Below are 72,089 nucleotides of genomic sequence, written 5' to 3' on the forward strand. Positions count from 1 at the left end.
AGAGCCAGATGATAGCCGACTTGTTCGAATTGAAATTCGGATATTGCACAAGGAGTTAGATAGTCGGGAGTCGATTAAGCACCGATTCGAGAGACAAGCCAAATTAATTGATAGCTAACTCGGTTGAGGCACAAAATCGACTAACTGATAATTGATCGATAACCGATTCGGCTAATAACCGAATCCGACTGGGATATATTTGTAAATAGCCTAGTTATGCCCATTATGGCTCTATTTGTAAATAGCCCATACCTAGGGTCGATCATCATGTGTGATATCTATATCACAGAGACATAACTAGTGCATCATTTCTAACTAGTGAGTAGGAGTAAGAAAGCCTCACAGACATAACAACAACAATGTCAAGATTCGAACTCTTGACCTCTTGTATTATAGTCAAGTGTTATATTATAACCCACACATCCAAGTACATGGTTATGTTATGTATATGTTCGTAGATTATCTATTTCAAGTTCTAGGAGTTTTTAGAAAGTTCTAGAACTAGAAGGTTCTAGAGGGTTCTAAAATATTCTCTCGAATATTCTCCAGAATATTCTAATGCATCTCACAATATAAATACTTGTAACCTCCTTGGTCCCTTTTAAGGGATTCAACGCTAGTCATTGACACATCAATATAGTGTTCTTGTTTCACCCCATCTTGTCTCCTTGAGTTTTATCTCTTTCTTCCTTGTCACTTCTAGCTCCAAGTTCACAGTCCGTTGCTCATAGTCCCATCATCCATGCTCCTTCCTAGTCCGTGCTTGGTGTGTCCGTGATAGTTTGAATCCCTTCCAACTGGAAGCACCGCCTATCTTCGTCATCGCCTTTGCTTCTAGAGTTACCATCATCACCGTCCTTGCTTCTGGAGTTACCGTCATCAACATTCTTGTCTTTGATGTCATATTTTCAACACCTATTTGCCCAACCTTCATCGTCATCAACACTAATTTGCATGGATTGATTTCGATCGCTCACCTTCACAGTACTAATGTCATGAAGATTTTCGGCAATGGTGTGAAAATCACATAAAACTACAAAAAGATGAAGGTCTTGAAGAGCTTTCGGATGCACTTTACTACATAAGAAACGGACATCTAAGTGTCAACTTATGTGGGTAGGAAGTTTGCAAAGGCAGAGAAAAATAAAATTGTGAGATATCCCACATAGACAGGATAAATAAGGATCTCACCATATATAAGGTAGAGCAAAAGTTATTATCTTTGTGTTTATGTGTGGAGCATAGAGAGTTCAAGGTGACTTGAAGTAAACTATTGGATTAATGGATGTGGCTTGACTACTTGCAAAGGTTTTTGGCCAACCAAAATCGGACCGACGACGGAATCGGACGGTAACGGAGATCCGGCGACGACCGGTGGCTAGATGGATAAATAAATAAATATATATTTATACATATATACAAGGAGGGAAAGTAAGGATTTGAATATTGCACCTCCAAGCTGAGAGTCAATAGGCTTACCGCTAAGCCAACACATTTTCTTAGAATTATATTTTTATCATTGTAACTTTATATGTAAATTCTCATACATTAGAGCTAAAATAAGTGACATGGTTATCATGCACCACATGTAATACATGAGCGCCAAATAGAAAACATGCATTTTATGCATGTCTTGTACCTTTAAATGCATGAGGGCATCTATAAAAGAGGGGAGGAAAAAGATGAAAGGACTAATGTAAAATTTTTGGATGTTCAAATAAGAGACTGATAACCCTATTGTTGATGTATCTTTTCTTTCAAATCTAAAATCAAGAGTTAAATCTTTATTTCAGTATCTCTCTCTTGCCATATCAATCTCTCTCAACGTATCTTAAATACTTTCTCACTAAAACTAGCGTAAACTTCGAATCCTTCCGGTCCAGAACCCCGACGGTTCCGCCTCACGATTCGCGCCTAGTGACGGTGCGGATCTTCACGACATAATTAAGTGGTGAACCTGACGTGAAAGAGGTGGCAGGAAGGATCAAATCAAGGATCAACCGATACTTGGAGATGGCATCCTCAAGCAACCAAGTGGGAGAGTTCGAAAGGATGATGCTGATCGTCGAACAAATGATGAGATCTTGAGACAACGATGTGAGCGTGGAGAAGGTTGTCGACCGTGTAGTTGAGCTCGAGGATCAATTTGACGAAAGGAACATTACGAAGTTCCTTGACGCATATACAAGGGAGATGAATCAGAGGGACGTGTCTGAAGCACGTCAAATCACAAGTTTCAAGAGAGTGGTCGCCAACAACATCCAAAGTCGCGTCATCGAGCTTCAAGAAGGGAAGACAACGTGGTCGGAGTTCGAGAAAGCGATATTAGCGAAGTTCGCAATGGAAGATTTGTCGAGGATGACTCGACATGCCTTGATGAAGTGGATAGAAAAGAAGAATAAGAAGATGAGCGTCTCGAGGGTGTACGATGAATTTGACCAAATGTTTTGTCGTCTCCCCGCCACAGACCAAGTGCTACTTGAGGAGGGGAAAACTTTGTACTTCGTAAAGGTTGTGGATATAAAGGATAGACGAGAACTGGGTACTCTCCTCAAAGATGATACCCTAGCGAACGGGCTTGTGGCGGACTAGGTTGCGATGAAGCGAGCATGCAATAGGCTCGACAAGCGTCGTCAGTGGGTTGATGACACCGAGTTGGCGGGATCAACTGTCGCGGAGAAAACAAAACAACCGAAAGTAGCTGAGCCGTCCAAACAAAGTTGCCTGGAAGAAAGGAAGATTGATAACGACATCATCGAAGAGCTAGCAAAGAAGTTCGAGATGGTCATGCTAGCCAACATGAATTGTTGGGGCCCCAAAGGAAAAGAACCCTTTAGATGCTATTGGGAGACAGGTCCTTCCGGATGGGAAGAGAGAAAAACAGTGCTGATGAGCAAACTCGGCCGAGGCCGAAACCGGATGACGAGTACCTGGCTACGGAGAGCCGGATGGTGTAGACCCGGTGAGAACCGGATGAGGAGAACCCCGCTACGGAGAGCTGGATGGTGTAGACCCGGTGAGAACCGGATGAGGAGAACCTGGCTACGGAGAGCCAGATGTTGCAGACCCGGTGAGAACTGGGTGGCTAGTACCCGGCAAGCGCCGGATGTTGCAGGCCCGGTGAGGAGTGCTCACCGGATGAAGAGACATATTCGTAAATATGTTTCTAAGAGTCCATTGAGGCTATATTTGTAAATAGCCGAAAAGTCATATTAGTATAAATATGACTTAGGGCAAACTTATTGGTTGGTGATGTAGAGTGTTGTTGTCATTCTTGTTGGTGCAAGATTAGAGCGCGTAACTGTGTATAGAGAGAGAGAGAGAGAGAGAGGAAGAGGTTGTTGCCTTTGTTGTAACCGCCGCCTGTGGTGAAGATAGAAAGCTCGAGGTTGTTGCCTCCGTGAACTCACTGTTGTACATTCTAACATAGTGATAGTTTGCAACCTGTGGGCTGCCGTGGTTTTTCCCTAGTTTGGGTTTTCCACGTAAACATCCTGTGTACTCTTCTCTTCATTGTGTCGTGCATTCATTCCTGTTTTTATTGTGTATGATTCTAAGCTCGGTTGTGGCCGAGCGTTGCGCATAAGGAGCGTTTAGTTCTCGTCAAGTGGTATTAGAGCGAAACGACACATAAAAATGGACGATTTGTTGGGAGTCTTGTTCAAGCTCACCGGCTCCAACTATTCAGTATGGAAGTCGAAGATGAGGGACATGCTCGTGGTTAAAGATTTTTGGTTGCCGGTTCAGTTTGGGGACAAGAGACTGGACAAAATCGACGCCACGATATGGGAGGTGATGCACATGAAGACAACGGCTTACATACGGTGGTTCATCGACATGAGCCTATACAACAACTTCAATGAAGAGAGCAAGGCTCATGAGCTCTAGGAGAAGATCGACATTATGTTTCAGAACAAAAATGTTGTTAACCAGGTTTCGGTATTCCGGAAGCTAGTAAGACTCCGGTACCAAGATGGCTCTAGCATGGCGGAGCACATGAATGCCTTCCAGGGGCTGATACACCAGGCAACATCATTCGAAGTACCTCTTGTCGATGAGGTACTAGCGCTACTCCTGCTCGGTTCCCTCCCGGATAGCTGGGAGACGTTGGTTGTCACTTTGGGCAACGCCAGGCCGGAAGGGAAACGGTTATCCCTAGCAAGAGTACATGAGCGAGAAGGGGATGAAGAGGCTTGCAGATGACAACCTCATTCTAGTGTAGAACGTGCACTTGGAGAAGTGCACTGATTGTCTGGCCGGTAAACAAAACTGGACCTCCTTCCGATCAAGGCCATCGATGAGACGTAATGCGCCATTGGAGTTGGTGCATACGGATGTATGTCAAGTGGATACGAAGTCACATGCCGGATCACAGTACTTCGTGACGTTCATCGATGACCACAGCCGGAAGCTGTGGGCCACACCATTGAAGATGAAGGATCAGGTGCTATCCGTCTTCAAAGAGCTCCATGCGAGAGTGGAAAGAGAAACCGGCCGGAAGCTGAAGGCGGTTCGAGCAGATAATGGAGGTGAATACCGGGGGCAGTTCGAGGAGTACATCCGCTCGAAGGGAATCCGGCTCGAATTTACCGTGCCGAAGACGCCGGAACTAAACGGACTGGCCGAGAGGATGAACCAAACCATAATGGAGAGGGTCTGGAGTATGCTGGCGCATGCAAAACTACCCAAGAAGTTTTGGGCTGAGGCACTGTCAACGGCGACATATGTGATAAACAGATTACCCTCAGTACCCGTGGACGGAGACACGCCACAGAGAGTCTGGACCGGTAAGGAAGTGTCCTACCGACATCTGAAGGTATTCGGGTGTCTCGCGTACGTGCATGTAGCTAAGGACTGGAGAGGAAAACTAGATCTGAAGACCCGGCCATGCATATTCCTCGGTTACGGCGACGATGAGTTCGGCTACCGAGTGTGGGACCTGGTCGAGATATTATCTTCATGGAGGACAAGACGCTCGCCGACTGGGAGTCGGAGAAGAAGATAATGAACTCTGAGTCGACCGGTAAGGATCGATTCTACGATGAGCAGACCCAACCGGCAAGAGACCGGCTAGCACTCGAGGGATCAGCCAGTTACGGTGAGGATACCGAACAGGCTGAAGAAGAAGTAGAGGAAGCTGAAACCGGAACCGGCCAAGATCCCGAATCGGATTCGGATGAAGAGCAAATGGAGGAGCCGGTTACTGAAGCCCGAAGACGGAGATATCCTCTCAGAAAGAGAAGGGCCCCCCGGAGATTTCTGGATGCAGAGGATGTTCTGCTAACCGATGAGGGGGAGCCGGAAAGCTTCGAAGAAGCGAAGGATCACACCCACAACTGCAAATGGTTAAGTGGCATGCAAGATGAGATGGATTCCCTGCATGCGAACCATACATACGAATTGGTGGAGTTGCCGAAAGGAAAGCGGGCACTCCGGAACAAGTGGGTGTACAAGTTGAAACCGGGAGATGCCGGCAACCCCCCGAGATACAAAGCCAGGATCGTGGTGAAGGGGTTCCAGCAGAAGAAGGGCGTGGACTTGGACGAGATATTTGCCCCGGTAGTAAAGATGACCTCCATCCGGACGGTGCTGAGTATAGTGGCAAGCATGGACCTCGAGGTAGAGCAGCTGGACGTGAAGACGACATTTCTTCACGGCGACCTCGAAGAGGAGATCCACATGCAACAACTGGAAGGATTCGTGGAGAAAGGGAAGGAGCACCTGGTTTGCCGGTTGAAGAAGAGCCTCTACGGGTTGAAGTAGGCCCCCCGACAATGGTACCGGAAGTTCGACTCCTTCATGACCGATCAAGGGTACCACTAGACGTAGGCCGACCATTGCGTGTTTGTGAAGAAGTTCGAAGGAGGCGAGTTCCTGATACTCCTTCTGTACGTGGACGACATGTTGATCGTCGGACGAGACCAAGTCGAAATACGTATGTTGAAGAAGGCTCTCAACCAGACCTTCTCAATGAAAGACTTGGGTCCGGCAAGATAGATGATGGGGATGCATATCATCCGGAACCGGTCAATAAAGCAATTGTGGCTGTCACAGGAGAAGTATGTGACAAAGGTGCTTCATCGGTTCAACATGTCAGATGCGAAACCGGTCGGATCGACACTTCCGGCAAACTGCAGGTTATCCGGTAAGCAAGCCCGAAGACGAAAGCAGAGAAGGCGGATATGATGAAGATTCCATATGCCTCTGCCGTCGGGAGCTTAATGTACGCAATGGTGTGTACCCGACCGGATATAGGATACGCAGTCGGAGTGGTGAGCCGGTTTATGAGCAATTCCGGCAAGGAGCACTGGAACGCAGTCAATTGGATACTCCGGTACTTGAAGGGCACTTCGCATATGTGTCTCTGATTCGGCTCCGGAAAACCTCAACTTGACGGTTTTACCGATTCGGACATGTCGGCTGATGTGGAAATATTATGGATGAAGGACTTTATCGGAGAGCTCGGTATCCGGCAAAATGAATACCGGCTCTATTGTGACAGTCAAAGTGCCATCCACCTTGATAAGAATGCGGCCTACCATTCCCGGACGAAGCATATCCAGCGAAGGTATCACTAGATCCGGAAAAGAGTAGATGACCAGGAGTTCGCGCTGACGAAGATCCATACGGCCGAGAACGGGTCAGATATGTCGACCAAAGTGTTGATACCCGACAACCTGGATGCATGCCGGAAGCGGATTGGACTAGTAAGACACCCCATGCCGGAGTGAAGGGGGAGTTTGTTGGGAGACAGGTCCCTCCGGATGGGAAGAGAGAAGAACAGTGCTGATGAGAAAACTCGGCTGAGGCCGAAACCGAATGACGAGTACCTGGCTACGGAGAGCCGGATGGTGTAGACCCGGTGAGAACCGGATGAGGAGAACCCGGCTATGGAGACCCGGATGGTGTAGACCTGGTGAGAACCGGATGAGGAGAACCCGGCTATGGAGAGCCGGATGGTGCAGACCCGGTGAGAACCGGATGAGGAGTACCCGGAAACGGAAGACCCGGTGAGAACCGGATGGCTAGTACCCGGCAAGCGCCAGATGATGCAGGCCCGGTGTGGAGTGCTCACCGGATGAAGAGACATATTCGTAAATATGTTTCTGAGAGTCCATCGAGGCTATATTTGTAAATAGCCAAAAAGTCATATTAGTATAAATATGACTTAGGGCAAACTTATTGGTTGGTGATGTAGAGTGTTGTTGTCATTCTTGTTGGTGCAAGATCAGAGCGCGTAACTGTGTACAGAGAGAGAGAGAGAGAGAGAGAGAGAGAGATGAAGAGGTCGTTGCCTCTATTGTAACCGCCGCCTGTGGCGAAGATAGAAAGCTCGAGGTTGTTGCCTTGGTGCTTGATTGTTGTACACTGTAACATAGTGATAGTTTGCAGCCTGTGGGCTGCCGTGGTTTTTCCCTAGTTTGGGTTTTCCACGTAAACATCCTGTGTACTCTTCTCTTCATTGTGTCGTGCATTCATTCCTGTTTTTATTGTGTATGATTCTAAGCTCGGTTGTGGCCGAGCGTTGCGCATAAGGAGCGTTTAGTTCTCGTCAAATGCGTGTGGTGCGATAGCATGCACCACATGAGAAGGGATTGCACGAGCCTTCGAGAGGCGATCCGACAAAATATCGTATACATAGATGACAACATGATCTGCTCGACTGAAACTCGAAGACCCCTACGGGGGAGTTTCGGAAGAGAGGTAATGAAGAAATCTATGGAAGATGCTGAGGCGACTCATGTGGATGCGATGCACTATGCTGCAACGGCCAGAATAAGAGTCGGGAAAGGAAAAAATGAAGCTACGAAAGTGGGAGCAAAGTTTTGGTCTTCCATTCTCGAGTATGAGAAGATGGGGAAGCTCACATTAAACGAGGTAGAGTTTGCGGACCAAAGCGTGCAAAGCATAACCGGGTGGTCGGATCCGGTGGATGACAACACCATACTTGCGGAAGTGTTGTGTGACAACCACGAGGTGTTCGTCGAAGAAAAGAGTAAAAAAATAGAAGAGCAAGGCCCATCAAAAAGACATGAAACAAGGAAGGTGATAAAGAAAGAAGATGCAGAAACCAGTCGATCTTTAGAAATGGAGGAAGGAGACGCTAGCCGAAAAGCGGAGTCGCGCAAACGAGTCAAGGAAACGGTTCGGCCCGTGGAGATTGGTGTCGAAGACCCTGCTCGAAAGACAAGGACTATGCCTACCTATAAGCTAAGGTTGGACATAGAGCAAACGACAGACCTAAAGAAGATTCTCGAGGAACGCGTTCTTGACAGCCACGTGACCTTGTCCTTGAGGGAATTACTCGGCATTACGAAGGAGTTCCAGGACACGATCGTGGACCTTGTAAAGCGAAAAAGGAAACAATCAGACGAAGAAGAAGAGAAGCCACTAAAAGCGAAAGCAAATGCCATAACGATGGCAAGAGACAAAGTCGATGAAGAAATGGTGGACAACCACTATACTCGATCTCATTGGGCACGAGCAACAACGGAGACGCCGGTGAAGATTAGGGAGAAGAAAGAGACCGGGTGTAGCCTTGATCGACCACGGCTCGGAGATCAACCTCATGGAAACCAACTTCTACAAAAAAGGAAGATGGAAGATTCGCGTGGCAACAAATACCTTAGGACTTGTACGGAGCTTGTCCCAATGTTAAAGTCATGATCGGGGATGTGGAGATGGATCAACACTTCTTCGTGCAAGAATCGGCATCACATCTTGTCATCCTAGGACAACCGTATATCACATCATCTCAGATGGAAACCAAAGTGTTCGACAATGGTGCGGCATTTGCTCGAATAAAGAGTCTTGACAACCAAAGATCTGTTCAATTCCTAATGGTGCGAGCTAATCATGAAAGAAATCGAGATAGTCTTGGAGGCGAATCCTCGGATTTTTAGAGCGGACTATTGAAGCATGGGGCACAAATAGTCCGAGCGATCACAAGTCCCCACTAGAAAGAAGAGCGCGTGGATTGTAAGGAGAAGCGACATGTGTCACACCTAGTGGCACATGTAAACTAGTACTACCCAACAAGAAGGACAAGCGTCAGATACAAGAATTCAAAAAGATGTTGAAAGAAGAAAACATAATAGAAGAAGAAGAGTTCCTGACTCATATTATAGAAGAAGCCTCATTTAACGTCGTAGACTTGAGCTATCTTCACGACCAACACGTGATTTCGGCTAACTCCGTCAACATGTACACTATCATCGATGAATACTATCATGGCATCTTGATGGAGGAAGCTGAAGTCAACAAAAAATATAAAATGGTGGATAAGAAGATCAAACCAGTTGCGGTTCCACTACCGGAAGGTAGCTGGCAAAAGATGAAGGAAGTCGCTAATGATCCAAGCTTAAGGGATCCAAAGACAATAGGTCATGTCTTCACCGAAGGGACGAAAATAAAGTTACGAGTTGGAAAGGAGGATTTCCTCCTCCCTGAAGAGGAGCGAAAATTTCGTGAAATGCTTGAAAGGCATGGGAAAGCGTTCGCATTCTCTCCCCAAGAAATCGGATGTGTCGACCGAAAGATTTTAGAGCCGATGGTGATCTTCACGGTGCCGCATGTGCCTTGGAATTTGAAACCGATACTAGTTCCAAGAGCGCACCTTCTGAAGCTGATAGAGCTCTTAAAGGAGAAAGTGAATATGGGTATTCTAGAACCGCCGAATGCTGCTTACTCTAATAGGTGGTTCACGGTGCCAAAGAAGAATGGATCATTGTGATTCATCGAAGATCTTCAACTCATGGTGACAATTCGAAATGCTGGAATCGGTTCGAGTGAGGACGAATTTGCCCAAGCGTTTGCGGGCCAGTCCATCTACTCCATTGGTGATCTCTACTTCGGATATGACCAATTCCAATTGGCAATTGACAGTCGTAACATTACAACCATGAGGACTCCGATCGAGCTCGTGCGGATGTGTACCTTACCTCAAGGTGCAACGAACTCTGTGGCTCATATGGTGAATGCCATGAAAAAGGTCTTGAAGGATTGCATCCTGGACATCACGATGCCATTCTTGGATGATATTCAAATAAAAGGATATTCGGATGAAGAGAAGAATGAATCAAAAGATAAGGAAGGGTGTAGAAAGTTCGTCGCGGATCATATGAAAGATTGCGAGAAGGTGCTCCAAAGGCTCGAAGACGCGAATTTGACCTTTTTGGGAGAGAAATCCGCATTCGGGCAACCAGAGATCTTGGTGGTAGGTCACTTATGTGGAGTATACGGCTGAAAGCCTTCGCCGTCAAAGGTGAACGCAATCCAGGACATGAAAGAAGAATGCGTAAACCAAACGGAGGTTCGAAGGTTCCTTGGAGCATGTGCAGTTTACCATATATGGATTCTGCAATATGCTGAGGTCGCCGAGCCATTATATAGATTGCTAAAGAAAAGATTGAAGTTCGAGTTGCATGACGAGCACATGAACGTGATGCGAAGATTGAAGAAACTACTTCTTCAAGCTCCAGCACTAAGAAAGGCCGACTATACCGAAGGAAAACCGATTTATGTGACTGTAGATACGAGCCCAGCCGGAATCGGGTGGATCATCAACCAAGAAGGAGAAGATAATTCGCGGTATGCCATCTGGTTCAGAGCAAAAGTTCTCAGCGAACGGCAGCAAAGATACACCCAAGTCAAGCGGGAACTTTGGGCATTGTGTTGGTAGTGAAGACGAACAAAGATTACCTGATCGGGTCGGAAGTGATAATAGAGATAGATTGTCTCCCAATCCTTGGAATGATATGGGGATGTGCGACCCTAGATTTAGCTATACTAAGGTGGATCGCCTATATCAAGTCTTTAAGACTAGAGATCCGCCACATTGCTGGCAAGAAGAACGCCATGGCTGATATGCTGTCAAGGGCAAGATTTGAAAGTGAAAGTGACATGGTTTTGAAAGATGAAGACGCACCCTTGACTTCTTCAAGATGGCTCGATTATCAGTGGAAGACAAGGACACACTGACCCTCCACGCCTTCAACGAGGACGAGTACGAAGGAGAGTAGTTACTGATCGGCAGATTCTTAAGAACAATGACGACGGATGCTTTGTTGACAAAGGAGGAGGCTCTACGAATCCGGAAGAAAGCTTATCGATACTTCCTGAAGGGAGGATTCCTTTGGCGACACCCAAAAAGAAGGATGGGAATACCACACCGAGTGGTGGTAAAGAAAGAAGAGCAAGTGACGCTGATGACCGAATTCCACGAGAGTGCTTGGGCAGGTCATAGAGGAACATGGGCGACGTTTGAAAAGTTGAAGGAAAAGTACTGGTGGCCAAGCATGTACAAAGATGTACTCCATTTCGTGTCCACATGTGAAACTTGCCAAGTACATTCCAACATACATCATCGTGATGAGCTATGAACGTCATACCCCCTCACCATACACTTCAAATGGATGGTTGATCTAGTCTTGATGCCAATGGGAGTGGGACAAATGAAGTACTTAGTGCTGGCAAGAGAAGACTTGACAAATCAAGTGGAAGGGCGGGCCTTGACAAATAAGACAACGTCAACTGTTTGCAAATTTCTACTTGAAGAGGTTGTTTGCCGATACGGATGTGTGGGGAAGATAGTCACCGACCGAGGGGAGTTGGATGCACACGAAGCAATGGAGCTTTTTCGAATGACTAGGTGTGAAGCTCTCCCTCACGACTGCCTACAATCCAGAAGCGAATGGGAAAATCGAGCGAGGGCATGGACCCATCGTCAAAGCCATCGTACAAGCATGCAAAGGTCGAGTCGGGAATTGGCCACGACTATTGCCCTATGCCTTGTGGGCCGACAGAACGACACACAGCTCGGTGACAGGGTATATGCCAACAGAGCTTATGTATGGACAAAAGCCGGTGATGCCCATTGAAAGGATGATCGCCTCATGCATAGTGATACCATGGGAGAACGAGATGAGCCAAGAAGAATTATTAGCGGCATGAATAATGCAACTTGAAAGGAGACTTGAAGATCTAGAAAATGCGCGAAAAATGATGGAGGCAGCTCGAGTGAAGAACAAAATTCAGTTTGACAAAATGCATCGATTGCGTCCCAAGAAAATCGAAGAAGGAGATTGGGTATTGGTCTACGACAACAGCCTTGAGAATCAACACAGTACAACAAGAAAATTCGCAAGAAGATGGTTCAAACTGTATGTGGTGATAAGTGCCAATAACAATGCCACATACCACCTTGCGGGGCTAGATGGATCAAGGTTAGCCATACCCATTGTGGGAAAAAGAGTAAAGGTTTTCATGAAAAGAGAAGATGAGGATCCTGACCTCGATCACCTCGATGATGAAGATACTACGACGGATGTGAATGAGGACGTGGAGGAATCTGATTAATCACCGTAGCAGAAATCTGACACTCTCTCTTCCTTGGCACGTACTAGAGGACATGCAGTTTGGTGGGGGTGGATGTCGTGAAGATTTTCGGCAATGGTGTGAAAATCACATAAAACTACAAAAAGATGGAGGTCTTGAAGAACTTTTCGATGCACTTTACTACATAAGAAACGGTCATCTAAGTGTCAACTTATGTGGGTAGGAAGTTTGCAAAGACAAAGAGAAAAATAAAATTGTGAGATATCCCACATAGACAGGATAAATAAGGATCTCACCATATATAAGGTAGAGCAAAAGCTATTATCTTTGTGTTTATGTGTGGAGCATAGAGAGTTCAAGGTGACTTGAAGTAAACTATTGGATGAATGGATGTGACCTGGCTACTTGCAAAGATTTTTGCCAACCAAAATCAAACCGGCGACGGAACTGGACGGTAACCGACGACCTTCTAGTTTTGGTGGGGGTCACAACCGCTCACTTTCTTGGTGAGGATCACATCGGTTTCTCACTAGCACTACTGTTTGTGTCGTGTTCTAGGTCAACCTGCACTATTTACCCTCTCATAATAGAACAAGTGGACTCGACCACTTCACTTGTACTCCTACGGTCATTCGTGTTGCAGTTCTCCATGAGGGCTGCAAGGTCGCTCACGCCCGTTCATGTTTTTGATGAGGAACACACATGGTCGCTCACTCCAGCTATTGTGTGTATTCCAGATCCTAGCGAGGACCAACATGGTCGCTCATGCATGCTGTTGTTCATGTTCTAGTTCCCGATGAGGACCACACATGGTCACTCACGCTTGTTGGTGTTCGTGTTCCAACTCTCGAAGAGGACCAACATGGTCTCTCATGCCCGTTGGTGTTTGTGTTCCCTGTGAGGACCGCACATGGTCACTCACGCCCGTTGGTATTCGTATTCCAATTCCCGACAAGGACCACATGGTCGCTTACTCTAGCTATTGTTCGTGTTCTAGATCCCAACGAGGACCGACATGGTCACTCATGCCTATTATTGATCATGTTCCACACATGGTCGCTCACACCCGTTGGTGTTCGTGTTCCAACTCTCGGCGAGGACTGACATGGTCTCTCATGCCTGTTGGTGTTTGTGTTCCCTGTGAGGACTGCACATGGTCACTCACGCCCGTTGGTATTCGTATTCTAGTTCCCGGCGATGACCACATGGTCGCTCACAACCGTTCATGTTTCCGATGAGGACCGCACATGGTCGCACACATTCCGATTCTCGGTGAGGGCCACACATGGTTGCTCACGTCCGCTTGTGTTCCAGTTCTCAATGAGGACCGCACATGGTTGCTCACATTCTGATTCCCAATGAGGGCCACATATGGTTACTCACGCTTGCTCGTGTTCAAATTCTCGGTGAGGACCGCATGGTCGCTCACTCCGGCTCGTGTTCCCTCACTCTCGTTCATGTTCCAATTCCGGGTGAGGACCGCATGGTCACTCACGCCCGTTCATGTTCCCGATGAGGACCGGACATGGTCGCTCACGTCCGTTGGTGTTCGTGTTTCCAATGAGGACAACACATGGTTTCTCACGCCCACCACCCCTACAACGTGCTTTCGAAAAGGCGGCCATAAAGAGGAGGATAATGTCACAGACATAACAACAACTATGTCAAGATTCAACCTCTTGACCTCTTGTATTATAGTCAAGTGTTATATTGTAACCAACACATCCAAGTATGGGTGGAAGCATGCTACGGTGTACCAACTTTTGGCCAAAAATTTAGTACTAAATTGAGGAAGAAAATAAACATAAAAAATTGACAATAAAACAATTACTACAGAAAATAGTGGATCATCATCCATTGAATGAGGTTCGAATTCAAATAACAAATTCAATACGATTGTACAAAGATATTGTAGGTCTCAATCGAAGTGTCCCAAGGCCGTATTTAATATATTAACTATAACTTCATTCTCCGAGGTAGAGTTGTACGAAATCAGACCTGGAGAAGGTCTCGAATGTGTCAGTTGGTCAGTCTCTCCCTCCCCCCCCCCCCCCCCTCTCTCTCTCTCTCTCTTTTTGACACTTTGGTGACACTGGTTCTTCTCTATGGGGTGGAAGTATGGGGCGATAGCATCCCTAAATCTATGTGGAAAGAGTTTGAAAATGTCCAAAAATATTTTCTTACAAAGTTTCTACAAGTTAAGAAACAAACGCCCTACACCCTCCTCCTCATTGAGACGGGATCGCTTCCCATTGAGATCATGGACATGGAAAGGGTTGTTGAATACATGCTTAAGGTTCAAAAAAGTCCCTCACATCGACTTTCTGGAATTGCATGGGAAACAAGAAAACAGATCCAAAAGACGGATAAAAACAAAATTTTGTGTTCCGGTTGGATGCAAGATATAGAAAAATGGTTTGGTAGATGGGATGCAAGACACTTGCTTCATTATGCATCATTAGATTCCTCTGTAAATGAGGCCTTTTTGCAACGCCAATGTATCATGACATGGGACAAATGTGGAGGCTCATGCTTCACACATTATACTACACATGTTGCACCTAACTACAAAACCATATTCTTTGCGGAATGGGGAAATCGTACACATCGATACATGTTAGAGCCCATACCGTTATCTGCCATTCGAACCATTGCTTCCATGTTGAAGAGAATCTCTCGGAATACTACTTGGCCACAACCAAGTCTTGAATCACTTCAATGACAATGAAACACAGAAATGGGAAACAGAGAGTGAATGCACGTACACACACACACACACACACACACACCGATAGAGAGTATACAGGATGTTTACGTGGAGAAACCCTAATAGGGAAAAAACTACGGGAGCCCACAGACTCCAAACTAACACTATGAAGAAAGAGGGTACACTTAGAGACTCGAAGGCAACGACCTCAAGCTCAGTTTCTTCACCAAGCGGCGGTTACAACAAAAACCGTTCTGTATCTCACTCTTTCTCTCTCACACTCTCTATCAGTCACTATACAACAGTTATACATACAACAATATGACAACCACACTATCACACAAAGTGATCGCCCTAAGTCATATTTATAATTATATGAACTTAGGGCTATTTACAAATATAGCCTCAATAGGCTTACTCAAAACATATTTACAAATATGTCTTCTCTTCCGGTTCTCACTGGGTCCAACCGATCTGGTTTCCGGGTCTCTTCCAAGTCCTCTTCATTCATCACTTGATCCCATTCGAAGGGACCAATTACCCAACAATCTCCCCCTTCACTCTAGCATGGGTTGTCTCGCCAACCTGATCCGTTTTCGGCACACGTCCAGCTTGGTCAGCATATCCGACCCATTCTCCTCCGTGTGGATCTTCGTCAGCACGAACTCTTGATCTTCTACTCCGTTCTGGATCCAGTGGTACCTCCGCTGGATACGTTTCGTCTGGGCATGGTAGGCCGCGGTCCTTGCAGGGTGGATGTCACTTTGATTGTCGTAGTAGAGCCGGTATTCCTCTTGTTGGATCCCTAGCTTTCCGATGAAGTCTGTTGAGCGGCAAGCTCAACCGGATCCGGATCGGCTGAATAAGCCTGAGCCGGATCGGCATACGGAAGCATGAGCCGGATCGGGGAGCTGGTGAGCAAGTGAGCCGATGAGCTGGGGAGCCGATTAGCCAGATCCACCAGTAACCAGAAGCTTAGTAACAACATAGGCTACTAGGTCGTTAATGTCTCGTAGTTAGTGTCAGACGCTCGTGTGAGCATTGAAGTATATCGTACTTCTGTCAGTCCATATGGACTTGTATAAAAGTGTTCATTGTTCACACATAGGATGTACAGATTGAGTATTTTTTGAATTGAGTTTTCTGTGTGCTCTCTCTCTCTCTCTCTCTCTCTCTGTCTCTCCCGCGTACTGTGTATATTCTAAGCTCTCCATTAAACTTGCGTTTCAGTGTTCGGTTTTCTATTGCTTCCGCGCGCTATTCTTTTAGATGGTATCAGAGCGTGAGGGTTGAGAACCTCTGCAGCCAACATAGCTTGAAAAGAAAACCAACCAAGAAGATTAGGTAAAAACCGATGGATAGAGGCATGGCTAGCTCGCTTCCGATGGAGAAGCTCGACAGAAACAACTACGCATCTTGGTCCTACAAGATGCACCAGTACCTACTTGGGCACGGTTACTTGAGCTATGTCGACGGAGCAAAGGACATAACACCTAAATCGACACATAGAGATTTCCAGTGTGGGAACAGTCGGCGAGCAGAGTACTATACTGCTTCGCGTCTTGTGTGGGCGAACAGCTCCTAAGCTACATTCGGGATGCAAAAACGCCAAAAGATTCTTGGGGAAATCTGAAGAAGATTTTCACCGCAAGCACTACAGCCGAGAAGCTTCAACTCTGACAGGAGCTGAGCAACCTACGACAAAAGTGACTTGTCGGTGGCAGACTACACCTCCAAAATCAAGAACATTTACGACTCTTTGGCCTCCATCGATGTGAATATTGAAGAAGCCGATATGGTGCAAATCTGTCTCGGAGGTTTGGCGTCAATGTTCGGAGCGTTCCGAACTACTGTGTGTACACGAGAGAATACGCCGTCATTTTTCGACTTACAGTCGATGCTCCTTGTGGAGGAGAACCACGCCGGTGTGTCAACAAGTGCACCCACCGACAATCGAATGCTGTACACGGACGCGGATCGGCCCCGTGGGCGTGCTGGACGAGGTGGGTCGGCTTGCAATGGTAGTAGCCAGCAAGAGCAGGACCGAAGGCAGAGAGAATGTGCCGACAAGAATTCCAGACCCTCCACAAGCAGGGGGAGTCAAGGCGGTGCTGGAAGCCGGCAAGCAAAGGCCGACCCGGAATGCTAGTACTATTGTAAAAAGGGCCACAGAGAAAGTGAGTGTTGGAAGAAGCGTGCCGATTCGGATAGATCCAGGTCCGACAAAGCTAGTAGAGAGAACCGACAATACTCGCACTACGCAAAAGGATCAGGAGGATCCAAAACCGGAAAAGTTGGTAAAGGGCCAGCCTTGGTGATGAAACACAAGGCTAACTCGATGAAGAAGTCCACTTCCGAATCGGAGGAAGTGTGGTACGTTGATTCCGGTGCGTTGAATCACATGACGAGCCACAAAGAGTGATTCTCTTTCTTGGAGAAACCGGAACAACCGGGAGTCGTCGAAACCGGAGATGACACTCCTCACCCAATCGTGCATATCAGAGAAGTCGCTTTGAGCCACATCAGACAGAGGGGGAAGTTGATGAACGTATTACACGTTCCGACTATCACAAAGAACCTGGTGTTAGTCGGTCAGATCATTGACCAGGGGATGCGGGTGCGGTTTACACACCTCGGGTGCTTCATCGAGGAATAGGGCCAAATCATTGCACAAGGGTGCAGAGACGGGAGGATGTTTATCCTCAACCCCAATGATGTCGGAACCGCTTTGTTCTCTAAAGGACAGAAGATTGAATCGGATATTGATCTTTGGCACAAGTGGATTGGTCACGTCAATTACTGGAGGCTTCAAGACTTGCAAATGAAACAAGTTGTTTTCAATTGCCGAAGTTTAGTGGTCGGAAGGCCCAAGTATGTGAAGCCTTCCAACTCGGGAAGCAACACCGGCTTCCATTCCCCACCGAACGAAACCGGAGCCATTACAAGCTCGATCTAATCCATTCGGATGTATGGGGACTGGCACAAAATGTTAGTCTTGGTGGGAGTGGGTATTTCGTCTCCTTCATCGACGACTACAACCGACACACATGGATCTACCTCATTGAGTGGAAGAACGAAGTCTTCGAGTGTTTCAGGAACCTGCAAAACCAGGTTGAACAGGAAACGAAGAGGAAGATCAAGTGCCTGCGGTTGGATGGCGGAAAAGAATATTTTTCCGACCAATTCAATAGTTATCTACAACAAAAAGGAATTCGGAGAGAGTTTAGCTGTAGATACATACCGGAGAAAAACGGTGTGACCAAAAGGAAGAACCGGTCGATTGTCGATGCGGCAAAGGCAATGCTAGAGGAGAAGACCATGCCCCATTTCTACTGGGCGGATGACCATCTATATCCGAAACCGGATCGGTGAAAAGGTGTTTGCACATGAGCTGTATTTCGGACGCAAGCCCAATTTGAGACACCTTCGGATATTCGGTAGCATTGCATATGTGCATGTGCCGGATGAGAAGCGGAGGAAGTTGGATGCAAAGTCGGAGAAATGCATCCTGGTTGGCTACTCGCATGAGCAAAAGGGGTATAAGTGTTATAACCCCCGGATGAAACAGGTTCGAGTTAGTCGGGATGTTGAGTTTGATGAGTCAGCATCATGGTACTCCTTACCAGCTCCGACTTTCAACCCCGACCCGATACCAGAGGATGAGGCTAGTGAGCCTTAACCGGTCTAGCTAGAAGACGAAGGGTTCGAGACTCTAGATGAGAGTCCGGAATCGTTTCGGTTGAGTGGTTGAGTCGAGATGACCAGTTGGATGAGGAACCGACGAGTAATGGAGATTCTGTCGTCCTCTCCCCGCGCAAGGAACCGAGGAGATGGTTCACGCGCAAAGAGAAGGGGAAGAAGAAGATGCCGGAATACGAAACCGGCAACGTTGAGTTGGATCGGAGCGAATCCGACTCCGGAAAGGATGAAGGTGGATCTTCGAGAATGAAGTCTGACCTGGCCAAGAAGGGCCCCAAACCGGGTAATACCAAGGTACGCCGGTCTTCCCGCCAGAAGAACCCCGTGAAGCGGTACGGGTACAGTGAATACATGGCGCATCACTATGTGTACATGACCAAGGTGGTGGACGTACGTGAGCCGGAGAGCTATGCAGAAGTGGCAAAGAAATTGGTGTGCCGCTATGGAGGAAGAAATGCGGGCACTTGATGCTAATGATACATGGGACCTAGTTGACCCTCCTCGACACTGTAAACCGATTGGATGTAAGTGGCTGTTCAGTTAACCGATTGGAAGTACAATGCCGACAGTTCAGTTAACCGGTACAAGGCCCGGTTAGTGGCGAAGGGATACGCGTAGACCCACGGAATCGACTACGATGAGACCTTCGCTTTCGTAGCGAAGATGACGATGGTTCGTGTGGTATTGGCGGTTGCTACGACAAGGGGATGGCATATTCACCAGATGGACATGAAGAATGCATTTCTTCAAAGCGATCTTGAAGAAGAGGTCTTTATGACCCAACCCCTCGTTTTCTAGTCGGAGGTATGCTGGTTGAAGAAGTCCCTCTATGGTTGGAAGGAAGCCCCTCGAGCTTGGAATGCAAAGATCACGCACCGGTTGCGTAAGATGGGGTTTGCGGCCTCCAAGTTCGACTCTTTGTTGTTCATCTGGCAAGGTCCGGACGGTTCGGTTTGCATATTGCTGTATGTTGATGATCTAGTCATCACCGGGCCTTGACTCGGTGAAATCGGCCGAGTCAAGTCCTAGCTGTCAGACGCATTTGAGATGGACCTAGGGGACCTTCACCATTTCCTTGGGATCGAGGTGATCTGAACCCCCGACGGCATATTGCTCTCACAAAGACACTATGTGTTGAATATGTTGTACAAGTTCGGCATGACAGAATGCCAACCGATCTCCACACCCTTGGACCGGAAGCAGAAGCTCCATCCCGACTCCGGACCGGCATACGATGAGAAGCGGTTCCGACAAATCATTGGAAGCCTTATATATTTGACAATCACCCGACCCGACATCAGTTATCTAGTTGGGCTGATGAACCAATATATGCAGAAGCTGTTAAGAGTCTATTACTAATCAATAGACCAAATCAAGTAAAAAGGAAGAAAATAGATTGGATAGAAGAACCCGTTCCACCCGACCACCCCCGAGCTATGATCTAGACATAGCCAACCTACCACCGACGTCCCATACCGCCGGATATTAGGATGACTAATACCTTGGAAGAGATAAACACGATCGTCGAGACGAAAGCCTAGCCTGCACCACCGGTGTCTACGACAGCAGCCTTCCGACGTGATTCTCCTATGAGGGTAGCTATGCCTCATATTTATACCTTTTCCTAGGCCCCTTGAATAGATGTGCCTTTCTAAAAGGCTCTCTATTCATTGGTTGTCTAAATCATGATAGTGCATGCACATATCATTCATTCTATCCAATCATTAGTCCCCTTTTTAATAATAGTGAACATACCCTTCACTAATGTAAATATTAGTGACCTACCCTCACCAACGTTATGTGTACATAACATACTCCCCTACTTCAAAAGATTGCACTCTTGCAATATAAAGTGAGGAAATTGTGCCTTAAGCGAATGCTCGCGTTCCCATGTGGCATCATCAATAGGTTTATCCATCCATTTGATCTTGAATAGCCGAATCTCTTTAGAACGTAAACGTTTAGTACGAGAATCAAGAATTCGTTCAGGAACATGAGGTTTGTAAGAAAAATCCTCTAATGTTACAAGATCTTGGATTGTGATGGTGTTATCACCAGAGCCTAAAAATGGTTTTAGACGACTGACGTGAAAAACAGGATGAATACCAACGTTACGAGGTAAGGCAAGGTGATAAGCAGATGACCCAACTCGCTTAAGGATTTCAAATGGGCCACAATATCGTGGGGCTAACTTAGCGCACTTGCCCGTAGATAATGACGTAGAATCAGTCGGGACACGCAAAAAAACTTTTTGACCAATAGTAAATGCACGAGGACGTCTATCCTGATCAGCATAAAATCGAGCACGATCTTGAGCTGTCTTGACATTTTCTTTGGCAATATGCAACATTTGGTTCATGTCTTGCAAAAAATTGCGTGTACTGTCTAATGTATCACGATGAATCGTGACATCAACTGGGGCACGTGGCTGAAAACCATACATCAACATAAAAGGACTATATCCAGTGGATGTATGTTTAGAGCTATTATAGGCAAATTCTAAGATAGGAAGGTATTGCTCCCACTTAGAAGGGGTTTTTGCTACATAAGCTCGAAGCATGTCCTCAATAATTTGATTAACTCGTTCAGTTTGTCCATCAGACTGAGGATGATCTGCGGAACTCATGCTCAACGTAGTTTCTAGTTTCTTAAAGACCTGAGTCCAAAAGTCACTAGTAAACTTGGAATCTCGATCACTAACAATATCCATCGGTAATCCATAAAAACGAAATAACTCATCAACAAATTGATAAGCCAACTGTTGAGCGGTTACCGTGGTTTTTGTAGGAATAAATCTAGCTAATTTTGTTAGCCTGTCAACGATAACCCATATGGCATCATGACCCCTTTGTGTACGAGGTAAACTAACAATAAAATCCATCGAGATACTTTCCCATTTATTGTTGGGAATATCTAAGGGATGTAAAAGACCAGCAGCTTTAAGTCGTTCCAACTTATTAATCTGACATTGTAAGCATTGAGTTACGTATTTATGCACGTCAGAGCGCATCTTAGGCCAGAAAAAAGTACACGAGATGAGAACGAGTGTGCGTTGTATTCCAGGATGACCAGCAGATGGTGCATCATGACATTCATGAAAAATTTTCTGTTTAACATTTGGTAAATCTGGAACACAGACCTTTCCACTACGGTAGAGCAAACCCTTTGTAATGTGAAAGGTCGCCTTCGAGGGTAGGGTGCTAGTATCGGCATCTAAACCAGATTCGGCTTTCGTCCAGTATTTTGAGAAATAACTGTCATCAAGGTATTTCCCTCGAAGGTGATCTAAAAGATCAGATTTTATTTCCGTGAAGCTAAGCATGTTAACTTCTTTAATGCGACTAAGAGCATCAGCAACGGTGTTCATAGAACCCTTGCGATATCGTATGGAAAAATCAAAATCTTGCATAAGGTCAGCCCAACGGCCTTTACGACCAACAAGATCGGGCTGGTCACAAAAATACTTTAATGATTGATGGTCTGTTGTAACCACAAATTTATTTCCATAGAGATAGTGCCTCCATGTTTTAAGTGCGTGTATCACCGCAAACAACTCTTTCTCTTGAACCGAATACCGAGATTGAGCAGCATCAAGCTTCTTACTTTCAAAAGCGATAGGGTGACCACCTTGATAAAGAACGGCACCAATAGCATAATCACTAGCATCGGTTTCAATTGAGAAAGGCTTAGAAGGGTCTGGTAATAGAAGAGTGGGAGCCTGACACACATGCTCCTTGAGTGTCTCCAATGATTTGTCAAGTTGTTCATTCCATGAAATTGGTTTGACAGACTTACGTGGATGACCTTTTAAAAGGTCAGTTAATGGCGTAGTCAATTTGGAATAGTTACGAATTGATTTTCGTAAAAATCCAACAAACCCTAAGAATGATCTAAGTTCACGAATATTACGAGGAATGGGCCAAAGTTTAACCTTTTCAATACGAGAAGGTTCAATTTCAACGCCATTTTCTGTAATTAAATGACCTAGGTACACAATAGATTTTTGGAAGAAGTCACATTTTGAATGTTTTGCATAGAAAGAGTTGTCACGCAACTTTCGCAAAACAAATCGAACATGTTGAACATGATCTTGCAAGGTACGGCTATATATCAAAATATCATCCAAGAAGACGACAACAAAATCACCGAGTTGATCTCGGAAAACATCATTCATCACTTGTTGGAATGTGGCTGGAGCATTAGTCAACCCAAACGGCATGACTAAAAACTCATAATGGCCATAGCGCGTACGAAAAGCGGTTTTAGGAATATCATCCTCGGCGATGCGAATCTGATGATAACCAGTTCGTAAGTCAATTTTCGTAAAATATCGAGCCCCGTGCAAACGATCAATCAAATCATCGGCACGAGGTAATGGATATGCATTCTTAATTGTCATTTTATTCAAACGGCGATAATTGATACACATTCGCCACGAACCTTCCTTCTTCTTGACTAATAGAACTGGCGCACCCCAAGGTGATTTACTATACCTAATGTGGCCCATACTCAAGTATTCCTTAAGTTGTTTAGCGATCTCATCCTCTTCTAATCGACTAAGTCGGTAAGGTGGAATGCTCACAGGAGCAGCCCCAGGGATGAGTTCAATTTGATGGTCCACATTACGTTTAGGTGGTAAACTAAGCGGTAATTCAGTAGGAAACACATCTTGAAAATCCTCTAAAATAGAGTCGAGTAATCGTTGCTCAAAATGTGGTAATTGTGTGGCGTCAATATTAAAATAATAAAATTGAACTGCAGGATCAATTACACACGAATAAATTAATGAACTAGAATACTCACTTAAAGATTTAGAAGACACAAGTGAATGAGAAGGAAGTTTGGAACATTGAATAAAATGTTTACAATTATTAAGTTCAAATGTGATTGAGTGATTAACCCAATCAATGGACAAAGAAGGGTTTTTATTAAAAAACCAAGGATATCCTAAAATGACATCTGCGGATTGTAATTTCATAACATGAAAGTCAAGCTTCTCCAAATAAGTATCTATTTGAATTGGCAGTTGACAAACAATGCCACTGATGTATTGAACGTTTCCATTTGCCATGTGAACTTGATAGATATGATCACTTGCGTTTATGTGGAGCTCCATTTGCTGCACAAAGTGATCATTAAGAAAATTGTGAGAACTACCGGAATCAAACAAGAAATGTGCTTGTGTTCCATTGATATATCCGACTGCTCGGAGTAAATCATTAGGTCTAAGTAAATGTGAAGGAAAAGTGCATTCACATAAACTTAAGTGATTGGTATGAACTTCAACAATATCAAAAGACTCACCTGTGTGACTCGTAGATTTGTCTTGAGGAGGGGTGTTCATTGACTTCCTCTCAAGACGACGACAGGTATCCTTTGTGTGGCCCCGCTTCTTGCAATATGCACACAAGAGGTTCGGTTTCTTTGAGTCGCGGTCAAGAGTGTCACTGGATTGCTTACGTTTCCCAATGAACTTGACATTCGGAGTTTTGGCGAACTCAGGTTTATTGTGGTCTTTCTTGGAAGTCCTATGGTATCGCAGCACAATGTTGACGGCTTCCTCGAAAGTTGTGGGGTCCTTGTCATGGACAATCCAATGATAATCCCCATTGGGAATACCATTCAAAAAACAAGCGACAAACCATTTCTCACCCATAAGTCCCGATTTTTGGATCTGGGTCCGTGCGTGATGCACATAATCCTCGAGAGAGGTAAATGGCTTACTAGACAATGTGAGCAAGTGTTGCGCTTGTTCGGTTTGAGAAGGTGGCTGCAAGAATTGTTTCTTAAAAACATCAACGAAACCTTCCCAAGTTGTGGGTAAGTTTTTTGCGGTCCTTAGGCCACGCCACCAAGCAGCAGCTCGGCCACCTAACTCACGACCGACATAACCAATTTTTACTGCATCGGGCTTGGGATGAAGCTCAAAGTGAGACTCCCAACGACCAAGCCAAGTGCTAATGGCCTCCTCGGTTCTTTCTTTCTTATCTCCCTTGAAAGGCGTGACTACGAAGGAAGGTTCACCTTCTTTCTTGGACTCAATAGTTAATTCTTGGAATTTCTTTTCCAATGCCATATTGGCCTGTCTCATTTCGGCCAATTGATTCAAGGTAGTAGTGAGCAATTGCTCAATAGTGATCTCAGCTTGTGTGCGAGATGCGGATTGGGGTTGAGAGGTCTCATTTGGAGAGATCGTTCCAACTGCGTTCAAAACTTGTTCCATGATGCACGCTGTGGGTATGCAATAAAATAAGGAGGTTCAGAAAATACACAAGCAAAATGAATGCTTGAAATTTTGATTGAAAGAACTTTATCCAAGAAAGTATCTCATGTCTTTATCCCTCTAGACATATGAGATGTGATTCGAGATCCGATAACTATGGTAACACTATGGTGTTTTAAAAACCATGGGGGAAAACATAGCTAAGATGTATTTCTCGGATCTCTATCTTGAGTAATCATGGCGGCTCCCTGAGGCTCAACCATGGTTCTTACATCAATGAAATTTCCTAGATAGCCTTATATTAATGCCAACCCATCATGTATTATATGGTCGAGAAAGTGTATTACGTGAAAAAACAAGTGCACTCACAAGTAATATTCTAGTCTTGCGAGCAATAAGCAAACGTGATGATAAAATGATAAAATAAGGCACTACTCATAAGAGTTAAGTAGTGACGAAAACAAGGGTAAAAAAAAAAAAAAAAGAACCCATGTGTTACCTACGAAAAAAACAATGTCACAAATAAATGGGAAGTGCAAGGTATGCACATATACATCCCAATATGATTGTTATAACTTGCACAATTGTGACATAAGCCACAAATTGATACAAGTGATGACGGTGTTGTGCGCAAAGATGTAATACTCAAATCCATGAGTAAAACATCAATAAGGGAACTCATATGGTTTTACTCGTTTTCTAAGGCTTGATGATAAGAGTTAAACCTAAATGACCCGTTGAAAAAAAATCGTTCAACAAGCCACTCCATACGAAAAAATAGTCTACACGTAAAGGTTACATTAAAATAAACGATGTAAATACTTTATACATGAAAAGGAAGTGGAAAAAGGAGAGTTAATTGTGGGCGGGTAAATAATAATTACTAGAAAATCATATAAGTGAAACACTACTTATGAAATTAAAATTTAATTAGAATAATCAACAATTAGGTGTATGGAATCAAACATGCCCTAAGATACGAAACCCTAGGGTAGTTGACATGCACCTCCTCAAGACCACCACATATCCCTAGAATCGGCCAAGTAATGGCTAATTAAAGAGGAAAGTGGCATAGGTAAGTGACATATACCTCGTCAAGGCCACATCATCCCTTAGAATCGGCCAATTGATGGCTAATTAAAAAGGAAAGTGGCATATGTAAGCTACATATACCTTGTCAAGGCCACAACATCCCATAGAATCGGCCAATTGATGGCTTAATAGAGAGTAGAGTGGCATAGGTAGGCAACATACACCTCGTCAAGGCCACATCATCCCTTAGAATCGGCCAAGTGATGGCTCAATAGAGGGGAAGAGTGGTATACTCAACATCATATGCAAAACGGCCATGAGATAAGCGTGTGCGATTAGAGCAAACACGCTCGACCCAATGCACAAGAATAATTATTATCGTAAGAGTTCAAGAGAGGAGAGAGTGGGATATATATCGCAATATGCAAAAGGCCATGAGTTGAGCCTGTGCGATTAGTGCAAACACGCTCGGCCCGATGCATAATAATAAGTAAAATCGTAGCGTAGTAGGAGGTAGAAAGAAAGAGAATAAAACGTAATACCAATTTGATTCGACCATAAAGAACGCATAATAGAAAAAGAGAAGAGATCAAAAAAGAAGAATACCGGGTTTAGAGTGTTGTTTTGATCCTGAGAAGAGCATGACGAGCCTTGTTAGATCCCCCTCGCTCACACGCAAAAAACATCAAAACAACAAAAAAATTGTTAGTAAAAGCTCTGATACCACTGTTAAGAGTCTATTACTAATCAATAGACCAAATCAAGTAAAAAGGAAGAAAATAGATTGGATATAAGAACCCGTTCCACCCGACCACCCCCGAGCTATGATCTAGACATAGCCAACCTACCACCTGTTGAACACAGTGCTCGGCCACAACCGAGGAATAGGATCAACTCACAGAAAACGGGAAATACAAAGTGCACGAGGACAATAGAGAGAGAAAGGTACACTGGATATTTTACGTGGAAAACCCTAAATGGGAAAAAACCACGGGAGTCCTCAATCTCCAACTATCACTATGAACAGGGATGTACACTGGTGAAGCTACAAGGCAACAACCTTGAGCTCACTGTCTTCGCCACAGGCGGCGGTAATACACAGAGAGACAACGACCTCTTCGTCTCTCTCTCTCTCTCTCTCTCTCTCTCTCGGCTGCTCTCACTTCGCATAAAAATGAGCAACAACAACAAATTGTTTGCCCTATGTCATATTTATACACATATGACTTTCGGGCTATTTACAAATATAGCCTCAAGGGCTCTTGGCAAACATATTCACAAATATGTCCCCGCATCCGGATCTCTCTCCGGGTACATTCGTCATCCGGCTCCGTAACCGGGGTCTTCATCATCCGGATCCGTATCCGGGTACTCTTCATCCGGCTTCATGCCGGGTACTCTTCATCATCCGGTTCCGTAACCGCAACCGGGCTTGCCGTCATTCATCTCCGGACATCCCATCCGGAGGGACCGAAATCCCAACAAACTCCCCCTTCACTTCGGCATGGGATGTCTCTCCAATCCGACTCTCTTCCGGCACGCTCCCAGCTTGTCGGGTGTGAGCACTTTGGTCAGCATATCTGACCCGTTCTCTTCCGTGTGGATCTTCGTCAGCACGAACTCCTGGTCTTCTATCCTTTCCCGGATCCAGTGATATCTTCGCTGGATGTGCTTCGTCCGGGAGTGATAGGCCGCGTTCTTCGCAAGGTGGATGGCACTCTGACTGTCGCAGTAGAGTCGGTACTCCTCTTGCCGGATACCGAGCTCTCTAATGAAGTCCTTCATCCATATTATTTCCTTGCCGGCTTCAACAGCCGCCATGTACTCCGCCTCCGTGGTTGACAACGCAACCGTCTTCTGCAGCCTCGACTGCCACGAAACAGCTCCCCCTGCATACGTCATCACATACCCTGATGTGGACCGGCTGGTATCTGCATCAGCCGACATATCAGAATCAGTAAAGCCGTCGAGTTCGGGCTTACCGGAGCCGAATCGGAGGCACACGTTTGCCGTGCCCTTCAGGTATCGGAGTATCCACTTGACCGCGTTCCAGTGCTCTTTGCCGGGATTGCTCATGTATCGGCTCACCACTCCAACTGCATATCCTATGTCCGGTCTTGTACACACCATTGCGTACATCAAGCTTCCAACGGCAGAGGCATATGGTACTTTCATCATGTCCTCCTTCTCAGCCTTTGTCTTGGGGCTTTGCTTGCTGGACAACTTGCAGTTTGCCGGGAGGGTTGACCCGACCGGTCTTGCTTCCGACATGTTGAACCGGTGAAGCACCTTTGTCACGTACTTCTCCTGTGACAGCCACAACTGCTTCTTCTTCCGGTCCCGGATGATGTGCATCCCTAGTATTTGCCTCGCCGGACCCAGGTCCTTCATTGAGAAGGTTTGGTGAAGCGCTTTCTTCAGCGTCCGTATCTTGACCTGGTCCCGTCCGACGATCAACATGTCGTCCACGTATAGGAGGAGTATTAGAGAGTCTCCTCCTTCGAACTTCTTCACAAACACGCAGTGATCGGACTGCGTTTTGTGGTACCCTTCGTCGGTCATGAAGGAGTCAAACTTCCGGTACCATTGTCGGGGAGCCTGCTTCAGTCCGTAAAGGCTCTTCTTCAACCGGCATACCAGGTGCTCCTTCCCTTCTTTCTCGAATCCTTCCGGTTGCTGCATGTAGATCTCTTCTTCGAGGTCACCGTGAAGGAATGCCGTCTTCACGTCCATCTGTTCTACCTCGAGATCCATGCTTGCCGCTATGCTCAGCACCGTCCGGATGGAGGTCATCTTCACTACCGGGGCAAATATCTCGTCGAAATCGACGCCCTTCTTCTGCTGGAACCCCTTCACCACGATCCTGGCTTTGTATCTCGGGGGTTTTCCGGCATCTCCCGGTTTCAGCTTGAACACCCACTTGTTCCGAAGTGCCCGCTTTCCTTTCGGCAACTCCACAAGTTCATATGTGTGGTTCTCATGCAGGGAATCCATCTCCTCCTGCATGGCACTTAACCACCTGCGGCTATGAGTGTCAAGCTTTGCTTCTTCAAAGCTCTCCGGCTCCCCCTCGTCGGTTAGCAGCACGTGCTCTGGTTCCGGAAATCTCCGGGGGGCCCTTCTCTCTCTTAGAGGATATCTCCGTTCCGGAGCTTCGGTAACCGGCTCCTCCGTTTCCTCTTCATCCGAATCCATTTCGGGATCGGGGCTGGTTCCGGTATCAGTTTCATCTTCCTCGGCCGGTTCTGTTTCTTCACCGTCTTCGGCCGGATCCTCGAGTGCTAACCGGTCCCTTGCCGGTCGGGACTGCTCCTCGTAGAGTTGATCCTCACCGGTCGACTTGGAGCTCTTCATCTTCTTCTCCGACTCCCAGTCGGCGAGTGTCTTGTCCTCCATGAAGATGATATCTCGACTCCTGAATATCTTCTTGTCGACCGGGTCCCATACTCGGTAGCCGAACTCGTCGTCGCCGTAACCGAGAAATATGCATGGCCGGGTCTTTGGATCTAACTTTCCTCTCCGGTCCTTTGCCACATGCACGTATGCGAGACACCCGAACACCTTCAGATGCCGGTAGGACACTTCCTTACCGGTCCACACTTTCTGCGGCGTGTCTCCGTCCAAAGGCACTGAGGGTGATCTATTTATCACATACGTCGCCGTCGACATTGCCTCAGCCCAAAATCCCTTGGGTAATTTCGCATGCGCCAGCATACTCCGGACCCTCTCCATTATGGTCCGGTTCATCCTCTCGGCCAGCCCGTTCAGTTCCGGCGTCTTCGGCACGGTAAACTCAAGCCGGATTCCCTTCGAGCGACAGTACTCCGTGAACTGCCCCCGGTATTCCCCTCCGTTATCCGCTCGTATCGCTTTCAGCTTCTTGCCGGATTCCCTTTCCACTCTCGCGTGGAGTTCTTTGAAGACGGACAATACTTGGTCCTTTGTCTTCAACGGTGCCGTCCACAACTTCCGGTTGTGGTCATCTATGAAAGTTACGAAGTATTGGGCTCCGCCATGTGACTTCGTTTCTACCTGACACACATCAGTGTGCACCAACTCCAATGGTACACTACGTCTCGTCGGTGGCCTTGAGTGGAAGGAGGTCCGGTTTTGCTTACCGGCCAGGCAGTCGGTGCACTTCTCCAGGTGCACATGCTTCACTGGAATAAGGTTGTCTTCTGCAAGCCTCTTCATCCCCTTCTCACTCATGTGACACAGTCTCTTGTGCCACAGCTCACCGGCAGTATCGGCTGCCACGTTCAGCTCCTCCGGACATAGCCGGGAATTCATCAGGTACAGTGTGTTGACCTTCCGGGCCCGAGCCACTATCAGGTTCCCCTTGCTGAACTTCATGACACCGTTCCGGATGCTACCCGTGTAGCCTTCGTCATCTAGCCTCCCGGCCGAAATCAGGTTCAATCGAACCTCCGGAACGTGTCGAACATTCTTCAGCAGCATCTTGCATCCGGTTGATGTCATCAGCCACACGTCTCCTATGCCGGCAATCCGGCATGTACCTTCATTTCCCATCCGGACACAGCCGTGCTCACCGGCTGTGTAGGATGAGAAGTATTTCTTCTCCGGGGTCAGGTGGAACGACGCTCCGGAATCGACCACCCAGGTCATCTCTTCACCGGCACGGTTCAGCTCCCTCTCTTCGGTAATGAGCATTATCTCTTCTTCACTTGCCGCGAGTGCCGTCGTTCCTTTCCGGTCCTGCCCTCGCCGATCCGGACCTCTCCGGTCCGTGGCTCCCCGGTATGCACCGTTTCTCTCCGGTGACTTCTTCGAATCGGTGTCGTCGGCTCCGTTGTCCTTTCGGTAATGCCGACAATTCTTCCGAAAGTGCCCCGGCTTCCCACAGTGGAAGCATGTGGGCCTTCCTCTTGACTGCGACCGGGTCCCCGACTTCTCCCGTCTTTGCGGACTCCGGTTCCATTGTCTTCCCCGATCCGATTCGGTAAGCAGCATCTTCGGATCGGAAACCGGTTCTTTATCTCTCCGACGCGCTTCTTCGTTCAAAATGCTTGTCTTTACCGTTTGTAGAGACAAGTTATCTTCGGTGCAGGAGGTGCTGAGAGTCACCACCAAGTTCTCCCAGCTTTCCGGCAATGTACACATCAGAATGATGGCTTGCATTGCATCCTCCAACGGGAACTTGATCGCCGCAAGCTGGTTCACGAAACCCATGAACGTGCTTACGTGTTCCACCATACTCTCGCCGTCCCGGTACTTGAGGTTCACTATCTTTCTCATCAGGGAGGTCCGGTTCAACGCATTCTTCCTCTCGTAGAGGCCCGACAGCTTCCGCCACATCTCATATGCGTTGGTGTCGTTCGCCACGTGTTGTAGAACGCTCACGTCGACGTATTGCCGAATGGTTGCAACGGCTTTCCGGTTCAGAAGCCTCCATTCCGTCTCAAGTACCCCCTTGGGTATTTCCGACCTGTCGATCGGTTCATACAGGTACCGAACAATGAGCAGATCCTCCATCTTTATCTTCCAGTCGGCGTAGTTCTGCGCATTCAGCACCATCATCCCCGGCTGCCCGCTGCTGCCGCCTTCCATTTTCTGTGTTACAGTCCCTCTGATACCACTTTGTTGAACACAGTGCTCGGCCACAACCGAGGAATAGGATCAACTCACAGAAAACGGGAAATACAAAGTGCACGAGGACAATAGAGAGAGAAAGGTACACTGGATATTTTACGTGGAAAACCCTAAATGGGAAAAAACCACGGGAGTCCTCAATCTCCAACTATCACTATGAACAGGGATGTACACTGGTGAAGCTACAAGGCAACAACCTTGAGCTCACTGTCTTCGCCACAGGCGGCGGTAATACACAGAGAGACAACGACCTCTTCGTCTCTCTCTCTCTCTCTCTCTCTCTCTCTCGGCTGCTCTCACTTCGCATAAAAATGAGCAACAACAACAAACTGTTTGCCCTAAGTCATATTTATACACATATGACTTTCGGGCTATTTACAAATATAGCCTCAAGGGCTCTTGGCAAACATATTCACAAATATGTCCCCGCATCCTGATCTCTCTCCGGGTACATTCGTCATCCGGCTCCGTAACCGGGGTCTTCATCATCCGGATCCGTATCCGGGTACTCTTCATCCGGCTTCATGCCGGGTACTCTTCATCATCCGGTTCCGTAACCGCAACCGGGCTTGCCGTCATTCATCTCCGGACATCCCATCCGGAGGGACCGAAATCCCAACACCACCAACGTCCCATACCGCCGGATATTAGGATGACTAATACCTTGGAAGAGATAAACACGATCGTCGAGACGAAAGCCTAGCCTGCACCACCGGTGTCTACGACAGCAGCCTTCCGACGTGATTCTCCTATGAGGGTAGCTAAGCCTCATATTTATACCTTTTCCTAGGCCCCTTGAATAGATGTGCCTTTCTAAAAGGCTCTCTATTCATTGGTTGTCTAAATCATGATAGTGCATGCACATATCATTCATTCTATCCAATCATTAGTCCCCTTTTTAATAATAGTGAACATACCCTTCACTAATGTAAATATTAGTGACCTACCCTCACCAACGTTATGTGTACATAACAGAAGCCGACCGTGGAGGGGGAACGGGCAAAGACACTTGGTGTTCAGCATCTCAACGTGCCACACTTGAGGGGGAGAACGGGCAAAGACACCGGAATGGGCAAAGGCAAAGAGAATGTCGATTGCGCCGGTAAGGGAAGAACCGACGAGGGGAGAGACAAGAAGAAGAAAGGAGCCAAGTTGACAAAGGAAGTTGACACATCCAAACAATTCGTAACAAGCGGCAACGGCGGCAAAGTCAAGAAGGACAGAGCTGACCTGAAGAAGAAGGCCAAGACCCGGACATGGTCCGATGTGGTGAAGGGCCTAGAACTAGAAAACGAATCGGGAGCAACAAATTCGGACAAGAGCTGGAACGAGTTGGAGACAACCGATTCGGAATAACTAGATCAATTCAAGGCCAAGAGGATGAGAGGGCAGCGAAAGTCGACGCCAACACGAAGGAATCAGCGAATCGGCGAGCGCCAAAGTCACAACAACGAGGGAGCTGAGTTGGGCTTGTTGAGCAAACAAGCCGACCGAGGAGGTCGAGGTGCGCAGAATGAGAAGGGTCGTGGAAAAAGGGACCGGACTGGACAAGGAGCGCGAACGAGGCAGAGTAAGGCTAGAAGGAGCCGGGTGGAAGGACCGACTGCCATGGAGACTGACACTACAATCTGACCTCAAGTTGAGCTTGAGGGGGAGTGTTGAGCTGCAAGCTCAACCGGATCCGGATCGGCTGAATAAGCCTGAGCCGGATCGTCATACGGAAGGATGAACCGGATCGGTGAGCCGGTGAGCAAGTGAGCTGGTGAGCCAGTGAGCAAGTGAGCAAGTGAACCGGATCGGTGAGCCGGATCCAGCAGTAACCGGAAGCTTAGTAACAACATAGGCTACTAAGTAGTTAATGTCTCGTAGTTACTGTCAGACGCTCATCTGAGCATTGAAGTACATCGTACTTTTGTCAGTCCATATGGAGTTGTCAGTCCACTGAACACATACAATGTATAGATTGAGTATTTTTTTAATTGAGTTTTCTGTGTGCTCTCTCTCTCTCTCTCTCTGTCTCCCCCGTGTACTATGTTTATTCTAAGCTCTCCATTAAACCTGCGTTTCTGTGTTCGGTTTTCTATTGCTTCCACAGGCTATTCTTTTACAAGTCCTTCATCCAGATTTTCTCCTTGACGGCTTTTACGACTGCCATGTACTCCGCCTTCGTGGTTGACAACGCAACCATCTTCTGCAGCCTCGACTGCCCTGATATAGCTCCCCTTGCATAAGTCATGACATATCCGGATGTAGACTGGTTGGTATTCGCATCAATTGACATATCCGAATCTGTGAATCCGTCAAGTTGGGGTTTACCGGAACCAAACCGGAGGCACATACTCGAGGTGCCTTCCAAGTACCGGAGTATCCACTTGATTGCGTTCCAATGCTCTTTTCCGGAATTACTCATGAACCGGCTCACCACTCCGACTGGATTTCCAGCATCTCCCAGTTTCAGCTTGTACACCCACTTGTTCCGGAGTGCTCTCTTCCCTTTCGGCCACTCCGTCAGGTCATATGTGTGCTTCTCATGCAGGGAATCCATCTCATCCTGCATGGCACTCAACCACTTGCGCCTGTGGGCGTCTCTCTTTGCTTCTTCGAAGCTTTCCGGCTCCCCCTCATTGGTTAGCAGCACATGCTCTGCATCCGGAAATCTCTGGGGGGCACTTCTCTCTCGGAGAGTACATCTCCGTCCTTGGTTTCTGACTATCAATTCCTCTGTTTGTTCCTCATCCTCTTCCGATTCGAGATCTTGTCTGGTTTCGGTGTCTCCTCCTCCTCCTTCTTCTTCGGTCGGTTCGGTTTCTTGTCCGTATCCGACCGGTTCGTCGAGTGTCATCCGGTTACCGGCTAACATCCGGTTTTCAACCGTTATGTCGTGAAGATCCGTCACTACGCGCGGATCGTGAGGCGGAACCATCGGGGTTCTAGACCGGATGGACTCGAAGTTTGCACTAGCTTTAGCGAGAAAGGAATTAAGATAGATTGAAAGAGAGAGAGATTGAGATAAGATAGAACACTTGACTTTAGATTGAGAGAGATTAAGATTGAACTCTTGAGTTTAGATTTGAAGAACAAGATTGATACATCAATTGGATAACGAAATTCTTACTGTTAATTTCTTGATTAATACAACTTTAAGGAAATGACTTGGCTTGGTGGTAAATATATTGCTTTTTATGTTGGAGGTGCAAGGTTCAAGTCTTGCTTATATCCCTTTTAAAGCACAAAATACTATTAGGCTTTTGGACCAAATATCTTTAAAACACCATGCACCGTGATCAACCGATCCGATCGATTCGTCTGATTTACATCCGTTCGTTCTGGCCCGGTTTGGTCCGCATCCTGAGGTCGCTGGATGCTAGTAACTGGGTTTGCCGACACCGGTCAGTCACTGGTTGCCGGTTCCGTCGCCGGCTGGTCGTTGGTCGCCGTCTGTCCGTCCGGTTCCAACTCCATCGCTGTCCAAAACCAATGAACTTGGCTACATCCATTCATCAAGTCATTCTACTCATCCTTTCTATTCTCCACACATAGACAATGATAATAGCTTTTGCTCTGCCTTATATATGGTGAGATCCTTATTTGTCTTGTCTATGTGAGACATCTCACAATTTTTTATTTTTCTCTTTTTCTTTGCAAACTTTATACCCACATAACTTGACACTTAGATGTCTGTTTGTTATGTAGCAAAGTGCATTCAAAAGCTCTTCAAGACCTCCATCTTTTTGTACCAAGATATTAAACTTATTTAAAATAGTGTCTTCACTATTATTGTTCTATATTTCGTGAGAAGAACCACACTCCATTTCGTATGTTCCTCACAAGTTTCACACCATTGCCGAAAATCTTCACGACATCCACCCCCACCAAACTACACGTCCTCTGGTACGTGCTAAGAAGAGAGAATGTGAGATTTCGGCAATGGTGATTAGCATGACTCCTCCACGTCGAGCATGTCCATTTCTTTGCACTCGAATCATCAATCCACCATATCATTCGCTTTTTCTTTGCTTTACCATGACTAGTTGTCATGGCCCCTTGTTCTCCTTTCGAACATAACTCTTTAGGCTTTATGCATGTTCCACCTTTGTTTCGATCGTCTTCTTGCTCAAGGCACTTTGACCCATCGCACATTTTTGTTTTGTGTCTTTCATCCCAAGCCTCTATCTGAATAATGACATTGAATACCCCATGTAGTATCTTCAAGTGTATGCCAACGTCGAGATCCTTACACGACCATTTTTCATGCTTCTCATTTCGTCCATCGTTGTGGTTTCTTCTTATGTCAAAGTTCTCCATCGATTCCTCGATCTTAATGATAGTGTCCGCCTTCAAGTTGAATGTTACATCAATATTTTGAGGAATACCCTTCAAATCTTCTTGGCCCACTTGGCCCTCGTTTTTTTTTGTTGTGCTTTGCTAGGCCTCTTTCCCCCACACATAAGCTTCGACCCTGGCTTCCTCGTCGTCATTGTCCTTCTCTTGGGTCTGACATCGGTTAATGCCCAAGTTTCCAGAACGAGTGTGGAGAGATCCATATGTATTTGCTGGCCACGCCCTGACATTGTTATTTGCGTCAACTTGGACCTTCGCTTCCCCACCATCATCGTCTGTCTCTTGGGTCTCACGTTGTCTTTGATTTAGAACTGCCCAAGTCTCTAGAACATGTGCGAAGGAATCCATTTATCTTTGCTCAATCACCCTCGACACCTTTGTCTTGATGTCATCTTTCACATTAGATTTGAACTCCCCCTTGTTGCCACCTTCTGTCTCTTGGGTCTTCTATTGGTTCTTAGACGCAACTGCCCAAGTCTCTGGAACCAGTGAGGGGAAAGTCTTGTCACTGCCATCATTCACCATCAACTCGTCCATATCTATCTTCACCTTGATGTTGTGCACACCATCTTAGTCCTTCTCCTTAATACCACCTTCCATCTCTTGGGTCTCACGTTGGTTCTTGGATGCAACTGCCCAAGTCTCCGGAACTTGTGTGAAGGAATCCTCAATGTGGCCATTTGCCATTAATTCTTTCATAGCCACCTCTGACTTGATGTCATTTATTATGGCTATCTTGTCAATCTCATGGGCCTCATACCCATTGACCTTCTTGATCGAGCAAGCTTCAATTATCCTTCTCTCTTCGTCGCATGTATTCGTTTTGACCATCGGCTCCTCGCCGACACCTTCCATCACTTGGGTCTCACGTTGGTTCTTGGACGCAACTACCCAAGTCTCTGGAGCATGTGTGGAGAAAATCCGGCCATGGTCGTTGTCGACGCTTGTTATCTTTTTCATAGTCACCTCCTCGATGTAGTCTTTAGCGGCTAGATCCTCAATTACACTAGCCTTGCACTCTTTATCTCCATTGATGCCGATTTGGTTTGTTCCATCATCTGTTGTTTCAAACATGACGCATGTTCTGAAACATTCCACCTCCTTTGAAATGGTTGCCATCGTCCTTGATTCATCATCAATCTTCTTTTCATGTTGAATGCGTTGTTTAGGCGTCTCAACTTCTTTAGCTGGTTTTGATTTTTCTACAGTTTGTCTTACCACGTCAATATCATCGAGCCATCGATGACGCTTGTCGATCTTGTTGCATGCTTGCTTCACCGCAACCCAGTCCTGCACAAGCCCGTTCACTTGGGTATCATCTTCGAGGAGAGTTGGGGACTCTCATCTATTCTTCATGTCCATAGCTTTCAAGAAGTACAATGTCTTGTCCTCCTCAAGTAGCACTTGGTCCGTAGCGGGGAGACGACGAAACATTTGGTCGAACTCGTCGTACACCTTCGAAGCACTTATCTTCTTATTTTTCTTCTCTATCCACCTCATCAAGGTATGTCGAGTCATCCTCGACAAATCTTCCGTTGCAAACTCTGCTAATATTGATCTTTCAAACTCTAACCATGTTGTCTTTCCTTCTTGAAGCTCAATGACACGTCTTTAGATGTTGTTGGCAACAACTCTCTTGAAGCTTGCGATTCGACATGCTTCGGACATGTCCCTTTGATTCATCTCCATTCTATATGCATCAAGGAACTTCGTAATGTTCCTTCTGTCAAATTGACCCTCTAGCTCAACGACACGGTCGACAACCTTCTCCACGCTCGCATCGTTGTCTCGAGATCTCATCATTTGTTCGACGATCAACATCATCCTTTCAAACTCTCCCACTTGGTTGCTTGAGGATGCCATCTCCAAGTATCGGTTGATCCTCGATTTGATCCTTCCTGCCGCCTCTTTCACGTCAGGTTCACCATATAATTATGCCATGAAGATCCGTCACTACGCGCGGATCGTGAGGCAGGAACCATTGGGTTTCTGGACCGGAAGGACTCGAAGTTTGCACTAGCTTTAGCAAGAAAGGAATTAAGATAGATTGAAAGAGAGAGATTTTGAGATAAGATTGAACACTTGACTTTAGATTGAGAGAGATTAAGATTGAACTCTTGACTTTAGATTTGAAGAACAAGATTGATACATCAATTGGATAACGAATTTCTTACTTTTAATTTCTTGATTAATACCTCGCCCCTTTTTTTCTTTTTTATCCACTCTTTTATAGATGCCCCCATGCATATGATGCATGTGGGGTACAAGACATGCATAAAATGCATGATGCATGCTTGCCATTTGGCGCTCATGCATTACATGTGACGCATGATAACCATGTCACTCATTTAAGCTCTCATATTAGAATTTTCAAGTAAAAGTATAATGATAAAAATATAACTTTAAGGAAATGACTTGGCTTAGTTGTAAGTATATTGTTTTCTATCTTAGAGGTGTCAGGTTCAAGTCTTGCTTACATCCCTTTTAAAGCACAAAATAATATTAGGCTTTTGGACCAAATATCTTTAAAACACCATACACCAGGATCAACCGACCTGGCCGATCCATCTAATTTGCATCCGTCCAGTCTGGCCCGGTTTGGTCCGCATCCCGAGATTGCCGGATGCTAATAACTGGGTTTGCCGGCTTACCCAATGTTACTGGGCAGACCATGGTTGCGCATAGCAAATATCAAACAACATTGGCAGCGCAACATGATCTCGTTTCGCCAAGAGGAAAGTCCAAGGTCCAGATCATAACCGAAGAACGCGTAACCATGCCCCACAACTCCTCGCCGTTATATGCGGAAGGGGTGCACATGCTCGACGGATTAGCCGATGACGACGTGGAAGACTTCCTAGAAGACCATCCCTCCATCATACCTCTCTTCGAAATCGATGCCATGTCGGCCGTCGGCACACCTCTAGACGAGGAGGTCACGGTGAATACACCTACCCAGGATGAGCTCGATCCCAGCACCATTGTTGAATTACGACACGCTCGGGACGCTTTTGAACGTGAACTCGCCATCTCCCAACGAGTGAAGGCATCAACGCTCGAAACACCGAACCTCGGTTCGGACGAGACCCCTCAGACCCTACCGATTGCTAATAACTTACCAACCGGCGAACGAGCAGCCCTCATACACTTACTCACCGATTACTAGGATGTATTCGCATGGTGTTACACGGATATGAAGGGTTTGGACCCACAATACTACCAACACCAGATCCACCTTCTCCCGGACGCTCGGCTGGTTCAGCAAAGACGATACCGGATGAACCCCAATTATGCGGCTAACGTCAAGGAAGAAATAGACAAGCTCCTCCGAGTAGGGTTCATACGACCGGTAAAATGCGTCACATGGTTAAGCCCAATCGTAGTCGTCCCCAAGAAAAACGGGAAAATCCGAGTCTATGTGGACTACCGCAAGCTTAATGTTGCAACGGTCATGGATGGATTCCCTCTCCCGTTCACGGATAGTGTTCTCGACACAGTGGCAGGTCACGAATGCTACAACTTTCTAGACGGGTTCAGTGGGTACAACCAAATCAGAATGCACCCGAATGATCAGGAGAAAACAACATTTATCATGGAATGGGGTGTTTTCGTGGCAGAAGTCATGATGTTCGGTTTAAAAACGGCGCCGGCCACGTTCCAACGCATCATCACCGAAATTTTTGATGAGTATATCCCGACGGTCATGCAAGTCTTTCTCGATGACTTCGCCGTATATGGTCAGCGATTGGAACACATGACCCAGTTACGTCTCTGTCTTGATCGATGTCGCCAGGCTCGGTTAAGTTTAAACCCGGAAAAATGTGCGTTCTTGGTCACAAGCAGCAACCTACTCAGACACATCGTCAGTCAAGAAGGTATCGCCATCGACCCGGATAAAGTACAAGCCATCCTAAAAGCCCCGACACCCTCGAATGCAAAAGGCCCCAGCCGATTTCTGGGACAAATCAGATGGCACAACTGGATGATATGCCACGTGGCCGATTTCGCGACAACACTACACGCGGCGGTGCATCGACTCCCCTGTCAATGGACTTCAATCGAGGACGAGGATTACCAAGGATTGAAATTAATGCTATCGTATGCCCTAGTTGTACAACTCCCGAACCTTTTCAGGTCTTTGTGGACACATCAGATATTGCCATCGGGAGCGCACTTATGCAATGCACGCCCCCAAATTGGTATCGACCCGTGTATTATGCTAGCCAACGTCTCTCGGCCGTGGAAAAGAACTATTCAACCACCAAACAGGAGGCCCTTAGTATGATCTACAACATCAGTAAACTTCAGCATTACCTCTTAGGCCGAAAATTCACCTTTCACGTCGATCACTTGACCCTCCTTTACTTGGTTAATAAACAAGCCCTGACAGGTCGATTGGCTCAATGGATGCTCCTATTACAAGAGTTTGATTTTCATATACAACATCGACCTGGAGTTCAACACGCCGTCACTGACTACCTAAGCCGCCTCAAGTCAGGAGACCCTACCGAGCCCACGTATGACGATCTACCCGATGCCGGCTTATTTCATCTCGCAACGCTACCCGACGACAAAGAAGATGAATGGATCACAGAGATGACCCATTTCCTTAGTACTGGCTTGCCTCCCGACCACATGGCCCTCGATGTACAGAAACGACTCGCAGTACATAGCCGCAACTTTTGTCTAGTTTCTGACATCCTCTATCACAAAGGCTCGGACAGAATATGGCGTCGGGCCATTCGACAATTCGAGAAGAAGGCCATCCTCCAAGAGGCCCGCCTCGGAATTGCCGGCGGACACTACGCCAGAGAGTCCATGGCAAGGAAAGTATGGCAGAGTGGGTTATGGTGGCCTACAACGAAAAAGGATGCCCACGAGTTCTGCCGACAATGCGACTTGTGCCAACGGTTGGGACAGCCGATGGAACAAGCTCGAATGCCACACCAACCCATTCTTCCATTGGAACCATTTCAAAAATGGGGGTTAGATTTTGTGGGACCCTTCAAACCAGTTGCGGCCCGAACCGGTAATAAGTATATCATCGTCGCCACGGACTACTGCAGAAAATGGGTCGAGACAAAGGCTTTACGAGACAACATGGCAACATCCATGGCCAAATTCCTGTACGAACATCTCTGGTGCCATTATGGATGTCCAATTGAGCTCGTTAGTGACCAAGGTGGGCATTTTATAAACCATATAATACGTGAGCTTACGAATCACTACACAGTGGTACATAAGAAAAGCACACCATACTACCCGCAGGCAAACGGATTGGCAAAATCGACTAACAAAATTCTCCAAACAATCCTGAAGAAGATCGTCAACGAGAACCGCACCGATTGGGATGACAAGCTCTAGAGTGCATTGTGGGCTTATTGCATGACATTCAAAACGAGCATTCAATCCACCCCCTTTTGGATGGCTTTTGGTCTAGAAGCCGTTATGCCCATCGAGTTCCAAGTCCCGAGTCTTCGAGTTCAAGTTAAAGCACGACTTCCCGAGGCCCAATCTAAACAATTGAGGCTGGAACAACTCCTCGAACTTGGCGAGGACCGAGTAGCGAACATGGCCCACCTTGATTAGCACCAACGCCAACGGAAAGCCTTTGTGGACCGACATTGGAAGGGATTGGAACAAGAAGTGACCATAGGCAAACCGGTCCTCATTTTCCAGACGCGACTCGGTGCTATGTCAGGAAAGTTACGATTTTGATGGACCGGCCCCTTCTGGATTATTGACAAGTTTAACAGCACGTTCCAACTCGGCACCCTTGCTTGGGAAATAGTCAAAAGCTGGGTGAATGGATTCCGACTACGACCGTATCAGGGAAATACCCCAACCAACCCTTTCGCCGAGTCTCACGGCACGGACACGGACACGGCCACGAAGGATGCCACGCGTCCCCCTCGGTAAGAATCCACCAACATTCCAAAATAGACATTAGGTAGGATTAGGCATAGTTTTAGCAATTAGTTAGTTTCACCTACACCACCTACCACCTCACCCAAATCACATCAGGTTAGAGGCACACATTAGTCACTTTCACATTCACTTAAGTATTTAAAGGCACATGCACAACATCCAAGGCGAAGCACTAACTCCCTAGGACACGTGGCCATAATATCCTATTATGGCATCCATGCCCAAGAATCTCCAGGCTCCTCTTCATGCACAAAACCCTAGGCGTTGTCATGAACACATGACCATTATGGCGTCACCCGGACTTGAACCTCGAACCTTGTAATCCATACTTGAAAACCTCAACCATTAAGATAGCTTATTGTTATATGAAACAATAAAAGCTACTTCTTATATTACATTGATTATTGTAAAAACTCTTGATTATTCTAGAATGTTCTAGAATGTCCTAGAGCATTCTACGTCTAGAACATTCTAGAACATTCTAGAAATCTCTAAGCTATTCTATAGGAACCTATAAATAAGAGCATACATGTATTCTCAAATCAATTCGAATCAAGACCAGTCTTTAGCTCTCATTACATATCTTGTATCCATTCTCTTTCTTTCTCTATCTTATACATCCATTCTTCTCTTAGTATTTGGTTCCTTTCTTCTCATGTTCTCTAATATCCTTCTTCGATCACTCTATCTTTTATCCTTGGTTCTGACAGGCGTTCGCTAAAAAATAGTTACCCCAAGCCCACTCCACCCACAGACGTTTGCTTGCACACCCAACATTCATCGATCCCACACTCTCAAGCTTCCTCTCGCTCTCAGCGCGTTCATCGCTCCCACCGCTCTTGCTCACAAGCCCTCTCTTGCCCTCGTAGCCCCGCTGCCACACCACAACCATCTCCTTCCCTCACTTTGTCTTGGCCTGGTCGAATCCTCCTTCCCCAATCTTCCACACAGCAGAACCACGAGTCTAGTATGCCTCTTGCAACTTCACAGGAAACCCGCTCCTAGCTTCAGGAACGAGGCTTGGGTGGTTATTTAAAGGTGTTCGATGCCCCTGTGCACCCTGATGCCCAAGCGGTCGCACGAAGAATCCACCCGGACATAGTCACAAACAATATGATTTGTGCTGCCTTGGACCTAAAATGAGGAGGTGATCATGAGGTCGAGATTCCCCCTTCCACGAACTTGAAGGAATACTTTGGTGCGTATTCCATATCTGGTAAAGCCTACCGCACCTACGGTGGATCCAACAAGGCATTTGGGGAACTCACTCACATCCTGATGGAGTGCACGTTCATGCATACCAACTCTACCAGTATGCCACAGAGCAAAGCGGCGATCATTATCAGTGATTACGAGGGAAACAAAATCGACTAGCCAATCATCACAGGTGAAGGAATTCGTGAGGTGCTTCAATCCTTCCAAACCGGTGTCGTGAAAATCCGTCACTATGTGCGGATCGTGAGGCGGAACCGCCGGGGTTCTGGACTAGACGGATTTAGTGCAACACGTACAACACAAGCAAGTTTTAAGCATAAGACAAGTGGGAGAGACAAATCATTTGTTTATTGCAAAAGAAAATCGATTCTTTATAATTTCAGAATCGTGTTACAATGGGTTGGGTATGGAAATGAGAGATTAGTTTTTCAAAGAAAGGAGCCAACAACCATGCAAGGAGTGGTCTGATCTGAATACGAGAGATAATTTTTTACAAGAAAGCTCAAGTAAACAAAGCTAAGAGTTTGATATCAATATGTGAGATCATTCTCTTCTCGAATTCGAGAGGGAAGAAGAAAGAAGGGGGGGAAAAAAACAAGACGGGAAAAAAACTAGGAGGGAAAAAAATGGGACATATATCGAGCTCCCTGTTGATCCTCCTCCCCAACTTTACTTTGCATGCCCACTTTTAGTCGGAAGGCCTCTATTTTTAGTTGCATGGCCTTTGCTTTTAGTCGCATGCTTCCATTTTTAGATGCATGCCTTTTTACTTTTAGTTGCATGGCCTTGGCTTTTGGTTGCATGCGATTGTCCGTATAATTCGGCCAAATGACACAATCATCCATAAAGTTTAGCCCGTGCGCAATCCGTACGTGCGTCGCAACCAAACTGTAGACGCGTCAGCGCGCAAAAGTCTCGACCACGTAGTAGTGTACGCATCCACGCATGCGCACGTCCTGACCGCGCCGTAGTGTACGCATCCACACGCGTGTGCGTACAACCCGCACCGTATACGCATCCGCTCACAAAAGTCTCATCCGCGCCATAGTGTACGCATCCACGCATGCGCGCGTGCCCAAGGCCTCTATTTTTAGTTGCATGGCCTTTGCTTTTAGTCGCATGCTTCCATTTTTAGATGCATGCCTTTTTACTTTTAGTTGCATGGCCTTGGCTTTTGGTTGCATGTGATTGTCCGTATAATTCGGCCAAATGACACAAACATCCATAAAGTTTAGCCCGTGCGCAATCCGTACGTGCGTCACAACCAAACTGTAGACGCGCCAACACGCAAAAGTCTCGACCACGTAGTAGTGTACGCATCCACGCATGCGCACGTCCTAACCACGCCATAGTGTACGCATCCACACGCGCGTGCGTACAACCCGCACCGTATACGCATTTGCGCACAAAAGTCTCGTCTGCGCCATAGTGTACGCATCCAAGCATGCGCGCGTGCCCACACACGTGTCCGCGCCACACATACACGTCCGTCCGAAACGTCCACGCATGCGCGCGTGCACACACACGCGTCCGCACATACGTGTCCGTCCGAAACGTCCATGCGTACGCCCAAAATTTGCACACGCACATACATCCGAAGATGACCATGTGCGCGTACTTCCAATAACGTCCACGCGGCCATGTAGGCATGCATACACCCGAAGCATGCACACCACATAGTGTAGCCCAAGTCACCTTGAACATCCTATGCTCCACACATTGATAGAATGAATATGTTTTGGTTTCCCTTATATATTCTGGGTTCCAATGTTGTCCTATCTATGTGGGATATCTCACAATTTTGTCTTTTCTTTTCTTTTCTTCAAACTTCACACTCACATAACTTGATACTTGTTTATCCGTTTTATGCGTAGTAAAATACGCTATGAAGCTCTTTAACACATCTATCTTTCTATATCCATATATTAAGCTAATCGTAAATAATTATTTTACTAGTTTTCATATCGTGTGTGGAAACCCACACGGCATTCACCCTCACCAAACCTGCACATCCACCGGTATGTGCCAATTGTGGTGAGGTTCCTCTTTTTTAATTACTCTTCTTCAACCTCGATGTTCAAGGATACATCATCTAGATCTTCGATCTCAAGATTTGGGGCTTCTCTTCTCTTAAAGATCTTGATCCTCTTCCCTGCTATCAGCAAAGCAAGTCGAGTTCCATCCAACTCCGCTAAAAAATAGGTTGCATTGCTTTCTACTTTCTTGACCATATACGGGCCAAACCATCGTTTTGCGAACTTTCAAGCAATGCTATATTGATTATCGAGACTACTATCATAGAAAAGAACCCAATCTCCTTCAATTTTTCTTTGTCGAAGACGATGCTTTCTATCAAAATTCTCCTTGTTCTTCAATCGAGCTTGGCGCAACCGTTCTATTGCCAACTCGACATCTTCGGGCCTTCGTTCTAATTGTTGAATCCTCGTGGCTAGGAAGTCTTCTCGACTCATTTCCTCTTGCCATGGCAAAGACGTCCACAAACCAACACTTTGCTCAATAGGCATTATTGGTTTTTGTCCTAATATGAGTTCGGCGGGCATATATCCCGTAGTCGTGCTATGTGTAGTTCTATCTGCCCATAATGCATAAGGTAGTAATCGTGGCCAATTTCCCATCTTGCCGTCGCAAGCCTTTGCTAGAGCTTTTACAATTGGACTATGTCCTCGTTCCACCTTCCCATTTGTGTTCGGGTTGTATGCCATGGTGAGCGATAATTTGACGCCTATTCTTGAAAAGAACTCTTTAGCTTCATTTGCATCTAATTCTCCTCTATTGGCCACTATTTTGCCGACACATCCGTATTGACAAATAACATCTTCAAGGAGAAACCTACAAACCGCCGAAGTTGTTTTATTCCTTAGCGCCCGTCCTTCTACTTGGTTGGTGAGATCCTGTCTTGCTAGCACGAGATATTTCAATTGCCCCAATCCCATTGGCATAACCACTATGTCTACCAACCACTTATAATGCATTGATAATGGATATGTCGGATGAAGTTCATCCCTATGTTGAATATTCGAGTATAATTGGCATTGCTCACATGTTTCAACATAGCTTGCTACATCTTTGTAAACACCCGGCCACCAATACTTCTCCTTGAGCTTTGCAAATGTTGCCCATATACCACGATGACCTGCCCACACACTATCATGAAATTCAACAATTAGTGTTTGTTGATCCTATTTCTTGCACACCACTCGAAGTGGAGATCCATTCTTTTTCTTCGGAAACTTCTATAGATGTCCTTCTTTGAGGAAGAACTTGTAGGCCTTCTTCCTAATTCGGTAGAAGTCTTCCTTTGACCATGATTCATCTTTTGTAAGAGAGCTTAAGTATTTGCCAATTTCGATGAATTCACCCTCATAATCTTCTACTTTGAACACTGCTAGCACCCGAGCACAAGAAACCGTAAAGAAGTTTAGGCCAACATCCTCTTTGTCGGAGTGCAAATCTTCTTCATCCTCATACCTCGCCCTTGACAACATATCGGCCACCACATTATGCTTTCCATTTATATGTCGAATCTCGGGGTTGAGGGACTTGATATAGGCAATCCATCGCAGCATAGCAATATCCGGTGTAGCACAACCGGATATCATTCCGAGAATAGGTAGACAGTCGGTTTCGATTATGACCTCTGTTCCTATAAGGTAGTCATGGTCGGTTTTAACCGCAGATACTATTCCCCATAGCTCTCTCTTTACTTGAGCATACTTCATTTGTCTTTCGGTTAACACCTTCGCACCAAATCGGATTGCATACCGATTCTTTTCTTTGTCTTCTTGGTTTATCACCCATCTAATTCTGGTTGGTCTCGTATCCACCGTCACATATATCGGGGTACCATCGGTGTAGTCGGCTTTGCGCAGTGCTGGAGCTTCCAATAATAGTTTCTTTAGCTTTTGAATTGCGTAGGTATGCTCATCTTCCCATTCGAACTTCTTCCTTTTCTTTAATAGTCCATACAATGGTTCAGCGACATGGGCATAATGTGGAATCCATATGTGATAGAATGCACATGCTCCCAAGAATCTACGCACCTCCGTTTGAGACACACATTCTTCTTTCATCTCTTGAATAGCGTTCACCTTGGATGGAGATGGTTTCCGGCCATAAGACCCACATAAGTGTCCTACTACCAATATTTCTAGTTGACCGAATGTAGACTTCTCTCCCGAAAGCGTGAGATTCGCATCCTCAAGCTTTTGCAACACCTTCTCGCTATCCTTTATATGATCGATGACGAATCTTCGACAACCATCTTCATCTTTCGATTCATTTTTCGATTCATCTTTCGATTCATCTTTCTCTTCCATCAAGCATCCTTTGATTGGAATGTCATCTAAGAAGGGCATTGTGATATCGGGGATGCAATCCCTCAACACTTTATTCATGGCATTCACCATGTGGGCTACGGAATTTGTTGCACCTTGGGGTAAGGTGCACATCCTTACCAACCTGATCGACGTCCTCATTGTCGTTATGTCTCTACTATCGACGGCCAATTGAAATTGACCATAGCCCGAGTAGAGATCTCCAATGGAATAGATCGATCTTCCCGCGAAGGCTTTGGCAAATTCATCCACGCTTGGACCAATTCCGGCATTTCGGATCATCACCTTGTTGACGGGTTGGAGATCTTGTATAAAGCGTAAGGACCCATTCTTCTTCGGCACTGTAAACCATCTATTAGAGTAGGGAGCATTGGATGGCTCAAGAATTCCCATCCTAACCTTCTCCTTTAGAAGCTCAATCAACTTTGGAATGTGAGCTCTTGGAACCGGTATCAGCTTGAGGTTCCAAGGTACATGTGGCACCGTAAAAATCACCATCGGTTCTATCATCTTCGGGTCAGCACATCCGATCTCTTGTGGAGAGAAGGCAAAGGCTTTCCCATGTCTCTCAAGCATTCCGCGGAACATTCTCTCCTCTTCGGGGAGAAGGAAAGCTTCCCTTCCAACTTGTAGCTTTCCTTTCATCTCTTTGGTGAAGACATGACCTATTTCCTTTGGATCCCTTAAGCTCGGATCATTGGCAACTTCTTTCATCTTCTGCCAGCTATCTTCTGGTAGCGGAACCGCAACTGGCTTGATCTTCTTATCCACCATTTTATATTTTGTGTTGACTTCAGCTTCCTCCATCAAGATGCCTCGATGATATTCATCGATGATAGCGTACATGTTGACGGAGTTAACCAAAATCACATTTTGATCGTGAGGGTAGCTCAAGTCCACGACTTCCTCGATTTCACCGATGGTATCGTTAAATGAGGCTTCCTCTAGAATATGAGACACGAATTCTTCTTCTTCGATTATGCTTTCTTCTTTCAACATCTTCTCGAAGTCTTGTATCTTATGTTTGTCCTTCTTGTTGAGTACTATTAGTTTACATGCGCCACTAGGTGTCACACATGTTGCTTCTCCTTGCGATCCACTTATTTCGCTTCCTTGTGGGGACTTATGATTGCTTGGACTATTTGTGCCCCACGCTTCAATAGTCCGCTCTAAAAATCCGAGGATTCGCCTCCAAGGCTATCTTGGTTCCTTTCGTGATTAGCCGCACCGTAAGGAATTGAACAGATCTTTGATTGTCAAGGCTCTTGACTCGCGCGAAGGCCGCTCCGTTATCGAACACCTTAGTCTCCATCCGGGACGATGTGATATATGGTTGTCCTAGGATGACGGGATGTGAAGCCGAGTCTTGCACGAAGAAGTGTTGATCCATCTCCACATCTCTGATCGTGACTTTAACATTGGGGCAAGCTTCGTACAGGTCTTCCGTGGCTTTCGTTGCCGCTCGTATCTTCCATCCGTGGTTTGTGTTGATCGGCCATCTTCCTTTCTTGTAGAATTCGGTCGACATGAGGTTGATCTCCGAACCATGGTCAATCAAGGCTACCACAGTCTCCTTCTTCTCTCCGATCTTCAACGGCGTCTCCGTTGTCGCTCTTGCCCAATGCGGCCGAGAGTAATGACTGTCCGCGATCACTTCTTCTTCCTCCTCCTCTACGGATCTTGCCATGGTTATGGCACTTGTTTTCACCTCTTCTTCATCTGATTGTTGCCGCTTTCGCTTAATCAAGTCCACGATAGTATCGTGGAACTCCTTCTTAGCGATCCCAAGTAGCTCTCTCAAAGTAAGGACGACATGACTGTCTAAAACCTTCTCCTCAAGGACCTTCCACAAGTTGGTTGTTTGTTCTATGTCTGACCTTAGCTTGTAAGTCGGCGCCACTCGTTCCTTTCCTTTCTTCACAGATTCATCGACTTCCATCCGAGAAGGTTGGCTCGATCCACCAGGCTTCATGCTTGTTTCTCCTATCTCTTTTCATGGCGTAGTTTGGGCTTGTCCTTCTTTCCCTACATTCCTTGTATTCTGACGCTTTGAGGTGCCATCTTCTTCACCGGTTCTTTTCCTCTTCTCTTCGACAAGAGCCTCATAGTTGTCGCACACAACCTCCGCAAAGCTTGTGTTATCGTCGACTGGATCCGACCATCCGGTTACTCATTGCACATTCCGATCAACATGTTTGAGATCCTCCAAATCTATTTTTCCTTTCTTTTGACACTCGAGTACCGTTGGCCAAAACCCAATTCCCGGCTTGATCGTCTTTAGATTCTCTCTTCCGACTCGTATTCCCGCCGATGCAGCGTAGTGCATGGCTTCCACATGCCTTGCATCTTCCTCTTCCACGATCTTTTTCAGCCTGCCTCTTCCGAAGTTCACTCGTAGCGGCTTTCAGGTCTCGCTCAAGTGAATCATGTTGCCATCCAAATAGACGACATTCTTATGAATCGCGTCTTGCAAGTCAGTGCACTCCCTTCGTGAGTGCTCGAAGCTGTCGCACCACACACATCTATATGCTTCTTTTCCCTTTGGCCCGCGTCGACCTAAGTTGGCCAACGATACCGCTTCAAACTTCTTGGAGAGCTCTTCAATTATAGATTCATCCATCGCTTTCTTGTCGAAATTGTTGATTGGCTTGTTAGACTCAATCATCACAGGTGCATTGCTCCTCCACGATTGTGGATTCTCCATATCAGTTTGCTCTTGCCATTGTCGACGCTTATCAAGATGGCTACAAGCCTTCTTCACCGCCGCCCAGTCCGCCACCAAGCCATTTGGTTGTGTTTCATCCTCCAAAAAGTTACCCAATTCACGCCGATCTTTGGCATCCACTGCCTTCAGGAATAGTAGGACTTTATCTCCATCCAGAACTCGTTGATCAACACTCGGAAGTCGGTTATACTTCTGGTCGAATTCGGCATATACTCCAGACGCACACATATTCTTCCCTTTCTTCTCGATCCAACACATTAGCATATGTCGAGTCATCCGTGATGCATCTTCAAGCATGTATTCGGCGAGAAGCGCCTTTTTGAACTCCGCCCAAGTTGCATGCTCGCTTTGGATCTCCATGATGCGCTCGCGGATCTGTGGTTCCACCACATGTTTGAAGCTAGAAATTTGTTTGAGATCGTTGACATCCCTTTGTTGCATCTCGTTCCGATAGGTAGCAAGAAGATCCGTGATGTCCTTGCCACCAAATCGTCCAGCTATCTCGACCGTACGATCAACAACTTTGTCGATTAAAGCTTCTCGATCTCTCACCTTCAACATGTATTCCACTATGGACACCATACCTTTCGTTAATTCCTCTCCTTGAGTTCCGCTTGTTGAAGCCATTGTTGCAATTGATATCCTTCCTACCGCCTCTTTCACGTCGGGTTCACCACTTAATTATGTCATGAAAATCCGTCACTATGTGCGGATCGTGAGGCGGAACCGCCGGGGTTCTGGACTAGAAGGATTTAGTGCAACACGTACAACACAAGCAAGTTTTAAGCATAAGACAAGTGGGAGAGACAAATCATTTGTTTATTGCAAAAGAAAATCGATTCTTTATAATTTCAGAATTGTGTTGCAATGGGTTGGGTATGGAAATGAGAGATTAGTTTTTCAAAGAAAGGAGCCAACAACCATGCAAGGAGTGGTCCGATATGAATACGAGAGATAATTTCTTACAAGAAAGCTCAAGTAAACAAACCTATCAGTTTGATATCAATATGTGAGATCATTCTCTTCTCGAATCCGAGAGGGAAGAAGAAAGAAGGGGGGAAAAAATGGGACATATATCGAGCGCCCCGTTGATCCTCCTCCCCAACTTTAGTTTGCATGCCCACTTCTAGTCGGAAGGCCTCTATTTTTAGTTGCATGGCCTTTGCTTTTAGTCACATGCTTCCATTTTTAGATGCATGCCTTTTTACTTTTAGTTGCATGGCCTTGGCTTTTGGTTGCATGCGATTGTCCGTATAATTCGGCCAAATGACACAATCATCCATAAAGTTTAGCCCGTATGCAATCCGTACGTGCATCGCAACCAAACTGTAGACACGTCAGCGTGCAAATGTCTCGACCACGTAGTAGTGTACGCATCCACGCATGCGCACGTCCCGACCGCGCTGTAGTGTACGCATCCACGTGCGCGTGCGTACAACCCGCACCGTATATGCATTCGCGCACAAAAGTCTCGTTCGCACCGTTAGAGTACGCATCCACGCATGCGCGCGTGTCCATACACGCGTCCGCGCCGCACATACACGTCCGTCCGAAACGTCCACGCATGCGTGCGTGCACACACATGCATCCGCATATACGCATCCGTCCGAAATTTGCACACGCACGTACATCCAAAGACGTTCATGTGTGCGTACTTCCGAAAACGTCCACGCGGCCACGTAGACGCGCGTACGCCCGAAGCGTGCAATGCGTCCGCGCCGCACATACACGTCCGTCCGAAACGTCCATACACGCGTCCGCGCCGCACATACACGTCCGTCCAAAACGTCCACACATGCGTGCGTGCACACACACGCATCCGCATATACGCATCCGTCCGAAATTTGCACACGCACGTACATACGAAGACGTCCATGTGTGCGTACTTCCGAAAACGTCCACGCGGCCATGTAGACGCGCGTACGCCCGAAGCGTGCACACCACATAGTGTAGCCCAAGTCACCTTGAACATCCTATGCTCCACACATTGATAGAATGAATATGTTTTGGTTTCCCTTATATATTCTGGGTTCCAATGTTGTCCTATCTATGTGGGATATCTCACAATTTTGTCTTTTCTTTTCTTTTCTTCAAACTTCACACTCACATAACTTGATACTTGTTTATCTGTTTTATGCGTAGTAAAATACGCTATGAAGCTCTTTAACACATCTATCTTTCCATATCCATATATTAAGCTAATCGTAAATAATTATTTTACTAGTTTGCATATCGTGTGTGGAAACCCACACGACACTGGTAAGCATCTGTTGCCTATGATCAACCACTTCCTTGCAGTCCTCTACCCACCGCCTTTGGTTTCCCCTCATCGCACCCTGATCTCTCCAGCACCACCACGGAAACAACGTGGGCAGATTTTGGAGATAACTCAGGAAGAATGGGAAGACTCCTCGTCTTCTCCACCTCCCTCAAGCGTTCGGAACCCCGTTTCCGCCTCGACCTCACCCCCACCAAAAACACAAAGAAAACGGGTGGTGACAGCAACCCATGTCGAATGGGATGAGGCCGAGGAGGCCATCCCCGAGGATGTCACCATATGCCAGAGGCCAGCAAGGACATCAATGACCTCTCCACAACCAAGCCCACAGCCCACCAGCCAGGAGGCCTTGGCCATCCGGCAACAGAAGAGGAAACATGCCGAGGAGCCAACACCACCGGCCCCAGACGCGCAGGACCAACCGCCAGAAAGACGTCGTATCATTCGAGAGGCAAACATAGAAACCGAAGGCGACCAACGGCAGAAATCAAAAGAGGCTAGCGCCCCCTCCACGGACATAGTACCAGTGGAGTCATGGCTCCAAGTCGGCACGATTGAGGATGGCCAAACCATGCAGATATCAGAGGAGGAAGTCCTCGGGTACAAAGATCTCCCCGCGGAGGCATACGAGTTCAGTGCCCTACTTCGACCGGGCACAACTTACGAGTTAATGGATTTCCTCGCTCGCGCCCAAGTAGCACGCCGAAACAAAGATGATCCAAAGCGCGCTAATGGGTGAAATCGAACCTCACGAGGATCGAGCCTTACAAAAGATAGGACAGAAGAAGCAAGTACAGAATGCTTCGCTTCTCATGGAACTACCGGATGTGAAGATGGCCTTAGTCGAGGCATATCGCAATTTACACCACACTACTCGGGCAACCAAGGACATGGCCCGACGTATAAAAAGGGTGCATCAACAAGCCAAACGGGCTACCGACCTATGGCAAGCCGCTGAGAAGAAACTAGTGACACTCACACAACAACGGCCGCCCTTAATCCTCCCTGCGCCGAGTGAAGCTGTCTCACCAGCCACTCTTTCGAACCCGAACCCAAGTGCTGAAGGTACCATAGCATACAAAGATGACACCTCCCACCCCACGGTAGCCACGACCGAGGCCAGCACAATGACAGACTCGGTACAGAAAAGTGAGCCATCGTCACGGGCAGATATCAGCCTGCACCCCCAAACCAGCCAAGCCTCGATGCAAACGCTACCACCTCTGGAAGTCATGGAACGAGCGACACAAACAGACAGGGAGTCCTCGGCCCAACTCTAGCAAGTGGCAACCTAGACAGGGCCTGCCCTTAGGGACTAACAGGAGGAGCTTCAGGCCCAGATTGCGCTAGCCGAAATGGCCGAACAGAATCACAACAACATTCTTGGCCAGCAACGAGAACAAGCCGCGAGCCGCGAAGTGAACCTCAAGCGATTGCTTGCTGAAAGGTCGGCCGCGCTTGAAGCATGAGAACGAGAGGTGATGACCTTCCAAGTCTCGATCACTGAGGCTAAGGAATAGTTCATGAAAGAAACCGAGTGGAATAGCCAACGGGAACAATATCTCTTCGCCGACAACCAGGAATTACGCCATCATCAACGAGCCTTCCAGGACATGGCCAACGAACATATGAAGAAGTGGAGGATCTCGGAGGAGCAATGAGCGAAAATTTCCGATGCATATCACCAGTTGCAATCCGAGCACATCGCCGTCAAAGAACAACACCGGGACGCCTAGTGACAGGAAAGGGACAAAATTGTAGCTCAGCTAACCAACCGTTATGAGCAGACCATCGTGCTCATCACGGAAAAAGCAAAAGATAATCAAGCTATGTTAGCAGTCTTCGCCTGCAAAAGCCAAGCAGAAGCCAAGGCCGCAAGGGAGGCACTGGAAGTTCACGGCGCGAGCATCGACATGGACGATACCAAAATCAAGACCCTAATCCACAAGTATCGCCAACAATTCACCACGAAGATCAAAGAAATGCTTGACCATGTTTGGCAGGAGTGGTCAGCCCAAGCCGCGGACCTACACATACTACGCGCGGATGCCGAGAACCGATGGAAGGAGAGCCGAGGGTTTTACAAGATGGATGACACCAGCATCCAGACCCTCCGTGAGGACTTAACGGAAGAATATCATAGCTTGGCAACATCCCACAGCGCGGCCATCGAGCAACTCTTGGAGGAATTCAACGACGATCTAATGGTGTTTCGTTTAGAAGCCGAAGCATACGAGGAGGAATGACTCGCTACCGAGAGTCACAGGGCTCCCACAAACACCGAGCAAGGAACCGAGTCACTCCCCACGGCAACTAGACCGGAGGAACCTGCTCCTACCGACGTCCACATCCCACCGGAGCCACAGACTATAACCCCGACCCTGCCTGAATCGGTCCCAACAAAGGAGGGCACACACGCCAACACCGCCATCCCCAACTCGGCAACACCACCTTCATCACCAAACCCACCGGCCGAGCAACCAGCCCAACCCGACGCCCCCGAGGATATCCTCCGCATATTGGAAGAAGAATAAAACCAACCTCTAAGCCCCGTAGGAAGGGGCAATTTTTGTAATTCGTGTGGTTTTGTTAAATCCATGGTGAACCGTGGGTCCGCTGGACAAAGTCCTGTCCCACAGATGTGCTAGGTGTTGTCCATAGGCCAAAAAAAGAAATTAGTTAAATGTAATACGCTGGAAGTAAGCTGATTAGGTAAGGGAGAGTTAGGTAAAACGCCGAGTTTCGAGCCTCACAGTCAGCCGACCGCTCGATGTTGTATGAAGGAAAAGAAGTATATAAACCGAGGTCTGCGTACCTCGACAGGGAGATATCAAGAGCCTAGGCGAGGTTGTTTCATAGATATAGGAGCTTTGTAAGGCTACCGGTTGTGGGCCGTGTTTTTGTAATCATCGTTAACTATTGCAATAATACATATCTATTAGCTCTTGTTGTCTTCATCTGTGTGTCGTCGCTTCTAAGGTCTCAACTACGTATACGACCCGGGCTCTATTCTGGGTATACTCTTCGTGTTCCTCCCCTCACGACACCTTTGTGCACAAGTCTTCACGATTACAATTCCCTTGATACCGATAGCTTGTAGGCATATCAAAGGTGTTTCTGGCAGAATGGTTAACACTCTTTGCGATGTGCCTCTGTCCAAGGGGATTGAGGGTGATCTATTTATGACATAGGTCGCCGTCGTCAACGCCTCAACCCAAAACTTCTTGGGTAACTTTGCATGTGCCAACATGCTCCTGTCAAGACAGAGGGAGAGAGTGAGTGAGAGAGAGAGAGAGAGAAAGAAGATAGAGAGATAAAATAAAAGGAATTATTATATTGAAGAGTAAATGGATTACAAAGAGTAGGCAACAAAGTACTACAAAATGGTGTTGAACCAATTTAGGTTTGGGATGAGTGGTAGATCCCAATTTATAAGTAATAGAGAACACTCTAGAATATTCTAGGTTATCTTAGAATGTAGAGCAATCTAGAAGATCTCTAGAGTATTCTAGAAGTTTCTAGTGGTATAGAACACTCTAGAATATCCTAGGTCATTCTAGAATGTAGAGTAATATAGAATATTCCTATGATATTAAATTTCATATTCTGAAAACTATACATATAAGAATATTAATACAATGGTTAAGGATTTGACATGTGTTCACAAGGTCGTGGGTTCAAATCCTTTCGAGTCATAATGTGAGTGTCACGATCCTTTCAATGCATGATGTGAGTGTTGTCATGACACTATCCCCCTTCTTTGACGACACGTCTCACGGGTCGTAAGGTTTGTATGAGGACCTGGTGTACAAGGATATTGGCGATGAAATGTAGTGACGAGTTCCACAGCAGTGGAAAGATTTGTAGTAGGTTCCCAAGTTCGATCATTGGGGGTATAGCTTAGCCAATCGACTTAAGTAATACAACTTGTTGTGGATGATTTTAGAATCGAGAATGGCAGCAACTTCAAATTATGGTTCGTCCAAGAACTTGATAGGTGGTGGGGGTGTCGTAAGACGGCCTGGAATTGAACTTGTAGTATAAGGTTCCAAAAGGGATACATGAAACACCGGATGAAGATGCATATGTGGAGGGAGGTCAAGATAAATGCAACATCACTTATCTTACCAGTGATCATGTAAGGGCCAAAACATTGGTAATCCGATTTACTGCAAGGTCAAGTGGTCTTGATGTTGTGTTGGAGAAGCCATACATGATCCCCAACGTGGAACTTTTTTGAGGAGTCTAGATGATGACAATCGGCAAGCCTCTTGTGTGTAACTTGAGCATCGTGCAAATTGTTGAGAATAGTAGTGTGAATTTCTTGGAGGCGACTAAGAAGATCCTCGGCAGCAGGGTTGGTAGGAATGTCTAGATGCACATTCATCGTCCACCGAGGATGACAATCCGTATTTGCGAAAAATGGGGAATATCCTGTAGAAGAATGGGCTGAGTTATTGTAAGCGAATTACACCAAGTGGAAAAAATCAACCCAATCATCTTGTTGATAGTTGATGAAACAACGAAGATATTGTTCCAATGTCTAGCTGGTACGCTAAGCTTGGCCATTTGTTTCGGGATGATAGCCTGAAGAAAGCTTAACCGAAATGTGGAGAAGTTTGAACATGTGCTTCCAAAACTTTGAGATGAATTGTGGACCAGGATCACTAATAATATCATCCAGCAGACCATGATGCTTAGATACCTCCCGCATAACGAGATCAACCGCCTCTTGACTAGTAATCAACTTTGTACATGGCAAGAAATGTGCCATTTTGGTAAATCGATCAACCATTGTGAGAATTGCATCAAAACCTTTCGAAACTGGGAGATCAGTAATGAAGTCCAAGGATATAGACTTCCAAGGAGTTTCCGGAATGGGATGTGGTTGTAGTAAGCCATAAGATCGGTGATGAGGACTCTTTGATTGACAACATATATCATAGCTCTGAACATACTCCTAAACAAAATGACAAAGGCGAGGCCACCAATAGCGTTGAGAAATTAATTCTAGAGTCTTGTGAACTCCAAAATGACCAGCCATTGGTGAGTCATGACAATGTTGTAAAACTTGTAGTCTTGGGGGACCATCAGGAACATACAATAGATTTTGACGAAACAGAAAATCACCATGCCAATAGAACTGACGATAGTCATTACGAGGATTTTTCGACCGTGAACAAGAAACACGATCCAGGACGATATGATCCAAAACATCCTTGGTGAAATCATTAGTGGCCATATGATCACGAATGGAATCAAGAAGAGTGGAATTTTCAAGAGTTGTTATGGCATTAACTACCATTAATCGTAATCGATTAGGACCCAAAAGGATTTCTTTTTTATGCGCAAATGCAGGTTCCCCTAGACGAAGTTCCATATAAGAGCGCCGAGAAAGAGCATTTGCTTTGCCTTGCTGCATCCCAGGGAAATATATTATGATAAAGTCAAAGTGAGTCAAAAATTGCGCCCACCAGGCTTGTTGCCGACTCAAGACTCGAGCATTTTGGAAATAAGTCAGGTTCTTATGATCATTGTAGACAATGATTCGTTGAGAAGAACCTTCTAGAAAATGTCACCATTGTTGAAACGAATCCACAATTGCAAGAAGCTCTTTGTCATGGATCTCGTAGTTGATCTCTGCAACTACAAAATTTCGTGAATGAAAGGCGACAGGGTGTAGCTATCCATCATCTCCAGTCTGCGAGAGGACACTCCCTAGTGCAAAATCGGATGCATCGGCTTCGAGGATGAAGCGTTTTGTTGGGTCAACATGTGCTAAGATAGGTGCCATTGTAAATGCTCATTTTAAGCTTTCGAATGCCCCGGCTACATTTGAACTCCATATAAATGGCTGATCTTTATGTGTGAGTTGAGTAAGTGGAAGCACAACCTTGGAATAATCTTTAATAAAGTTTCGATAAAAATTTGCGAACCCGAGAAAACATTGCACATCATGCACTGAAAGGGGCGTTTGCCACTCTAAAATTGCTTGTACCTTCATGGGGTCCATAGCAATACCATCTGATGATACAACATACCCCAAAAATTCCACTTGATTCTGGCCGAAACTACACTTTTCTAATTTTATGTAGAGACCATATTCTCGGAGTCGACGCAGTACTTGACGAACATGTTTGTCATGCTCCTCTTGGGTCTTCGAGTAGATTAAAATATCATCTAGGTAAACTATAGTGAAGATATCAAGAAAATCTCAAAAAATATCGTTCGCCATATGTTGGAAAACAATAGGTGCATTTGTGAGACCAAATAGCATCACAGTATACTCAAAATGTCCATAGCGAGTTCGAAAAGTTGTCTTCCATTCATTCCCCGGGTGAATCCGAACTAGATTATATGCTCCGCGAAGGTCCAACTTCGTGAAATATTTTGCACCACTGAGACGTTCTAAAAGGTTCGGGATTAATGGTAGAGCATATCTATTCCGGATAGTCACTTTGTTTAGCCCTCGATAATCCACGACCAACCGAAGAGTCCCATTCTTCTTCCTAACAAAGAAGATAGGTGCACTAGCAGGGGATCTAAATGCCGAATGAATCCATTTGCCAGATTCTCATCAATATATTCCCGCAAAGTCTCTAGTTCTACAAGGGAGAGATTATAAATTGGGCCCCATGGAGGTTCTTTCCCTGGTTGTAAGTCAATAGGGCAGTTGTATGGCCGATACTCCGGCAATGTATTGGCCTTCCCCTTATCAAAGACATGTGAAAACTCCTTGTATTTATCTGGTAGTTTAATGTTCGCTTCACGTGAAGTGGATGATGGAGTTGCTACTATTGCGAAGACAAACATGGCCTCATTCCCCCCTTCCTCCCGCAACTGTCGTAAAGCGATGGTTGATAACTCCGGGGATCTATTATCACATGTAGGAGAGAGGGATGCAGGGTTTGTGCTTTTGTCCTGGGTCTCCTCAATTGTTCTTTTCATCCAATCAATCTTCCGGTTATGGAGTTCAAACCAAGGGAGACCTATAACTATTGGGTGTTCCGGACTACGAATAATGTTGAAAGAGATTATGCTTGCCAAATCACCAAGAACTATCCTAATTGGCTCGGACTCCTCAACTATATCTCCTGATGCTATCGGACATCCATCAATGACTCCTACAGCTATTGGGCTGCGAAGCTTATTCAAGAGGATGTTTTGTGACAAGGCAAATTCATGATCCATGAAACAAGAGTTGGCTCCAGAATCTAGGAGGGCAGAGGCTAGGAATCGATGACATGTAGATGTGGTAAGCTCAACTTGTGCTGGAAAAACTCTACTCACTTGATTTGATGAAATGGAACCACGACTAGGAACTAACTCTACATAGCTAGAATGGTTCAGCCAAATGGCTCCTATTTTGGCCGGACTTACTTATTTAACACATCCTCTAATTGGCTCAAGACATCAAATCTATTCTCATGGCATGGACTATGAGGCTTACTTATGTTATTAGAAGTAACAATAGAACTCGATGTAGGGTTTTCATGGGCACTTACTTGGTATACTTGACGCCTAGGTTTATGTGGACAATTTATAGCTATATGTCCCAGACCGCCACAATACAGGCAGAGGTAATGTGCTCGATGACGTTGCTTCTTAGCATCTAATAACGGCCCACGATGTTGTGTTGACTCTATTTCCATCGGAGTTGAGTCATCCCTTGTATTGGGTCTAGAGACTTGTGGAGGTGTTGCGACTACGGAAGTGTAAGTCTGTTCAGGTTGGCGGCGTAACATTTGTGGGTACTCAGAACATCGCTCAAATAGGCGATTATCACATCGCACGGCTCGACTAATGGCTTCTGTAAGCAACTTCGGATCTTCAGGGAAAGTAAGAAGAAGATCTTTGACATCATTTTGCAAACCTTGATGGAATTGATCCATTAAGGTTGCCTCATCCCAAGGGATATCGCATGCCAAGAAACGGAAATCGGCTACGTAAGCCGACGCGGGATGATCTCCTTGTCGAAGGCTTCGAATCTTTTCTATCGTTGTCCTGTTGCTGCCGGTGTCTCCGAAACTAGCTTGAAACTCTTTAACAAATGCCTCGAAATCCTCCAACAATGGTGATTTCTTCTCGAGAAGTGGTGCGAACCATGCTAACGTCGTATCGCATAGCAAAGTTCCCACTAATCCCACACGAGCAACATCAGTTGGATACCGATTGGGATGTAGTTGAATAACCAGACGAACTTGATTCAAAAAGCATCGAAATAAAGACCTCGTACCATCAAACTTGGCGGGGAGGCTGATCTTTGGCTCTCTCGAGGAGTTCTGTGCCCCCGACACTTGTTCTCGTAACTTGTAACCGGATGACACTCAACGAACCGGCCGGATACAGACAAGAAACCAAACCAACCGAAGAAGAAGAAGAAGAAGACACCGGAACCGGACAAGATCCCGAATCGGATTCGGATTCGGAACAAACGGAGGAACCGATAGTCAGAGACCAAGGATGGAGATATCCTCTCCGAGAGAGAAGAGCCCCCCCGGAGATTTCCGGATGCAGAGCACGTGTTGCTAACCGATGAGGGGGAGCCGGAAAGCTTCGAAGTAGCAAATAGAGACACCCACAACCGCAAGTGGTTGAGTGCCATGTAGGATGAAATGGATTCCTTGCATGGGAACCACACGTATGAACTGACGGAGTTGCCAAAAGGGAAGAGAGCACTCCGGAACAAGTGGGTGTACAAGCTGAAATCGGGAGATGCCGGAAATCCACCAAGGTATAAGGCCCGAATCGTGGTGAGGGGCTTCTAGCATAAGAAAGGAGTGGATTTCGATGAGATCTTTGCCCCAGTAGTAAAGATGACATCCATCCGGACGGTATTGGGCATAACAGCAAGCATGGACCTCGAGGTAGAGTAACTGGACGTCAAGATGACATTCCTACATGGCGACCTCGAAGAAGAAATCTACATGCATCAACCGGAAGGATTTGAGAAGAAAGGGAAGGAGCACTTGGTGTGCCAGTTGAAGAAGAGCTTATACGGATTGAAGCAAGCTCCCCGGGAATGGTACCAGAAGTTCGACTCCTTCATTTCCAACCAAGGGTACCACATGACGTAGGCCGATCACTGCATGTTTGTGAAGAAATTTGACGGAGGATATTTCTTGATACTCCTATATGTGGATGATATGTTGATCGTCGGACGAGACCAAGGCAAGACTCGGATGCTGAAGAAGGCTCTGAACCGGACCTTCTCAATCAAAGACTTGGGTCCGGCAAGACAAATATTGGGTATGCACATCATCCGGGACCGGTCAAAGAAGCTGTTGTGGTTGTCACAAGAGAAGTACGTGACAAAGGTGCTTCAACAGTTCAACATGTCGGAGGCGAAAATGGCCGGATCGGCACTTCCGGCAAATTGCAACCTATCTGGAAAACAAAGTCCAAGGACAAAGGTGGAGAAGACGGATATGATGAAGGTACCATATGCCTCTGCCGTCGGAAGTTTGATGTACGCGATGGTATGTACCCGGCCGGATATCGGATATGTAGTCGGAGTGGTGAGCCGGTTCATGAGCAATCCCGGAAGAGAGCACTGGAACGTGGTCAAGTGGATACTCTGGTATTTGAAAGGCACCTCGAGTATGTGCCTCCTGTTTGTCTTCGGTAATCCCCAACTTGACGGATTCACGGATTCGGATATGTCGGCTGATGCGGATACCAGCCGGTCTACATCCGGATATGTCATGATCTATGCAGGGGGAGCTGTTTCGTGGCAGTCGAGGCTACAGAAGACGGTTGTGTTGTGAACTACGAAGGCGGAGTACATGGTAGCGGTAGAAGCCGGCAAGGAGATAATCTGGATGAAGGACTTCATCGGAGAGCTAGGAATCCAACAAGAGGAATATCGGCTCTACTGCGACAGTCAAAGTGCCATCCATCTTGCAAAGAACACGGCCTACCATTCCCGGATGAAACATATCCAGCAAAGGTACCATTGGATCTGAGAGAAAATAGAAGATCAAGAGTTCATGCTGACAAAGATCCACACGGTGAAGAATGGGTCGGACATGCTGACCAAGGTGCTGACAACCGACAAGCTGGATACGTGCCAAAAGTGGATTAGGCTGGCGAGACATCCCATGCCAGAGTGAAGGGGGAGATTGTTGGGAAATCAGTCCCTCCGGATGGGATCCGGTTATGAATGAAGAGGACCCTGTGAGAACCAGAAAAGGAGACATATTTGTAAATATGTTCTGAGTAAGACTATTGAGGCTATATTTGTAAATAGCCCTAAGTTCATATAAGTATATATATGACTTAGGGCAGCCACTTAAGTGATGGTGTTTTCTTATTATTGTATGCATATAATTGTTGTACAAAGAGAGAGAGAGAGAGAGAGAGAGAGAGAGAGAGAGATACAGAGCTATATACTCTGTTGTAACCGCCGACTGGCGAAGATATAGAGCTCAAGGTCGTTGCCTCCGAGTCTTTATTTTTTACCTTTCTTACATAGTGCTAGTTTGGAGTTTGTGGACTCCCATGGTTTTTCCCATTTAGGGTTTTCCACGTAAACATCCTGTGTACTCTCTATTGTGTGTGTGTGTGTGTGTACATGCGCTCACTCCCTACTTCCCATTTCTATGTTTGATTCTTATCGACAAGTGATTCGTGACTCGGCTGTGGCCGAGCAATATTCTGCGCTTAACTCATCATGATGCTGATGGTCAAAGAAAACCACGCGAGTGGGTCGAGGACCACTCAACCGGACAACCGGATTTTGTACACAGAGGTGGACTTGCCCCATGCGTGTGGAGGATGAGGTGCGTCGGCACGCAATGGAGGACGGCCAGCAAGAGTAGAATGAAAGGCACCGAGACAGTGCCAACAACAGTTCAAGACCCTCCATGAGCAGGGGGAGTCAAAACGGTGTCGGAAACCGGCAAGGGAAGGCCAACACGGAATGCTGGTATTGTGGCAAGAAAGGCCACAAATAAAGCGAATGTTGGAAGAAGCGCCCTCTCGTGCCTTTCGGCGCCGGATCGTTGCGTGAGTCGGGTGGGAACTATTGGGGTTTTGGACTAGGAGGTTGGATAAATCAAGGCAAATAAGAATGTGAATAGGTTGTAAGTAAAAAATATAAAAACCTCATGAATCCCACGGGTATAGTGTATTAATCAACACTTAGATAAGAGTATGAATTTAGATGAAAAGAATTAGATAAACTTGTGAACCCACAAGTATAGTTTATTAATCCCCCTTTCTAGAAAATATTCAACAACCCATATAGATCTTTCTCTCCTCCTTATATAGTGATGGAAGAGTCTAAGTTTACCACATGCAAGCATCATGCCTTTTCTAACTTTAGTTTTCATGCACACTACATGTGCATGATTAGCTTTCTATCACATCTTTTCATTTAACTCGAGTGAGTATGCATGAATAACTTTTCCTATCATGCTTATCTAGAATATTTACATGGGATAAAGTTTAGTATAACTTTAAAAGTCATAATATGCTAGTACAATGGTAACACTTAAAATCATTAACATGGAGGTATAGGGTTCAAATCCTACCCTCTGCATGTAACATAATTATTGTAGTATTTTCTCCTATTTCTTTTTACTTAGTTAATCGGGTACTCCACGCATATTTTACGTAGTTTACAAACTGACACTCACCCCCTCCGAACCTGCACATCCTCTGGTATGTGCCAAAGTTTCTGATACTTGCTTGTTACTCTTCTTCATCCGAAGCACCCTCTGTCTGTTCCCCTAAGTTGATTATTAAATCCAACTGACTTTCCTCGCATTCTGCACCACCGTGATCTTTGTTTGATTGCTCCTCACTGACGGTCTTGTCTAAGGTCACGCAGGGTTTGTCGTCAGTTCGCTTCTTGAAAATCTTCACCTGTTTCCCCGCTATAGGCACCCATAGTATCGTTCCATCGAACTCACTTAGTTGGTAGATTCCGTTGTCGAAAACTTTCCGAACTTCGTATGGTCTGAACCACCCTTGAGCAAATTTCCGGATCGTTGTGTGTTGATGATCCAAACTACTGTCATAGACTCTCATCCAATCTCCTTCTTCAATCTTCTGTGGTCGTAGACGGTGTTTTGTGTCGAATTGCCTTTTGTTGCGGAACCACTCTTCTTGTTGTTGGCGTATTGCTTCCGCTATGTCTTCCGGTCTTCTCTCTAGTTGTCGTATCCGAACCACTAGTAGTTCTTCCCGGCTCATCTCTCCCTCCCACGTCAGCACTGTCCATGTTGTAATTGTGGTTTACGCAGACATTACCGATGCTTGTCCGGTCATAAGTTCCGTTGGCATATAACCAGTCACGGAACTATGCATTGTGCGTGTTACCAATAAGAATATGCATGGAGGCATAAGGGTATGTGTAATGATGTGGTTGATGTGTATGTGTAAAGTAAATGAGTGTGTGAGGATGAGTATGTGCATGTGTACAAGAATGTGTAACGGTCTTATTTATAACGGTCTCTTTTTGTAACGGATATATTATTTACCGTTACATTATGTATTATATAAACCCCTTATGGGGCATGTAATGAGATATAGTATTTTCCCCTCTCATTTGGTGTCATTTTCAATTTGTCGTTCTCTCTAGCTCTCTCACTATCGTAACCCCCTTGGGAGGGGGGTGAAGCCTTGAATGGCTTCAGCCCCCACCCTAACAGCACTTTTGGCACGCCCGAACGGCCGACCTCCCTTGAGAAGAGGTCGATCTCTCCCTCCCTCACTCTCCCTCTCCATCAGTAATCTTTCACCATCCCTCTCTATGTCTGTACTTGTGTGTGTTAGAGAGTGTGTTTTTTGTGCATACAATCACTATATGGTGAGTCATTTTTATTAGAGGTTTTTGGTGAAAGACTCTCTACATGATACGATGAGAGGTTTTTGATGAGATGAAAGACTTGAAGAAGACATGGAGATCATGGCTGAAGTTTCCATGGCCGAGAAGAAAAATTGATGCATAAGATTTTGGGAGAAAAGGATTCTGGAAGAATTAGTCCACAGTTGCGTCCCGGTGAAAAGGCTATCAGTCGAGCTCTCTTAGAAAAATGATTTGGAAGCACACAATATTCTTCTCCCTCTCTCTCTTGCCTTCCTCGTTCCCTTTTCCCTTGGTGGTGGTAGTGACTCGTGGGCATTTTACAGATTCTCAAAAACACCCACATGATGATGGAGAATCCACAGGAGGGGGATGATCATGATGATGACTTTGCATATGCTTGTGATGCCTTTACCATCATCAGCCCCTCTCTACATTCATCATCCCCTCCTCATCTCACCTTCCTCTCTGCGTGTTTGTTTGTCTGTCCCAAATACTCTTCACAGCAATGGCAACGATCATCACACCCCACTCCATCGCTTTCACCCAAACTCTCTCCCCCTCCTATGGCAACTCTGAGCCTGAGTCTGAATCTAAATTAGAGCTATGATGGAATGAGTAGCAATGCGAACTCGGGATCACATGGCTCTAGATGTAATGTGCCTTATGCAAATGCACCTCCCTCTACAGTGAGCTCTTATGGAAACTCTACATCTGGTTCAGAGAGTGGAGTGAGGCCCAGTTCACCACCACCACCATCTCCTCGCCCTGATGTTGCCAATACTGGATATGGTGGTTATTTGGATCCAAGTTATGGTGGTGGCTCAATCCCAAGTGGGCTAAATCGAAGCTATTTTGTTCCTAGTTCAGGATTGTAGACGACGTTGAACAAACACCAATCAATGGACGACAAAGACAGGCGGCAGCCGACCAAACAACCAACAAACAGAGCCGGTGGCCGGACAGCCAACCGAGACACGGCGAGCCGGTGGAAGTAGTTAGACAGACGGTAGACGTCCAACAAAGCTGACAAACGACAACAGATGGTCCGATAGAGCCCGAATGGACAGTCGGCCAACGACGAATGGCGACGGACGACGTCCGACAGCCGGCCTGCAAACAACAAGATGGACGACGACGGCCAAGTGACGGCCAGCCGGACAAAGACGGTCGAGTGAGTGACGGTCGTAGGACAAAGACGGTTTGACAACTGACAGACGGCGATGGCCGGACAGAGCCGGCCAGACGGTTGGGCCGAGAATAGGCTAAGACAGAAGTGTCAGCCAAGAGCCTGCCCTTCGACATCCGATGGAGCGGACGAACGAAGATCGACGGTGGCAGAGCCCGCAAGATGGTACGGAAGCCCCAGAAGCCGTACATAGATGACCGAAGTTCGACAGGTGTCCGAAAAGACATGACAGAACCCTCCTAACAATAGCGGCCGAGCCGACAGCCGATAGAGTCGGCCGGACAGATGGTGACGACACGGATGGAAATGGCCACAGATGACCACGGAAAAAGAAAAAGATAGAACATACACACAAAGAAGGAAATCAGGAAGAAACGAAGAGGAGGAAGAAGAAGCAGAAGAAGAGATGAATGCACAAGAAGAAAAGAAAAAAGAGGAGAATAGAAGGAAACGAAGGAAGAGAAGAGGGGTATGAAGAGAAAATTTCAGAAGCATAAGGGTAGAAGAGAAAATTTCCAAAACTCAAGGGCATAAAATAAATAAATAAATGAGGGCAAAATTTTAAAGACCAAAGGGTATAAAATATAAAACTCACTTCACATGATGAAAGAAAGAATACACAAATGCACAACACGATTTCACGACCCATGCCACAGTGAACTAGCCGATTGGTGTATGATCCAATCGTGACTTGTGCTGACCAAACGAGAAGGTTCGAGTCAAGCAAAGCTCTGATCGAAGTTATTAATCGTAGAGCAGTGATCCGGTCGAGAGATTTCCGACCATTGAGATGACTGATGGAGTTTTGGTTGAGAAGAGTTGTCATAGCGAGTGGGTTCAGTGTGGAATGCACCGTCCCACAAGCGTGCCATGTGTTACCCATAAGAATATACAGGGAGGCATAAGGGTATGTGTAATGATGTGGTTGATGTGTATGTGTAAAGTAAATAAGTGTGTGAGGATGAGTATGTGTATGGACACATGCATAGTTATGTGCAAGTGTACAAGAATGTGTAACGGTCTTATTTAGAACACTCTCTTTTTGTAACGGATATATTATTTACCGTTACAATATGTATTATATAAACCCCTTATGGGGCATGTAATGAGATATAGTATTTTCCCCTCTCATTTGGTGTCATTTTCAATTTGTCTTTCTCTCATGCTCTCTCACTATCGTAACCCCCTTGGGAGGGGGGTGAAGCCATTCTAGGCTTCACCACCCCAACAACAATGCGATATGCCCATAGTGCATACGGAAGCATTTGAGGCCAATTCTTCACCCTGCCATCTCATGCTTTTCCAAGTGCTTCAACGATTGGACTATGTCCTCGTTCAATCTTCTCGTTGGCTTTTGGATTGTATGTCGTGGTCAGTGTTAACCGTTCTCCATGTTTGGCGAAGAATTCCCTAACTTTATCAACGTTAAGTTCTCCCCGATCTGCAATCACTTGTGCTACACACCCATAACATGTCTTCCTCCGTAGCGCCCAACCTTCTACTTGGTTCGTCAGATCTTCCCGAGCTAATACCAAGTATTTCTTTTGTCCAATCCCAGTTGGCATGGCCACAATGTCGACCATCCATTTTAAGTTGATTGTCGGTGAGAATGTCAGATGTAATTCATCTCGATGTCGATCTCCGGAGTAGATTTGGCATTTCTCGTAGCTTCCTGTGAACTCCGCTACATCTTGATACATATTCTTCCACCAATATTTTTGCTTGATCTTCGTAAATTTTTCCCATGTTCCCCAGTGTCCAGCCCATTCGGATATTATTCTATTTCGTTGCTCTTTTGTTCTGACTACCCGCAGTGGTATGCCATCCGGTCTTTTCGGCTCCCTCCAGATTTATCCATTGTTCAAGAAGAACTTCTGGACTTGCTGCTTCTTACTTCGGATCTTGGCTCTCTTTTCCATATTGTCTGATGATTCCTCGATATCTTGTAGCACCTTCCCGATCATCAGGCTTTCTCCCTCGTATTCGGCTTCTCGAACTTCTCGGATTACGTTCACCCGGCATATGTGCTCTGAAGTAAAGTAGTTTTTGGAAACTTCTTCATTATCGGATTCAGCTATGTTGTCTCTGAACCGTGCCCTTGACAACATATCCACTACCGCGCGTTGTCTTTTCTGGAGATGTGCCGTACCCCCAGATTAAGTGACTTTACATATGCAATCCATCTTAGCATAGCCATATCCGGTATCGTACAACACCGCATCATCCTGAGTATCAAAAGACAATCCGTTTCAATCACTACTTCGGCTCCGATCAAATAATCTCGATTTGATTTTATCGCCGACATGACTCCCCATAATTCTCTTTTAACTTATGCATATCCACATTACCTTTCGTTGAGAACTTTTGCTCCGAAAGAATCAGATATCGCGAACAATCTGAGTCAACTTGGTTGATGACCCATCTGATCCTGGTTGGACTTGTATCAATCGTTACTATGATCAGTCGGCCATAGTTCAGTTTCTTAAGTGCTTCTGCCCTCCGTAGTGTTTTCTTGAGCTTCTTCATGGCTTTGGTATGTTCCGGCCTTCATTCGAACTTCTTACCCTTCTGCAACAAGTGATAGAGTGGATCCGCAACGTGTGCATAACGCGGAATCCATATGTGATAAAATGCACATGCACCAAGAAATCTACGGCCTTCGGATTGTGACTCGCATATTTCTTTCATAGCTTGAATCGCATCGATCGTGATTGATGACGGTCTTCGGCCGTAGGTGTTAAGAGTCTATTACTAATCAATAGACCAAAGTAAAGTAAAAGAACCAAAATAGATTGGATAGAAGAACCCATTCCACCCGACCACTCCCGAGCTATGATCTAGACATAGCCAACTGATCACCGAAGTCCCATACCGTCGAATATTAGGATGACTAATACCTTGGAAGAGATAAACACGATCGTCCAGACGAAAGCCTAGCCCACACCACCAGTGTCTAAGACAACAGCCTTCCAATGTAATGTACTTATGAGGGTAGCTAAGACTCATATTTATACCTTTTCCTAGGCCCTTGAATAGTCGTGCCTTTCTAAAAGGCTCTCCATTCATTGGTTGTCCAAATCATGATAGTGCATGCATCTATCATTCCTTCTATCCAATCATTAGTTCCCTTTTTAACATTAGTGAACATACCCTTCACTAATGTAAATATTAATGACCTACCCTCACCAACGTTATGTGTACATAACATACTCCCCCTACTTCAAAAGATTGCACTCTTGCAATATAAAGTGAGAAAATTGTGCCTTAAGAGTATGCTCACATTCCCGTAGACAATGACGTAGAGTCAGTAGGGACATGCAAAAAAAACTTTTTGACCAATAGTACATGCAGGAGGACGTCTATCCTGATCAACATAAAATCGAGCACGATCTTGAGCCGTCTTGACATTCTCTTTGGCAATATCCAACATTTGGTTCATGTCTTGCAAAAAATTGTGTGTACTGTCTAATGTGTCACAATGAATTGTGACATCAACTGGGGCATGTGGCTGAAAACCATACATCAACATAAAAGGAATATATCTAGTGGATGTATGTTCAGAGCTATTATAGGCAAATTCTAAGATAGGAAGGTATTGCTCCCACTTAGAAGGGGTTTTTGCTACGTAATCTCGAAGCATGTCCTCGATAATTTGATTAACTCATTCAGTTTGTCCATCAGATTGAGGATGATCTGCGGAATTCATGCTTAACGTAGTTTCTAGTTTCTTAAAGACCTAAGTCCAAAAGTCACTAGTAAACTTGGAATCTCGATCACTAACAATATCCATCGGTAATCCATAAAAGCGAAATAACTCATCAACAAATTGATAAGCCAATTGTTGAGCGGTTGGCGTGGTTTTGGTAGGAATAAATCTAGCCAATTTTGTTAGTCTGTCAATGACAACCCAAATGACATCATGACCCCTCTGTGTAAGAGGTAAACTAACAATAAAATCCATCGAGATACTTTCCCATTTGTTGTTGGAAATATCTAAGGGATGTAAAAGACCCGCAACTTTAAGTTGTTCTGACTTATTAATCCGACATTGTAAGCATTAAGGTACGTATTTATGCACGTCAAAGCACATCTTAGGCCAGAAAAAAGTACTCGAGATGAGAACAAGTGTGCGTTGTATTCCAGGATGACCAACAGATGGTGCATCATGACATTCATGAAGAATTTTCTGTTCTACGTTTGGTAAATCTAGAACATAGACCTTTGCACTACGGTAGAGCAAACCATTTGTAATGTGAAAGGTCACCTTCGAGGGTAGGGTGCTAGTATCGACATCTAAACCAAATTTGGCTTTCGTCCAGTATTTCAAAAAATAACTGTCATCAAGGTATTTCCCTCGAAGGTGATAAAAAAGATCAGATTTTATTTCTGTGAAGCTAAGCATGTTAACTTCTTTAATGCGACTAAGAACATCCGCAACAGTGTTCATAGAACCTTTGCGATACCATATGGAAAAATCAAAATCTTGCATAAGGTCAGCCCAATGGCCTTTACGACCAACAAGATCTAGTTGGTCACAAAAATACTTCAATGATTGATGGTTTGTTGTAACCACAAATTTATTTCCATAGAGATAGTGCATCCATGTTTTAAGTGCATGTATTACCGCCAACAACTCTTTCTCTTGAACTGAATACCGAGATTGAGCAGCACCAAGCTTCTTACATTCAAAAGAAATAGAGTGACCGCCTTGATAAAGAACGACACCAATAGCATAATCACTAGCATCGGTTTTGATTGAGAAAGGCTTAGAAGGGTTTGGTAATAGAATAGTGGGAGCTTGGCACACATGCTCTTTGAGTGTCTCAAATAATTTGTCAAGTTGTTCATTCCATGCAATCGGTTTGATAGACTTACGTGGATGACCTTTAAAAAGGTCAGTTAATGGTGTAGTCAATTTGGAATATTTACGAATTGATTTTCGTAAAAGTCCAACAAACCCTAAGAATGATCGCAATTCATGAATATTACGAGGAATGGGCCAAAGTTTAACCTTTTCAATACGAGAAGGTTCAATTTCAACACCATTTTCCGTAATTAAATGACCTAGGTACACAATCAATTTTTGGAAAAAATCACATTTTCAATGTTTTGCATAGAAAGAGTTGTCACTCAACTTTTGCAAAACAAATTGAACATGTTGAACATGATCTTACGAGGTACGGCTATATATCAAAATATCATCCAAGAAGATGACAACAAAATCACCAAGTTGATCTTGGAAAATGTCATTCATCGCTTATTGGAATGTGGTTGGAGCATTAGTCAACCCGAAAGGCAGGACTAAAAACTCATAATGGCAATAGCGCGTACAAAAAGAGTTTTAAGGAATATCATCCTCGGCAATGCGAATTTGATGATAACCTGTTCGTAAGTCAATTTTTGTAAATTATCGGGCCCCATGCAAATGATCAATCAAATCATTAGCACGAGGTAACGGATATGCATTTTTAATTGTCATTTTATTCTAACGGCGATAATTGATACACATTCACCATGAACCTTCCTTCTTCTTAATGTGATTTACTATACCTAATGTGGCCCATGCTCAAGTATTCATTAAGTTGTTTAGTGATCTCATCCTCTTCTAATCGACTAAGTCGGTAAGGTGAAATGCTCACA

Source organism: Azolla caroliniana, unplaced genomic scaffold (assembly GCF_043228905.1).
Source record: "Azolla caroliniana isolate FFs.n. ecotype wild unplaced genomic scaffold, voAzoCaro1.0.p SCAF_18, whole genome shotgun sequence".
Lineage (NCBI taxonomy): Eukaryota > Viridiplantae > Streptophyta > Polypodiopsida > Salviniales > Salviniaceae > Azolla > Azolla caroliniana.